We start from the raw sequence: 69,872 nt of genomic DNA on the forward strand, positions 1-69,872 counted from the left end.
GCACGAAGCCTGAGGCTTCTCGGATCCTTTCCCGACCAAACTCGGGTGATTTGGTGCTGCGTATTTTAATATTTTCCCCCTTTTGTGAAGTGGAACAAACACAACTTGGGCGCACCGCGGCGGCTCAGAGCCTGCCAGCCAGGCGGGCGACCGGAGCACCAATCAGCGCGCGCCTGCGCTCTATATATACGGCGGCCCGGCCCAAGCGTAGTTCCATCGGCGACTTGCCACTTGTACCCGAGTCCTAGATCTTCAGCACTCAGCATGTCGGAGACCGCTCCTGCCGCTCCCACCGCCGCGCCTCCTGCGGAGAAGACCCCGGTTAAGAAAAAGGCGGCCAAGAAGCCGGCCGGGGCGCGCCGGAAGGCGTCTGGGCCGCCGGTGTCCGAGCTCATCACGAAGGCTGTCGCCGCTTCCAAAGAGCGGAGCGGTGTGTCTCTGGCTGCGCTCAAGAAGGCGCTGGCGGCCGCGGGCTACGATGTGGAGAAGAATAATAGCCGCATCAAACTGGGTCTTAGGAGCCTGGTGAGTAAGGGCACTCTGGTGCAAACCAAGGGCACCGGTGCTTCCGGCTCCTTTAAGCTCAACAGGAAGGGGGCCACTGGGGAAGCCAAGCCCAAGGCTAAGAAGGCAGGTGCGACCAAGCCTAAGAAGGCTGCTGGGGCAGCTAAGAAGCCCAAGAAAGCCACGGGTGCGGCCACCCCGAAAAAAACCGCCAAGAAGACCCCGAAGAAGGCGAAGAAGCCAGCCGCAGCTACTGTGACCAAGAAAGTTGCCAAGAGTCCAAGGAAAGCTAAAGCTGCTAAACCCAAGAAGGCCGCCAAGAGCGCAGCGAAGGCAGTGAAGACCAAAGCCGCCAAGCCTAAGGTTGCCAAGCCCAAGAAGGCTGCACCCAAAAAGAAGTAGGTTGTTAATAATCGTCTGCTTCTAAAACCCAAAAAGGCTCTTTTCAGAGCCACTACTGATCTCAAAAAAAAAGACCTGTATCCTCCTTCCGTACTTGCTATTTCTGTATACCTATATTACTTTTCGCTATTTAATCTAGATCAAGGTTGCGCAGGAGTCGTTGCAGAAGGCTGCTCACGCTACCCTAAGATGGGCAGCGAGGGCTTGGGAGGGTGACTGCTGTGGGGTTGCAGGGCATAGAACCATCCCTGTGGGTTGCTCCTTGCTCTGCGGTGCTTTTGGTTAGTCTCCTGGTCAGCAATTACAAGCGCTGTCCGGAGACTTGCGTACTTGGGCTATCTGCCTGCCCCGCTCCACTCCTGTGAACAGCAAATACAACCACAAAGAAATCCAGCCAGTTTCTTAGTCTTAACGGGGTACTCCGATTAAGCTAAGAACTCATTCAAAAGTCCCGCCCTGCTCGCGGGTTGGCTCACTTCTCCAGCCTGTGATTTTCACCATGTATTTAATTGGATGGTGGCCGGCCTCCATCCTTAGTCTCCAATGTTTGTTTTCCTTCCGTTGGGTTAGCACTATTCGCTTGATACAGAAATGTATCTGGTATTTCGGACATTTTCCATGTTTCGAAAGTCAAGTTGCTGGCTCTCGGGGGCGTTGGTATCATCCGATCCTGGGAGGAGGGTGGGTGCAGACGCTCTTGCCTTGCATTCTTTTGTTAATTCCTGTGGGCTGTGGCAGCAAAGGAACATTTGAAAAACTACTACAGCGGTGGCAATGACTCTTCCACCCAGGGCAAGGCTGGACCAGGGATCTTTCTGTTCCTCGCATCGTGTAACTTTCAACAAATGTGTGATGGATTTGAGTGTATGAAAAACAACTTTTAGTCGGCCATTTTGTCCTGGCTGGCCAGTCAAGGATTCTCATTTTAGGTGGGCTTCAACATCTAAAAATCGAAGATGCTTTAAACGCACTTTTGTGCAATCCAAAATTTTCTACGCGAAGGAGAAAAAATATATTGGTAAAGTTTTGGAAATTGTGTGTGTATTGGGGGGGAGGTGATGTCTCTAATAAAGGGCTTTAGTTTTCATTAACAGCATTATATGTGGATTCTTTTATATTCATGGCATTTCTCCTGGGTAGAGAAAGTCCAGCATCCTATTTCTATTCTGGTGGGCAGAGAATTTCTCAAGGCAATTTCCAGGGTCAGGGGCTTCTGCAGACCTGCAGCTCAGTTCTTCAACCATTGGCACAAGGACGAATCTGTGAGTTGAGTTATTTCCTGCATTAGTGGTAGTGGCCATGGAGTGCATTCCTCGTCTTAGTCACTGTGTAGGAGAAACCAAGAGATCTAGTGGATAAAAAGAGTAGAATGGAGCCAAAGTGCATAGAAAAGCAGAGATGAGAGGTGTACAGAGAGTGCTGCAAGATCTGGGTTCCTGACATCTTCTGAGTTCCTGGTTCTTTGAGCCACCTGAACTCCTGCCACCGGGGCCTCTCCACTTAGCTCAGGTTGGGTCAAGTTGCAACAACCAGGAGACCTAATAAAGACACTCCAAATATAATCACAGATAGGGCTTATAGTAATAGCACCATGTACTTCTATGTTCCCTTTCTCCTTCAAATAATTTCAGTTCCACCCATTTGCTTGATTTTCACATCAGCTCTAAGAGGCAGGGAAGGAATCAACCTAAGCAAAGAGAGTCGATTCTCTAATTTTTCTTCAAACCTCTTGTGAATGCCCTTTGGGGTGTAAATTTATTGGGTTTATATACAGTTGATCCTATCATTGAATGTTTCCTGCAAATGTATTTGCATAGTTGAAACATGTCCTTTACTTTCAAGTAAAACATATTCCTCAAAAACAAATATAACCATTCTTTAGTAAGGCTGCAGGAAGAGTTCATTCACAGAGAGCTAAGTTATTGTTAAAAATCTCTAATTTTATCTAGTCTTTAGAGGGTCTTCAACAATGTTTCCTCAATTTTGTCCTTGTTCTTTAATTTTGTTCCATTCCCTCACAACTGTTCACATAGTTTACTGGCTTGGGTCTAATAAGACATTCATTCAATTCTAAAAATTGGCTAGTTTAATGAAAAGGTCTTTGTCACGATTTTGTTTAGTTTATAAAACCTATATTTTATTTTGACATTATTAATATTATTTTCAGTATTCACTTATTATTATAAAATAATACTGACAACAGCAATAATATACTCAAATAATTGGCCAAACATGGCTGATTAGCCAAAAATGGCAGTGAATACTGCATAAACTAAACTGCTGACTGATAATGAGGAAAATTCATGAAATGTTCATGTACGTTGGAAGTGCACACAGAAATTAAAGTTTCCTTGTAATGCATTATTGTAAAAAAATTTTTTTCTGTACATACATAGTGCTCTTATGGATGAAAAATTAAATATCCCATTACTTCCCCTAGGCAGTGCTCTAGATTTTATTTCTTCTAAGCCTGAGGGAGCTGTAAAAGGTAACTTTGTGGTTGAAATCCATGCCAGAGAGGAACAGGTCCAGTACAAGACGTGATTACATCATTAGAGAATTTCAGAAGGGAACAGGGATATAGGGCACAGTGGTAACAGCAATAGTGTTGACAGCTAGCATTTCTTGAGCACTAATTTACAAGGGTGCCAAGCACTATTGCTGAACACTCTTTATTTATTTTCAAACACATTCTTTTCACAGCACCTTGAGGTAGGTGCCATGATTACTGAGGCTTGGTCACATTAAGGACATAATGAGTTATGTGAGCCAGTATAATTATCCTCCATGTATGAGTGCTGTTCCTCACAAATATAATGAGCCACATAAGTAATCAAAAATTTTCTAGTAGCCACATTTTAAAAAAGTAAAAAAGCAAGTAAAATCTATTTTAATAATATTTTAACCCACTAAAATAAAAAGATTTCAACAAGTCATCTAAGGTAAAAATATTAAGGAGATTTTAAATTCTATTTTTCATACTAACTCTTTGAAATTTGGTATGTATTTTTACACTTAAGCTCATCTCAATTTGGACTAGCCATGTTTCAAGCGCTCAATAGCCACATATGGCTATTGGCTACCGTCTTGAACAATAAAGATCTATAGTAAACGCTGAAAGGAGCACACAAGAGTATACTTGCTCTGGAGTAGAATCTAGATGTTTCCAAGGAAATAATTATGCTGACCTGATCCTATAATTATGCTGACTCTATCTCAGAGTCCTGAGTCATCCGAGACCAGTGTTTCGCAACAGGGCACTCTGCTGAGGTGTGGTATAACAGAGTGGTAGGAGGGCAAGGAAGGCCATGTGTAATTTGGAAAAGCATTGCCTGTGCTGAGAAGCAGATTTACCCTGAAGTTAATGAAACTCAAGTGTCAGACCCTGTACTTCCAAGATCCTGGGAGGGGCCCCGGGGAGTATAATATGTTCACTTGCCCTCATTTTAAAAAATACTTTTGGGCTTCCCTGGTGGCGCAGTGGTTGAGAGTCTGCCTGCCGAGGTAGGGGACACGGGGTCGTGCCCCGGTCCGGGAAGATCCCACATGCCGCGGAGCGGCTGGGCCCGTGAGCTATGGCCGCTGAGCCTGTGCGTCCGGAGCCTGTGCTCCGCAATGGGAGAGGCCACAACAGTGAGAGGCCTGCGTACCGCAAAAATAAATAAATAAATACTTTTTTAAAAATTGTAATGTTGACAGATTTTAATCACAGCTGGTAAAAACCATTTATTTCCATTCAATCTTCTCTTCTTTTACAATTCACCTTTTGTCTGATTATGCTGGGATGTTGATGAGAATATTTGGGACTTGAGAAAATTTACTTGCATCTATATTTTGTTTGGGGTTAATGACATATAAAGTGATGTGCAGATGTGCTCATATATATTGATAGTTCAGTTGTTGCTAGCCAGTCTGATCTAAGAATGGCTTCAAGGAATACTCCTACTGCCCACTGATAAACTCACCTGGATTAATGGCAAGAAAATATGGGACTAGATGTCATATATCCATGTACCCAGCACTGGGAGTGAATGCATAGGGGAGAATTGAGATTTGAAATGTATAGAGCCAGAAGCTAGTCTGTGAAGAATTCTTCCAAATTTTACAATTCACATATGAAAGAAGTTTGACAGAGGATTTTCCAAATTTGAAAACGATCCTAAAAACTTGACATCACCTACAGTGCTTTGAAGCTGAAATTCTTCTAAGTTATCAAGGGACTAAAACAAATTGTGATCAACCACCCTAGAGGGAATACTGAATTCTCTTCCCACTGTCTACACTCTATAGAAAATATTACTAAACAATTTTCCTTTAAAGAGGGAATCAGTGTATGCTGTCAAAAATATAGGAAAATAAAGCATTGCAGTGTGTATTCAACTTAATAAAATGTGCTATTTTTCTGAATTTTGTGATAGCTATGGTTTTGTCTTTTTGTAAAATTGGAATTTGTTAATTTATTTTCTCATTATAAATATTCAGTATCTAATTTGTAATTTTGTTTGTAGTTTTAAGTCACCGCGTTGTGTAAGCGTTAAGCCTCAGAAAACCATCTGCTCCTTCAGTTACATTGTACATCAATATGTGGAAATTTGTTTTTAAATTAACATTTAAGTAAATGTTCTTTGTATTAAAAGGGGGCATGGGTAAAAAAAAAAAAGCTCTACAGTTGGTACCCTTCAGTATCTCAAACCCCCTTGATTTTAAGATGCATAGGCAAGTCTTAAGGTTACATAAATTTAGTGGATCTCTGCTGGTGAGTACTGAGGTCAGTTCCTATTGCCTGAGCTACAATTCCATTTTAGGTAGACCAATTGACCTGAAGACAGCATTTTAATTATGAGATAATTCCCTGAATAACTCTAACCCGAATAAAGGCTTACTTTGGATTTTATGAATACTAAATTCCCTTACTTGAATTTTTACTATACGCTTTCCACCATTAGTGACTTCTAACACCTCAGCAATCATGTCACAACCGCCTTTAAGTAAAATTGTGGGTGGCTCTTAAAAGAGCCTTTTTTCAATTAGGAAGATAACTTTCTTTATGCTCTCTCCCCGCGGATGCGGCGGGCAAGCTGGATGTCCTTGGGCATGATGGTGACGCGCTTGGCGTGGATAGCACACAGGTTGGTGTCCTCGAAGAGCCCCACCAGGTAGGCCTCGCACGCCTCCTGCAGCGCCATCACGGCCGAGCTCTGGAAGCGAAGGTCGGTCTTGAAGTCCTGCGCGATCTCGCGCACCAGGCGCTGGAACGGCAGCTTGCGGATCAGCAGCTCCGTGGACTTCTGGTAGCGGCGGATCTCGCGCAGGGCCACCGTGCCGGGCCGGTAGCGATGCGGCTTCTTCACGCCGCCCGTGGCCGGCGCGCTCTTGCGGGCCGCCTTGGTGGCCAGCTGTTTGCGCGGGGCCTTGCCGCCGGTGGACTTGCGAGCGGTTTGCTTAGTGCGAGCCATGACAAGTGACCACACACCCACTGTCCTGTTGCAGTCTTAGTCAGTTGTCTTTAAATATAGTTAGAAGCATCCTGATTGGTCTTGTAGTTTTTCAAAAGTACCGCGCGATAAAACCATTGGCTGAAACGTGACCGGGAAGGAGAAGTAATTACTAAAGAATCTGATTGGATGAATTCCTTTACCACCCATTCCCGGTGCCTTTTTTTGCCTCTGGGATCTGAAGGAATTTTCATACGTTCTATTTCATCCTGCCGCCAACTACAGCGTGCATAACGAGACATTTAAGGACCATGTTAACTTCCGATTCAGTTGATGAGTTCCCCTGATATTCTCAATATTCTCAGCGTGTCAATATTGACACGCTCGCCGGTTGTCAATACAGCTGGTCCACACACTAAACTGAGTACAATTGTTTTTTCTCCCCCAGACAGCTGGGGTAGGTTTAAATAAATCTCGAACCGCCAGGACTGCCACTTTCTCTGGTCATCACAGCTCCCCTAACCCTGAGTTTTTCTTTTGTGAAACTACATGGCAGTGTCACTGAGTGGATGATTCAAAAAATCACATGTAAAGACCGATTTGATGACAGATACACACTGGACTGCAGCCAAACTTTCGTCAGAAAAAAATAGATTTTTCTTAACTTTACAACTTTGAAAGCCCGAACAGGTTTATTACTGGCAAAAGGAAAATTTCTTTGCTTTTTGTTATTCTCAAGCCCGAGCGATGCTTCTGCCTCCTCTTTAGAAACGTTTTTGTTGACTACAGAAGTTTCACCCGGTATGCACTAAAATAATTCTTGTGGGAAGTCCAATTTCCCTGGAAGTCAGTGTTTTGACGTCACTCTGTCTTTAAAAAAACAGAGATAGATACCTGGCTACCAGCTTTTTTAATAAAAATGTAGATGGCTCTGAAAAGAGCCTCTAGACAGTTTATAAAAAAGAATTTCGTATTTTGTCTAGGCTTTACTTGCCCTCGGTCTTGCAGTGGCTCTCAGTCTTCTTGGGCAGCAGCACAGCCTGGATGTTGGGCAGGACGCCGCCCTGAGCGATGGTGACTTTACCGAGCAGCTTGTTGAGCTCCTCCTCATTATAGATGGTCAGCTGCAGGTGGCGCGGAATTACCCGCGTCTTGTTGTCGCGGGTCGGGCTGCCCGCCAGCTCCAAAATCTCGCCCATCAGGTACACGGGGGCCCCGACACCGACCCGTTTGGAGTAGTTGCCCTTACGGAGCAACCAGTGTACGCGGCCTACTGGGAACTGCAAACCAGCTGGGGAAGATCGAGTTTTAGCTTTTGCTCGAATCTTGCCTACTTATTCACCACGTCCAGACGTAATTACCTTATACAATTTAACAACAAACATTGTGAGCAAAAGGAGAAAACGCTGGATGACATATGAACAAATCATTTTACAGACAGTACAGGGATGCCCCAGTAAGCTATCCGATTGGTCAAAAGTATGCTGCTTTTCTATCCAATAGAAAAACAAATTGTGTATCCCTTATTTGCATAAAATACGTCCCTCCCGCCCTTTGTGAACCAGTTCTGCTCTATCCAATCAAAAGTGAGAACTCTTGATTGCTCATTTGCATTGAATGACTATAAATAAATGGGTTCTGAACTCCTCTCATTACTAATTTTAGTTGTGGAGGTGGATTGAGGTTTACTACAGCTCTTCGGAAGAACTATGCCAGAGCCATCTAAATCTGCTCCAGCCCCTAAAAAGGGTTCTAAGAAGACCATCACTAAGACGCAGAAGAAAGACGGGAAGAAACGCAAGCGTAGTCGTAAAGAGAGCTATTCCATTTACGTATACAAAGTTTTGAAGCAGGTCCACCCAGACACCGGCATCTCATCCAAGGCCATGGGTATCATGAACTCGTTCGTCAACGATATCTTTGAGCGCATCGCGGGTGAGGCGTCGCGCTTGGCGCATTACAACAAGCGCTCCACGATCACATCTAGGGAGATCCAGACGGCTGTGCGCCTACTGCTCCCTGGGGAGCTGGCCAAGCATGCTGTTTCCGAGGGTACCAAGGCCGTTACCAAGTACACCAGTTCCAAGTAAGTGCTTGTATAGGCACTCAATCCAAAGGCTCTTTTCAGAGCCACCCACTTTGTCGAAGAAGAGCTGAAACTTCTGTTTTTTTGATGATGAGTGCAATTCTCTACTGGTTATATTTACTTTCAGTTGTTTTTTCCCGTGGTGTTGATAGTTGAAGCAATTTTGGAGCCAGAGCCCCAAGCGACTTGGAAGGTTTATCGGCTTTAAAACACATGAATTACTGTGTCGCATTACCCAAAAATCTCATCTTTTCCCCAAGGATTAAACTTCCAGATGCTTATTAAGCTGTTGGAAGTGTTCACTCCTTTCTACAAAGCCTCCTGAAATTTCTAATGGTGATGGGAATGTCCCTCCTTGGTAAGGAAGCGGTTAGGGGATTTCAGAGAGTAGAGACCCTGAGGAGATGGTTATCCAGGCTGTCTTTTCAGGGGTGGGGGCGGGGGGTGAGGGGCGGGGGGCGAGGGGGAGGGGTGGGGGCGAGGGGGAGGGGGACGGGGAACGGGGAGGAGGGGTAAGGGGGGCGAGGGGGAGTTGTGGGGGAGCGGGGGAGCGGGGTGGAGGTGTGAGGGGGGAGGGGATGTGGGGGAGCGGGAGGAGGAGAGGAGGGGTCCCTACGGAACAAAGGGCAGGTAGTGGCATTTTCTCCGGGAGCCTGAACTCCCCTGGGATTGTAGAAACAGTAAGCAAAATTGCTTATTGTTCCTTTAACAAGCTGTGGGCCCTTCTATAGGGTACTACCTCAAGCTCTCTTCAAACGGTTGAAGTGAGATTTTCTAATTTCGCATCAGAGTTGTTTACTGATGGCAACAGCTAATCTAAAGCCGTTGCAATTTTTCTTTCATTTCTGAAATCTGGGCTCCCGTTTCTTGGATCATTTACCGTTCAGGGATGCCACTAGAAGAGCTTGAAAGGGTGGCACTCCAGCTCGAGGAGGGACAAAGGATTTGAATTTCCCGCCCTCCCCATCTGGTGTCACCTCGTCGCAGACCGGGAGGGCCCCAGTTGGAGAGGAAAATGTGCAGATTTTTCTTGGAAACCTTTTTCAAAGAACCCGCGACTCCAAAAATAATCCCGATAGGAAGGGCCTTGATTGAGGAAAAGGAGTCAGTTGGGCCTGGGCTAGGCCTGGGGCTGGGGGAGGGGAAAAAGAGCCGGGAAAAGGGGCAGCAGTTGACTGCCTATTAAAAAGGTGGGGACAGTCTTTTCCTTTGGTCTATGAGCACCGTATGTAGGCGACATACAACAGTGTGTCTGGATGAAGAAGTAAAACTTGAAGTAGAATTTCTGAAAAAGGACCACTTTTAAAAGAAAATTTAAATTTAAATGATCTTTTCCCAGCTCCCACACAAATCAGCTGACCGCTATATGAGAAGCATTTCTTATCTAAGATTACACAAAACATAGTTGTGAAAGAGAAGCTTGTCTTAGAAGTTGAAATTTTTGTTTTTGAGATTATAACTACCCCCCACCACCCCCGTAAAAAAAAATTGTTGAATTCAAGCTGCAGTTTAAGAATAACTCCCTGGAGGGGTGAGATCTGGGAAATAATATCTCAGCCTCTTCAAAATGATCTCCTGAGGTAAGAATTATTTTTTCCCCATCTTGTCTTTCATAATATTTGCCTACTTGCTTGCTTCTTTCTTCTCTCCTCTCTCCCGCTTCTTCCTAATAGTTGATATTTTACCTAAAACTATACCCTTAAATAAGAAGCCCAAACCAAAACCTGGGTCCCCTAACTCAAGGCTAGGCCCTTTTGACCTCTATACTGATACCTGGCTGATCTTTAACAAGCAAAAAGGAAATTAAAAATCAGATTCCTGGACTCAGGGCTAGACTCCAAAACTATGTGGGGAGTTGTGAGAAGCCAGAAAAAAAATTCATACATCTCCCCAGCTGATTCTGATGAGGCACCAACTTTGCTCATTTAAGTGTTTTTATGATGGCTGGTTTAGAATCCTAGTTGGAGAATTCTAACATATGTGTCTCTTGGTCTTAATATATGTTGATTATCTTTATTCACTCAAATGGAGACTTCGGTATGACAGTGATCTTTTTTTAAAATAAACTTATCCTGGGCATTTTGGGTATTGTTATGAGACTCTAGATTTATTTAAATTTATGGTTTTAAGAGACCCCCCCCCCCTTCCCAGCCCCCTTCCCGCCTGGGGTAGAAGGAGGGGCACTGCCTCATTGTCAGGTGGGCATGGCATCCAAGTTTCTTGCTCAGCCTGTTTGACATTGACAGGGAAGAGGTGCCTCGTTATTGCTGGGTAGGGGGTGGAAGTCCAGGATCCCCATGTGGCCTCTGTAGGAGGGGGAACAATTTTCTTCGGTTGGTCTAATAATTAAACTGATATGGCAGTGATGGGTTTCAGGGCAGGCCTTCCCAAGATGTGCCACTTTGGCATGCAGAGAATTTAGAGCTGAAAGCAATCAAGGCCCAAAAGATACAAGAAGATCCTCTGACCTTACCCCTAAATGCCTAAAAGAAGTTTAGATAGAGAACCTGTTCCAGGAAGGAAGCTCTCACCCTAGATAACTAGGTGTGAACGAGGTGTGCAGACAGGGGGGAACCTAGCAAAGACTGTTCATTAAATTTTTTTTTCTGGGTGCCATTGTTTCTGTTTGGCCCAGCAAACATTTGTTCACAAAACATTTTATTTTTTTCATCTTCCTGTGAACTGCCTTCCTACCCTTTGAAGTCCCAAGCCCCTAACCTCTTCTCTCAGATGGCATAACAAGCCTCAACTGCCTAACTTGTCCTTGGGTCTCATTTTTCTTATTGTGTCCGACCCACAAATGAAATGAAATTTAATTTTTTCCTGTTAATTTGTCTCATGTCAATTTAATTCTTAGACCAGCCAGAAGAACCTAGAAGGGTAGAGGAAAATTTTTTCCTGCCCAGCGACCCCAAGGGCACACCATGTCATCACCTAGAACACTCTGGCACTATTTATTTATGTTGAATAAATGCTAAATGTACATCTCTTTCGAGTTCTGTTGACCCTTCTAATTCACAGTGATTACTCTTCTCCATGTGCTCTTATAATATTTATTGCTTAAAACCTTCAGTTTTGGATGCAAAAAAATGCTGTACTATTTAAACTTCAGGTATACAACCCCCCAGTTCCCTGCCCCCTGCCCTTTTCAAAAGAGAGTATGAAGTCTTCAAGGCAGCATCTGAGATACCTTTTTACATCTCCATCACAGGTTTTGAAACATTTCAGACACTGAGCCAGTGTTGATGTATATTGCTGTTGTCCATGGTGAAGATAATAATAAATAATAAAAAAGGAAGTGAATATTGTTAAGAGAAAACGTCATAGGAGTCAAAAGACTTGAGAGAAGGTAAAAAAGAAACAGGAAGTGAGCATCTTTACTCTCCTGCTTCGTTGCCTGGATCGAAATATAGTTCTCTGACCGAGTTGGTTTAGAAGTAATTTTCTCACACCCAGGCTCTTGTTCCTTTTACCATCCTGTTAGTTAGAAGACTTTTAGGCTGGAGTCCTCAAAAATACCTGAAATAGTAATCCGCCTCCATCTGGGCCCCATCTATTTCTATTTCATGGACCATTAAAAGAAAAAACAGCAAGATCTCCCTCGGTAATTTCTCTTAATTTTATGTTCCTCAACATGAGAGCTTAAGACCAAACACTCTGTAATAATATTAATATAGTGTTTTATAGTAATATACTGTAATCTCATTTTGAGTATTTATGTGCTGTGGGGTGTTTGTTCTCTCATTTCTTAGGAGTCCTTATGTGCTGCAAAATTTTCACTCTAACTGCAAGAAGTTCAGTGCGATATGGAGAATGATGGAGTTTTCTAAAGTAATTAGAATCCTGTGTGTGGTAGCCAAGTGAAAAAAGAGGGAGGGTAGGAAGGTTGAGAGTGTCACCGGGAACTACGACAAAGTTTTTCAGCCAGGATTTTGTTGTCCTTGGTCCCATTAACCTTGGCAAAGGCAAACAAGCTGGGTCTCTCAGTTTCGCAATCTCTAAAATGAGGACAGTACTCACTCTACATACCTCCCAGGTGATCCTGGAATGCCTCATAGGTAAGCTATGAATGAAACGGAAGACTTGCTGGATCTTCCAATTCTTGCCTTCAGTTTTCATTGTTCAGATAGTTTAAGACTTGGGCCAGGACAAAAAATTATTTGTTTCCTCTTCTCCCTCTTTCCTGTCAAAAGAGTTAAAGAGTTAGAAGAGTTAGAGTAACACTGGGCATAGAAGTAACTCCCTTTTAAATATTATGTTTCGAAATTGTTCTGCGTTTATTCCTTTCCAAAAATCATGAGTCACAATTTCAATAGCAAAAAGTCAGAACAATAAGAAGAATCACTCCTGCTTCTGATTGCATTTAGAACAGTGCTTTGAAAAAAACCAAATAAACTCCATTATCAACAGTATTGAAAGCCCACCAGACTGTATGAAATTGGATCAAAGAGAAAACTCACACTAGACGGAAGCCTTGTATGCAAATGAAGGATGCAGGTTCTGATTTCCCATTGGTTCTTAATAGTAGCCAATGGGAGACTAGCACAAGCCTACCTCTGGTTAGTATAAATATTGCTCTCGCCGCTGTTTTATTTATTGTTTGCTATTTATTTTGAAGGTTTTTAAGTTGTGGTCTATTCGTTATGTCTGGTCGTGGTAAACAGAGCGGCAAGGCTCGTGCTAAGGCTAAGACCCGCTCCTCGCGAGCTGGGCTCCAGTTCCCCGTAGGCCGGGTGCACCGCCTGCTCCGCAAGGGTAACTACTCCGAGCGTGTCGGTGCCGGGGCGCCGGTGTACCTGGCGGCGGTGCTGGAGTACCTGACGGCCGAGATCCTGGAACTGGCGGGCAATGCGGCCCGCGACAACAAGAAGACGCGCATCATTCCGCGCCACCTGCAGCTGGCCATTCGCAACGACGAGGAGCTTAACAAGTTGTTGGGGCGCGTGACCATCGCTCAGGGCGGCGTCCTGCCCAACATCCAGGCGGTACTGCTCCCCAAGAAGACTGAGAGCCACCACAAGGCCAAGGGCAAGTAAAGTGTTTATTATTTTCTTGCACGGCATTTTTGTTTTCCATTATCCAAAAAAAAAAAAGGCAACTTACAAAGGCTCTTCTCAGAGCCACCCACCTTTTTCGTTTAAAGAGCTTGTTATGCTTTTCAGTTTTGCCCATATGAGGGTTGTGACATCAGGCGAAAAATCACAGCTAATAAGTGAGTGTCCCTAGGGAAATCAGTAAGAATATGTGCGAAATGACTAGCTTTAGAAGAAAGCCACACCAGTTTAAACTGACCGGATTAACTACAGGTGAATCAGTTTATAGTCAAACTACTTTCCTCCTTGTTCCAGCAGTGACTTTTGGAAAGTTTTTGCACTGGAGTGAGGAAAGTATACTCACTTTCAGTGTAGTGAAAAGCGCTGTATTCTTCAAAGTTAACCTTCAACATTTTTTGTTGACTTGAACACCCAAAACCTCTGCATCTATTCAACTTTATAAAAATATTACACATTTCCTGAAGGGATTGAGTAAATTACAGATCCTTGGTACTTCGCGCTCGTGTCAGAAACATCTTCCTGACTCCACAATGTTTGTGCCAGACTCAAGAAAATCTGAGTATCATTTTAGATGCAGCCCATCTAATTTTTCTAAGCACTTCCAAAATATCTGGTGATTATACTTTTAAAAAAAGAAAAGTGAGGGCTTCCCTGGTGGCGCAGTGGTTGAGTCCGCCTGCCAATGCAGGGGACACGGGTTCGTGCCCCGGTCCGGGAAGACCCCATATGCCGCGGATGCGGCTGGGCCCGTGAGCCATGGCCGCTGAGCCTGCGCGTCCGGAGCCTGTGCTCCGCAACGGGAGAAGCCACAAGAGTGAGAGGCCCGAGTACCGAAAAAAAAAAAAAAAAAAAAACCCACAAAAAAAATCAATCCATTGGTGGTGCCCGCGTTGCTTTGTGTAATTTTGCTGTACGTTTTAGAAGCGAAAGCGTAAATAAAATGACGTCAGGGTGTCGGAGTCCCTATAGTTAAACGGCAGGGTTTAGGATTCAGGGCGTCGGAGTCGCTATAGTTAAACGGCAGGGTTTAGGATTCACCCACCAACCCGAAAGCAGCTCTTAATTCTTCCGGGCCAGGCACAGAAATGGACCAATCCGAGGAGGGCGCGGGTAGTTTTGAATGTTCTTGGGTCCAATAGCTGGTGGCCTGGCTGTATAAAAGAAGGGCGGCTGAGTGCTTTCCACTGGTATTTGGGCGAACGCTTATCGTGAGGCTTTGTCATGGCTCGTACTAAGCAGACCGCTCGCAAGTCCACCGGCGGCAAGGCCCCGCGCAAACAGTTGGCCACCAAGGCGGCTCGCAAGAGCGCGCCGGCTACGGGCGGCGTGAAGAAGCCGCATCGCTACCGGCCCGGCACGGTGGCCCTGCGCGAGATCCGCCGCTACCAGAAGTCCACGGAGCTGCTGATCCGCAAGCTGCCGTTCCAGCGCCTGGTGCGCGAGATCGCGCAGGACTTCAAGACCGACCTTCGCTTCCAGAGCTCGGCCGTGATGGCGCTGCAGGAGGCGTGCGAGGCCTACCTGGTGGGGCTTTTCGAGGACACTAACCTGTGTGCCATCCACGCCAAACGCGTCACCATCATGCCCAAGGACATCCAGCTTGCCCGTCGCATCCGTGGTGAAAGGGCGTAAACTTCTTTTTCCATTAAGTGCCAATCTTAAACCCAAAGGCTCTTTTCAGAGCCACCTACAACTTCATTTTGAAGAGCTGTACCGTAGGCAAGTAAAATTCTCCCCTTAACGAGGGTGGGTTAGGGTAGAATTCTTCCCGTCCCAACCCCTTCCGCCACAGCCAAACATTCCTGGAGTTGTAAGTGTGAGGCGAGGGTCTAACCACATTTCCTTAACAGGTAGCCATCCAGGCATAGTTTATCAAACATTATTTAATTATGACCCTGCTTGTAAATAGTCCAGTTGATTGCATTGCTTTATCTCACATTGCTTTTGTCTCTTCTAGGGCTATGTACCATGGTATGTATGCTATGCTGTACAATTTTTTCACAATTCTTTGCTGTAGTTGTTACTCAAATATAGGACTTTAGCCACTTGACTCTGATCTTTTACGTTTTTTCAGTTTGGGGATTCAGTACTGGGTGAATAGTGACACATGGGATAGTGACCAAATGTGAGAAGAAAAATAACCTTTTTATTGTGTAGCTTTTACACTATATTTTACAAACTATAAAACAATACAGAATGCTGAAAGTCATGACAGCCACCAATTCCGAAGGCTTTGCTTCAGTTTTTTCCATACCTTATTCCTAGTAGTCTCTGCCTACCTCTGAGATGAAAATTGATTCACCTTGCTAAAATGATTTGCCCAACTCCCACCTACAACAAGACTCAAAATACACAGAAGAGTAATGTGTGTTGTGTTGTTCACTTGGATTTATTTACATTTCAGGGTTTCAATAAAAACTTTTGGTTTACAAAATAATTATTTTTTTTAATGACAAAAGATATTTCTCTCTGTGTATATTGTTTTATTTTAACATTTTATTTTTTTCCAGACTGGTATAAGCCTCTGCCTGGCACAGACCTTTGTTACCCATATAAGGGGTCTGTCAGAGGAACCAATGCCCTTGGCTTAAACCAAGGTGATTTTCCCCTCAGCTCTTGGCCCCTGCTGAAGCCCAGGTATCTTGATTTTTCTTGTTTATTGCTGTGCTGGCTCTTATGGTACACTGTTTGACTTTTTCCTTTAATATTTTATGTATCTTGGGGAAAAAGTGTTTTATGTACAGGGCCTGATAGGATAGCTTTTAAAAAGTAAAAGTGCCCATTGCTGTCTGAGGATCAGATAGGCAGGGGACAATGGCTGGGACTGGCTGATCCTTCCCCTCCCCAGCCAAGGAACATGGATATGGCTTTAAGTCTTCATTTACTTGAGCCCCTCAACAGAATAACTGTGCAGTATCTAGGAAAAAAAGGTTAACACAGTCTTACAATTCATAACCTTGTTAATTTTTCTAGGGTATACTCTGCAAGCTGGCAGCATTTGGATGCTAGCTTACCCGGGTTCATATCCCAGCTTTACTACTTAATGTGTCATCTTAAATCAATTTCTCCATCATCAGAAAAATGGGGGTAACACTACCCACTTCGTAGGGTTGTTATTAGAATAATATGCATCAAGTTTGGGACACAATAGCATTATATAAATGCTATTAATTTTCCTGAACTGTGTATCATTTTCTCTCATACTCTAGGATTTTTCGAAATTTGAAATAAAGACAAAATTTAGCCTCTAAATTTCCTTTTTATTTGGCATTAGTTACTTGCGTAGATTCTGCTCAGTTTAGAAATAAAATTCAACAAACATTTTAAAATCAAACGTGGAAGAAAATCAAATTTGTGAAAAAAAATTTACTGAACACTTTGAGCAGGGGGGTGGTGCCAGCATTTTAATATCATTGCATTAAGCATCTGTTATTTTATATTAGGGGAGTGACTGAGGTCGGGCTGAAGACAAAAGGGGGTGTTTAATGTACCGATTGTATCTTTTAAATGGCTGCTGCAAGGTCTTCAATCAGAAAGGGTTTTTCTCACCCAGGCCCACAGAGTGATGTTACACCACAGGTTGAAGTTTACAGCTAATGCTGTTGGAGTCTAGAATGAGTTTTGATTTGTTATAAAGACTCTCAAAGGAAAGGAGGAGGAAGTCAAGGTCAGGGTAAATTTTTCAGACTTAAAAATTCAGTAGTAGCCTTTCCAGTTGTCCCAGTAGAAGTGAGTTACTGCTCAATGAGTGTTTTCAAGAGATTTAACACAATAGTGGGAAACTGGTATGGAGATTTGAACAGCACCCCAGGCTCGGCTACAGGAAAGCTAGAAGCCTGAGATTGTCAGTGCACCTTGGGAGACGGCCCAAAGGAACATATTTGGACCCACCATGTTTAACATGTCGTATGAAAACAAAACAATGCTTTGATGCTTTGTGCTTTTTTAGATGCTGTGATTTAAAAATCAGTCCTCATGAGTAAATGCATCTTTGTGTGATTGATACTGTGTTAGGAGTAAAGATGAGACCTTAGGGCAATATCTCAAGTCCAGGAAGAATCTTTAAGAAATAATACCAACTGAAAACAAGTCACATTTATATAGGACTTCATGGGCCAATCTCTGTTCCAATGCTTTGCTTACAGTAGCTAAATTAAATCTTCACTAGAGTTCCATCAGTGTTATCATTACCCAGTTTTACACATAAAGAAAACAAAGGCAAGGTTAAAGGTCACACAGCTGTAGGGAAGGAAAAATAACTTTCCCTCTACGAGACCCCTGAAATAAAAGACAGATTAACAAGAGAAAAACAAAACAGAAATAACATGTAGCCCTCATGTATACGCGGGAGATACCCAGGGAAAAATGAGTAACTCCTCAAGGTGGCTTAAAGTTCAGACTTAAACACCATCTTAATAGAGAAAAGGGGTTGGGGGGTGGTATGTATGTAGGCCTCTTAGGGGAGAGTAAATAATTTTTAGGAAAGATGATTGGGCCCTTAGAAGAATAGATGGGAGAGAGGTATGGCAGGATCAAATAAAATTATGTTTAATGCAGGACAAGAAAATTTCTAAACATAAAATTTTCTCTCTGCTTATTTGGGCCACTACCCCTCTTTAGTGTGCATTGTGCACATTACAGATTGACCAGACTTCTTTAGAAGACACAGGAATGCCTGCTTCATTGAAAAGAGCCATTTTCTCCTGGTTCCAGCAAGGTAACTCCTTAGGAGATAACATTCCTTTCTCAATCCTGTAAGGGATTGTGATGCCCCACTACTCACCTTGTACATGAAGGTCTGGACTATGTAGACTCAATATATAACTTTGATATATGATTCTTTGTCTCAAAAACTTATATAACTGTGCTTTGACCTCTGACAAGCAGAACAGTCCTCAGAGTTTTCTGAAAGACTGTCTCCCAGGTTATAATCCTCAGGTTGGCTCTAATAAAATCCTCTATTTCTTTCTTAGATTGACAATTAATTTTTGTGGACAATAGTTTGTGCCAAGGTTTGTCTGGGTGTGGTGTCAATTTTTAATGTCCTTTCCTCAGATAAGTGTCACTCTTCCCTAGTTAATGAAACTCCTTGGGAAGGGATTTATGACAATTGAGTTCCTTTTGGAGGATCTGTCTTTAGGCAGATAATGGGAGTTCAGAGAAATCTTCCCTCTGCATTTGCTGTTTTTCTGCTACAGTTCAAAACAATCAACCTACCTATAAGGGAGGGAAAATAACTTTCCTTCTACCCTTCTAAGTTCTTGGCTGAGAAACACTGTATAAAAGGTAGATTAACAAGAGAAAAGCAAACAGAAGCTTAATAACATGTATACCTCACATAGGCTTGAGAAATACCTAGAAAAACTGAGTAAACTCCCAAAATTGGCCCAAGCCACCACCTTAAATACCATCTTCAGCTAAGAAGTGGGTGGGAGCCAGTTATGAGAGGTTACCAGGGGAAGGAACAAGGAGGGTAAGGTTGTTATACAGAATTAAGCCTAGTGCCTCCTCATTGATGAGATCCTCTGGTGATTTAGTCATCCTTCTCTTCCCGGTACAGAGAAAAAGACACAAATTAAAATTCCCTTTATAAATGTAAATGTCCCTCACAAAAGAGTAAATTCTACTCTGTTTTTAGAAATGTTTTTGTGTATGGTGTTTTTTAAAAAATAATCAGCTCAAAAATAGTCCTGCCAAAGAAGCATATGGGAGTGGGGGAATGGGGAGTCATATTCTGCTACCCTTAGCAACTAACAGTCACTTCCTCCCGAATGAGAAAGTACAGTATTTGCCATAGAATACTGTATAAGCCTCCACTAAAATTCTCAGCCGAAGAAATAAACAGCCTCAGATGCAGAGCAAAGGGAGCAAAACAATCCAGAGTTTAAAAGTGAACCTCTTTACTAGCTTCTCTCTCCCACATAGTCATTGGATCACTGCCAAGAGGGGCGGAGCCAAAGGGGCGCTGTCAGTGCCTCTTTTCCCGCCTGCGCTTTCAGTTCTCAACGAGGTCCGACTATAGCTTATAATTACTCTTGACCAAGCAGTGGCCTATTGCATCCTGTACGTTTGCGACAACTTAGGTGATCATGTCTGGACGCGGCAAAGGCGGTAAGGGTCTGGGTAAGGGAGGCGCTAAGCGCCACCGCAAGGTTCTGCGCGACAACATCCAGGGCATCACCAAGCCAGCTATCCGCCGCCTGGCCCGGCGTGGCGGTGTGAAGCGCATTTCCGGTCTCATCTACGAAGAGACCCGCGGGGTGCTGAAGGTATTCCTGGAAAACGTGATCCGGGACGCCGTCACCTACACCGAGCACGCCAAGCGCAAGACTGTCACCGCCATGGACGTGGTCTACGCGCTCAAGCGCCAGGGACGCACTCTCTACGGCTTCGGCGGCTGAAGTCTCATTCTATACATTTTTTTAAAGGCCCTTTTCAGGGCCGCCCACCTCCGCTCAGGAAGAACTGTACGCGACTTCCGTGTTCAAAACGTATCTATTGGGAAAAAAAGTTCTGTTTTAAGGCTAACGTGGCCTTAACTACAGGCCAAACTGTTCGCTTTCATTGCCGGTCTCCATCAGCCAATCTTTGGGCACCTGCTAAGAGTAGCGGTACCTTCGCCTAATCAGGCTGCAAGGGCTCGCTTGTGGGTGGGGCTAACGCTGGACTAAGGAAAGCTAATGAAGAGGGGTCTGGAAGTCCCGGTAACCTCGATGAAGGACTTATGGCCCGGTGTCCCCGGCTTTTTCTAGAGGGAGGGATTCTGCCTACCCAACATCGTCTGTAAAAGGAGCATCAATTGCCAGCCCGAGTTTCGTCGAGGAGGCAGTTCCTTTCCTGGGAAGCGGGCATTACTGAATCGCCGCCGATCTTGTTTTTGGTCCTGGGAGGGTTCAGTAAATATTTGTACAAATTGCCAGAACCTGCGAGGGTGCTGCTTCGCTCACAAGAACTCAGAAGCCAGATCAATTAAAATACATTGCCAGCAAGACGCCAGCGTTTAGTCCCTAGTGTATTTGCCTTTAGCAATGTCAGGAAAGATCTGCCTTCCATGATCTCTCCCTTCCCAGCACCTCCCCGTCCTCCGCTGGGTCGCGCCCCAGACCTTGGCCTCAGGTACCTCTAGAGTTTGAGCCAGGCATCATGCTGAGTGTCGTCACTCCCCGTAAAGCCAGTGATCTCGGGTTTAAAAATGCCTCGGCATTGCTGATTTTCATCCTCAGACTGGGGGCCCTCCCTAAACCTCTAGCTGAGCAGAGTTTGTAAATTCCCATTTACTAGACTAAGGGAGTCTGTTCTGAACCCCTAGGCCTCTGTCAGGTCCTTTGAGGTTGTCAGGGAGAAGCTCCCTCCTTTGTGGTTAAGTGGCTCTTAGGTGGCTCTCTTGCACTTTCACCTTCCTTCCAGCTCCTCTCTTTCCTCTGTCTGCAGTAAACTGTATTTTTTTTTAATGAAACTTTCAACCTTGACAACATGGTTATTATAAAAGGTTTTTTAAAGTATGTCCTCAAATTGATAAACCAGCTAACTGAATAATCAGCATCTTTGATTTAATGTTTGAAAAGGGTGTACTGATGGCTGCTCTAGAAAACATTTTGCTGCCTGGTTACTCTGCTAACGTCTCTCTCTTGACACCTACTGACTAGGTGGTTGGGAAAGCGAGATTCTAAAGTTCAGGTGAGAGGTCTGGAGTAGATAAAAATTTGGGGGCTCATCAACATACAAACGGTGAGACTGGATGAGATCACTAAGAACTTAAACATGGCTTAATGCAGCCCATTGTTTGTAATAGTAAATGAGTGGAAACAATGTAAATTGTCATGAGGAGGGACCAGATAAAGAAAATATTATCTATATCCATAAAATGGTGTTTTGGTTCAGCCTGCTATAATAAAAACACCATAGACTGTGCTTTAACAACAAACATTTCTCACAGTTCTGGAGACTGAAGTCCAAGATCAAGGCACTGGACAGATTCAGACAGATCTGGTGTCTGATGACCCATTTCCTGCTTCATAGACTGCTGTCTTCCCTTGTGTCCTTTCATGGCAGAGTTGAATGAATGCATGCATGAATTTTCTACACAAGCGCTCAGGCCCTCTCCCCCCGCCCCCCAGCCCACCAGAAGGCTGCCATAATTGATCCCCCATCTATAATTCCTCGACTTGGCACTGTCTGAATCAGTCAGCATGCCAGGTTTTCTCTGGCTCTTAGGAATGATGCAGGAGTGACAAATCAGGCAGCATTAATCTTTGTTCTGAACAAGGACTTCATGACTGTTAGGCCTGAGGAAGGCTCACAGGTTTTTCACTCAGGTAGTGGGTGTGACTAAAATGAGTATGATACTATCTACACGGCTTATGAACTAAAAAAGACAGGCCAACCATAACAGAAGCTGGTCTATGGAGCAACCACACCTCTCTCCAGTGTAGGAAAACTATCCACACACTTCATTACATACGCTCGGAATGGAGGACAGGAAATTCTAATTTGCTTACTGATGTACCCCAATGCCTACAACAGTATCTGGCACATTACATGAAATCAATACATATCTCCTGACGGACACCGGGACACCAGCTAAGGAAAACATAAAGTGACCACTCTCCCAACCAGGCCCATTTTTGCTCCTCTGGTCATCTAGAATGCAGCCTTGAACTCTCCCCATTGTCAGTTTAAATTAAGCCAGGCTCTGTACTTTTATCATTCCCTCCAAAATCTTGGAGGACAGTTATCAGGTGGGAAATGGGACCAAAAAAGCTAGGAGAAATACTGACTGAAACTAACACACTGAGGTTGAAATCAGCCTTCTATAAAAATGATACAAAAAGGAACCCAATGACAGAGGCATTTGTGAATATCTTTTTAGATGAGGATAAGCTGTTTCCCTTTTAGCCAACTTCAAGTGAATTCACATCCTTTCTCCAGCTGAGTTCTAAAGTCTGGTGTGCTACTGGAACATATAATTGGACTAGAGGCATTCTTGCTTAAAAACCTCCTGTGGCTATAATGACAGACTAGACCAAGCAGGCCATACTTTCAACTTTAGCAAGAGAACCTCTTCACAGACCAACAGTGCCTACCCTACAAACAATCTCCTGCTACCCTGCCTGGTGATTATATGTGTGTGTGTGTGTGTGTGTGTGTATGTATATGTATGTGTATATATATACATACACACACATACACATACATATACAAATATACATATATGTAAAACAGCTTTATTGAGATATAACTTACATACCATAAAATTCACCCACTTTAAGTGTACAACTCAATGAATTTTAGTATATTTACTTAGTTGTACAACCATCACTACAATCTATTTAATTTTAGAACATTTCCATCACCCTAATTTCCATTCCTCTGTGAAGTAAAGAAAAAAGTACAGCTAACTGCTGAGGGCTGTGTTGACACTGAAAGAGAAGGAAGCGCGTTTTCTTCGTAAACGAGATTTTAATTTCGCCTGAATTCAATGCCCTGGGTTTGCTGGCAGTCTGAATTCGGTTTCCCCTTCTGTCTAACACGTCAGAGATTATTTTTTTAATAGAGACAAATCATCCTATTAGCGGCGGTAATTTCAGTACTGTTCTCAGGACATGACTGAGAGCCATTCAGATGTCTCGTCGGAGTCTATTTCATAACCCGTAAAAACACAAATTTAAAAAATTCTCTAAACAAGGGCTTTGGCGTTTCTTGCCCGGTTTCCCATCCCCCAAATTTGGGTCGCCGCGGGGAACCACATGAGATCATCAGTTCTGATTGGTTGAAATCTATGGATGGGGCTTGCTGATTGGGCAGTGCTTCTCTTTGTTCCTACAAACCGATTCAAGTTTCTCGCCATACTTGGTTCTTTTCCACTTTTCTTTAGTAAGTTGGAGTACCATCTTTCCCCCCTACCTGTGTCCAGGGAATGGAGGCGAGAGTGGGAGTTACGTGGATATATACAGACATTAATTTCCGCAGTGTTTTCTGACTCAGGGATGTCTTAGTAGTTTCCATTTTAACCACACCATTGAGCTGCAGACTCCTGTGCCTTGGCTAATGGTTACAGCTTTCTTTTATGAGTAGTTGGGTGGCCCTGAAAAGGGCCTTTGGTTGAGAAATGCTAATTCTTGATGGCGAAATCGGAAAGCTTAACCTCCGAAGCCGTAGAGAGTGCGTCCCTGGCGCTTAAGCGCATAGACCACGTCCATGGCGGTGACAGTCTTGCGCTTGGCGTGCTCGGTGTAGGTGACGGCGTCCCGGATCACGTTCTCTAGGAACACTTTCAGCACCCCCCGGGTCTCTTCGTAGATGAGACCAGAGATGCGCTTCACACCGCCACGCCGGGCCAGGCGGCGGATGGCGGGCTTGGTGATGCCCTGGATGTTGTCGCGCAGAACCTTGCGGTGGCGCTTAGCGCCTCCCTTACCCAGACCCTTGCCGCCTTTGCCGCGTCCAGACATGGCTTTGAGAGAAGCAAACCAACAGCAACTGACAAAGAAGGGAAGAGCGGATCCTTATATATCTACCACCTCTCCCCCGCCCAACCCCGCCCCCCAAAGAGAGAATGGAAAGCGCGCAAACCGGAAGTGTGACGCCAACAGTCCCCTCCCTTAATCCCGCCTCCAAGCCGCGAGAACTCCCGCGGAAGGGCGGGGAGGGCGGGGCGGGTGGGGCAGGTGGGAAGAGGTCAGTTTGACCAATAGCCTTTGCTTCCTTGACTGGGCTACTGTTTTAACTACAGTACTTGGAGGAATTAGGCTTAGAGGAAACATGATTCCAAATATCCTAAGTAGAAGAAATACTTAAAGAGGCGAAAATTTATTATCAATAAATTTACATAATCGTAAAAATATCAAGATCAAAGTTAGAAACGTAAAAATGTTTATACTCATACTATTCCTGTTTGTTTCACAACTAATACAAGGCCATGTTTTAAAATGCTCTGCAAATGCCAATCATTTTGGGTGCCTCTGAAACTCTGGCTCTTTACTAAGGTAAGAGAAAACAGTACTATTTACATAAACACTTATAAAGGGGCCAGTGTGTTCGCATACGCAGTGGATATTTAGACAAAAATTATCCCATAATCCGACAAGTGTTGATGCATGTCTTTTCATTCCCAAGCAGATGCAGTTATACTGAACAACTTGAGTTGGAAAGTTAGTTTCTTACAGCCCTTACTTGAAAACGTGGGTGGCTCTGAAAAGAGCCTTTGGTTGAAGTTTCAGAGAAAAGCAGTAATTATGCCCGCTCCCCGCGGATCCGGCGGGCTAACTGGATGTCCTTGGGCATGATGGTAACACGCTTAGCGTGGATGGCACACAGATTGGTGTCCTCGAAAAGACCCACCAGATAGGCTTCGCATGCCTCCTGCAGTGCCATTACCGCCGAACTCTGGAAGCGCAGGTCGGTTTTGAAGTCCTGGGCGATCTCACGCACAAGGCGCTGAAAAGGCAGTTTACGGATAAGAAGCTCCGTGGACTTTTGGTAGCGGCGGATCTCGCGCAAGGCCACCGTGCCGGGTCGGTAACGGTGGGGTTTTTTCACGCCGCCGGTGGCCGGCGCACTCTTGCGAGCCGCCTTAGTGGCCAGCTGCTTGCGAGGCGCTTTGCCACCAGTGGACTTACGAGCAGTTTGCTTAGTGCGAGCCATGACAAGTGACAGGTACACAGACGTAGCGAATATCAGCGCAAAAGCATCACCCGGCAGTTTGCTAGTATTTATAGTACCTAAGGTGAAGTGATTGGGCGAGAAAAATGTTTAAATATTACGTTACAGGCTCTGATTGGCCTACATTTAAACGTTCCAAAAACCGTGCAGTTTCGTTGGCCACTACGTTATATCCTCGGCTCTTTTCAAATTTTTTTGGTTTTCCGACCACGATTTTCATGAGAACGCAATGCCTTGGGCGTTACCTTTTCGAAAAAACAGACCTTAACCTCATTGGTAGTGTAGTTCTGTGTACTTATTTAGGTTCTAGAGGGGAGGGGAGATTGAGGGAATATTGCCCTTATGTACTTTACATTCCCTGCTCGATAACTCGATAACGGATTATAAACTTCCAAAACCATTTCACAAAAAAAGAAATCCCTCTGTAACGCTTAAACTGAGAAACTTCTTTGAAACCAGAAGATGTAAACTCAAGCATAGCAAAATCAAACTAGCGTTTCCAGAAATATTTCCTGTAACAAGGTACTTCTTTGTTAAGTGTTGTTTATGCTCTGACTTTACACTTGGAACTTACTGAAACTTAAGTTTTCTAAAGTTTAGAATACATTTAGCCGGGTACAACGCCAGACACATAATCACGGTATGCACGACGTCTCAGAGTTTACCTATGAGGAGCAGGCGATGGACTAGGGCCTATGAATGGATTACGGACCAAAACGAGGACAGCTTAATACTGCCAACGACTGTCCCTATACGTCACGCAAAATAGTCGACTTTAAGAACAGCGAATGAGAACCTTTTATACGAAGAGGCGGTAACCCAGATTCTACCTTCTCATTGGCTAAGTTTATTAAACTGGGTAGCCATTAAAAAAGGAGATCTAGCATCCTTCATTTGCATGGAGCGTTTCTATTGCATTTGAAGCTGTTTAACCCATTAGACACCGGAGGTACAAGTTATTATCTAAATAAGAAAATTCTGCATGCATATTTTCTCTTTTAAAACCTTTGTCTGATTAGAAGCCACGTTTATTACTCTAAGAAAAGTTTATGTCTTTCCAGAAATTTTCACTTACAAAAACTTCACCTTGGAGAAAGATTGTATACCTGTGTTATAAATGACTATCCGTCAAACTAAGACGCATAGTTCCAACTGTCCTTTTTCAAGTTCTTAGAAATTACGTAATGCATTTTGTAAATACAGACTCTCAAGAAAACAAGTAACAAAGGGTGGTAAAGAAGATGGAGGAATCGTGCGTCTGGAACCCTTACATTATTGGCCACAAGCCGGAAACAAGCTCTTATGTTGTTTGAGGGCTACCACGGAAGCTCCGGTTACTGAGGCCCGTGCGGACTTGTTTGAAAACTGCAGTCGCGCGCGCGGGAATGACTCGTCACTGCATTCTCCCTGCTGCTAGGCGATCCCAGGGCAGAATTGTGAGGGGATGTCACCCAGAACGGGGCTGTGAGAGGGGCATTTTATTCTCTCAGTAGTTAGCCTGATTCGCAGTCTGAAGTCGTTTTAGCGTTGTTGACGCTTTTACAACAAAAACAAGTTAAAGCGAGACTGCCCTAAAATGTTATCCCCGGGCTGTGCTTTCACACTAAAGCAACGTATCCCCCACCCTCGCCCCGACACCCACACCCACACACTTCCCCGCGTGCAATGCCTTTCTGGGAACAGTTCAGTCCACCCAGTGCTTACTTGATGTTTCTCTTGTGCTAGGTTTTGAGCTTGGGATATGTTGTGAAGATGAAAAGGGGTCAAAAGTTCGTTAAGTGCATTACACTATAGAAGCAAGTTGCAATTACAGAAATTGCGTGCTGTTTTCCACCGGTGCTGCTTGAGTGTTAATTACGGTTAGCCAGTTCTTTTGCTTTCTACAATTCTCCTTTGCCCCAAATAGATACACGCTGGTTCAGACCAAGGGCACCGGCGTCTCGGGTCTACCACACATCACTCAGCGCTGCCAGGAAAGGCAATGGCATCGATGAGAACTTGTCCCAAACCTGCAGACCAGGCCTACATCCCCTCGCTTTCTGCTCTCCCTCCCCAGTCACTCAAGACACAACGTTTTGCATTTATTGCAGATTAGAAACAAATGTCCTTTTGACATGGCTTCCTGGAGACAAGGTTTCACGTGAAACTCCTTGGATTCTTACGTGATTGCCTTCTTTACAGCTCTTTCCCACCCCACCTCCCTCTAGGAAAAAACCCTGCTTTTTTAAAGAGAAGTAGCACCCTCTGATGGTAATGGGCGGCAGAGCCGTACCCTTCCCTGCCTAGTATTTGTCTCCATTAGGCGACCAGCGGGGGGGGATGGAGGGAGGCAGGGTGCTGTCTGGGTGCCTCAGTGCAAGCGGCAGGGAAGAAGGCCTATAGGCCCCAGCGGCCGGCATTGGCCTTCGGAGACCCGGCGGGGCGCGCAGGGGGCGCTAGGGTGCCGGGGGCGGGCGCCAGAGCGCACCAATCACAGCGCAGCGTCGCCCTATAAATACCGCGCACTTGGGCCGCTGGAGTTTTACTGCTTTGTCGGGTCGTAGTAGTTTACTTAGTTCTTCTTTGTTTCCGTCATGTCCGAGACCGCACCGCCCGTTCCAGCTGCTTCCACTCCCCCCGAGAAGCCTTCAGCTGGCAGAAAGGCGAAGAAGCCTGCGAAGGCTGCAGCAGTAGCTGCCAAGAAGAAACCCGCGGGTCCTTCAGTCTCGGAGCTGATTGTGCAGGCCGTTTCTTCTTCTAAGGAGCGCAGCGGCGTGTCCTTGGCTGCGCTCAAGAAGGCGCTGGCGGCCGCCGGCTACGACGTGGAGAAGAACAACAGTCGCATCAAGCTCGGCCTTAGGAGCCTGGTGAGCAAGGGCACTCTGGTGCAGACCAAGGGCACCGGCGCCTCGGGCTCTTTTAAGTTCAACAAGAAAGTAGCCTCGGTGGATAGCAAGCCCAGCGCCACAAAGGTAGCAGCGAAAGCGAAGGTAACAAGTTCTTCTAAGAAGCCCAAGAAGGCCACCGGGGCGGCTGCTGGTAAAAAAGGTGTCAAGACTCCGAAGAAGGCTAAAAAGCCTGTGGCGACAAAGAAGTCCTCCAAGAGTCCCAAGAAGTCCAGGGTTGTGAAGCCTAAGAAAATAGGTAAGAGTCCTGCTAAAGCCAAGGCTGTGAAACCCAAAGCGGCCAAAGCAAAGGTGACCAAGCCAAAGACTGCTGCCAAGCCCAAGAAGGCAGCACCGAAGAAAAAGTAAAAGTCCTGGTTGGAAGCTGCTTCCAATAACCCAACGGCTCTTTTAAGAGCCACCTACTTATTTCAGGAAAAGAGCTTTAAGTACACAGCTCTCCTGTCTTACAAGTTTCATAAATTTCGGCCCCATGCAAAAGCAGTGTGTTTAAGCCTATCCTTGCTCCACGTCAGAATTCTTTTGAGCTTAAATTCTCGCTGTGGGATTTGTAAATTGATAACTGAGGAAGGTGGTGTTTTGGTTTTTTTGTTTTGTTTTGATTTTGGTCTCCCAAGTGATTTAAACTTCAACGCTCAGGATCTGTTTCCCTAGTCCCGTTTTAACCTGAAGCTTACATCTCTACCTGTACGTTAGAAATATCTGGGGGAGCTTTTTGAACCGATTCTGAAGTCACACCCCAAACATTCATCCTCAGTGGTAACTGCCTGTAGCTGCGATTGAACCCGTGGCTGAGGCTGGGTCCGTGTACCATGTGCTCGTTTGTCTACTCAACATTTCCTTGGCGTTCTCTGCGAGACCAAAGTTGGGGACATTATGTTCTTGGGCAATATTGCTAAATCGGCTTTTTCCAAAATTGGGTGGCCCTGAAAAATGCTTTTGAGGAGATGTGGCTCAAGAGCTGTCTGACCTTGGGAATAACGGTGATCCTCTGGCTTACATGGCACTCAGATTGGTGTCCCTGAGCTTACTAGGTAGGCCTCACACGCCTCCTGCAGCGACATCACAGCCTAGCTCTGACCTTGCAGATCGTTCATGCTCGGCGACTTACCCTGGGTCCATTTGCAGGTTGTCAGCTAGTCCCGGTTTCTCTTTATAGAAACAGGACTGCCCTGATTGGATAATATTTGAAACTCCCACTCTGTGCCTAACTAGATTGTATTTCTCCGCCTGCAGGGTTTTCAACCCTGGTGCGCAGCACCACGTTAAATACTCGGGGACACTTTCATAGAATTGCCCCTTTAAACTTTTGAAATTTTAATTCTGGGATTCATTTTAATAACGTCTTTTTTCACATCCGAGAAAAAAAAAGTACCATATGTTGAGCCAGGTTTACTCACTTTTACTTAGTGAAGCTCAGTTAGTTGTAACACTTTTACATATGTGCATACAAATTCTTTAATAGTCAATTGTTTTATGTTTTGTCTTTTTTCCCCATTGTTTTGCATGGCTCCTTGCATCTCCTTAATGTCTGCCTTACTGTCACTTCACATCCCTACTCCCCTTTCCCAAACAGGTATGTAGCTATTCATGTTTTCCTTTGAATTCAGTCTTTTACATACACTTATCCATAAACATGCATGATTGTTTTCTTTTTCTGGTAGTGTTTTATTATTATTTACAAAATGGCGATATATACGCTTCTCTGCTTTTCTCTTAACCTTAAAGGAAATCCTTTCAAGTCAAATCTTTTTTTTTTAATGTCCTGCATGTGAAGTAGAATAATTTATTCATCCATTTCATATTGATAAGTATTGACATCTCTATTTACAACTGCTGAGCATGGTGCAATAAACAATAGAATTCCAAAGCTGAAATTGCTAGATTAGTTAGAGTGTATTTTAAATTTCAGTTGGCTCTGACATAGCCTGAAAATGGCTCCCCCTCCTGCATTCCAACCATCAGGGTATGATCTCATTAATTTCTGTCAGTCTAAAGGGGGTAAAATTATTTCACATTGTCACTTTGATTTGCATTACCATGACCACCAGTGCATCCTTTCTTTAAGTTCATTGGCCATTTGAATAAGCTTTTCAGAGAATTTTCATTTATATCTCTGCTAATTTTTCATTAGGCAGTTTGTCTTTTTCCTGCCCAGTTGTGTTTTTTATATGATAGAAAAATGAACCTTATACTTATCACCTGTGTTGCAGATAGTTTTCTACTCTTGGCTTTTATCTCTATATTTCCTTTGTTTATGGTATATTTTCCGTTTATATGTATGATATAAAATTTATTAGATATATATAAAATTTGAATATTAGACATTTTAATCACAAATGTATCTTTTATAGCTTCTAGATTTCCACTCTTGGTTTAGAAACTGAATCCCACCCCTCTATTATTTATTCACCTCCTAGCTTTTCTTCTAAAAATTTTTGCTTCTTAAAAAATGTTTAGTTTCTAATCCATCTAGAATTTGTTTTATGTAGTTTAAGAGAGAATCCAAGTTTACATCCTTCCAGATGGATGGCCAGTTGTTTTAACACCATTTGTTAAATAATCCATTCAGTTCTCACACTGAACTGAAATATATCATTTTTGTTATTAAATTCTTATATAATGAGATCTATTTCTGTATTCTCATTCTTTTCTACTGTTCTCTCTGTATGAGTCATGTGTCCTCAATTCTATTCCTAACTAATTTATTTCCTTGTTTCTATTGTGAATGGAATACTCATTTCCTATTTTTAGGTCTTACTGCTAGGAAGGAAGAAATGTTTTGATGTGTTGTATCCAGCAAACTTACTGATTTCTATAATTCTACTTCCTTTACTCCTTAAACTAAGAGCCCCTTGAGTTTTTCCTAGTCATTAGCAAAATAATTTTAACTATTTTTGTTTTCCTTAAATGTGAAAACCAAGCATTTAATTTTCTTTTTGTATAGCATTTGCTAAGAATTTCCAAAATAAAGTTGAATAATATTTTTAGGAGGCATCCCTTTTTAGTTCTTGGTTTTAATTAGCATGGTATTAAGTGTTGTCTTTTAGAATAATATCTGTTATTAACTTTTTGTATCTCCATTATATTTAAATGGTTACCTTCAATTCCTATTTTACTTTAAAAAAAATTTGAATGGCTGCCATACTTCATGTATTGATATAATCATATGGTTTTTCTCTTTTAATTTGTTCAGTGCTTTCTTAGATGTTAAGCCCCCAAACTCAATGTGGCTGAAAGAATGAGATGAGTTTTCCTAAGGCGGTCACCTATAAGAAAGAAGCAAGTGTGTTGTGGTGGAGTTGGGGGAGGGTGAATCAGAAATTCTGTTGTGAAATTTGCAGAGTCCAAGAGATTACCAAGTGGATAAGGGAGTAATCAACTGGGTTCAAATGTTGATGGTAGACTGAAGTGATTAGAAGCCTGAGAATAGTTCCTTGGTTTAGCAGTATGGAGGTCAGTAGTTTTGACAAGAGTAGTTTTGGGGAGGATGGAGTTGAATTAAGATGGAGTCATTGGTCTATGGATGGCATTTAAAGTCATGAGACTTGGTGAGGTCACCAAGGGGGCGACTGAGGTAGAGAAGAATATAAAGAAAGGGGAAAGGACAGAGGAGACCGGGCCCTGATCATTTATCATCCATAAATCTGAATCATTATTCTACCTCTTTGTGCTTCCATTTGCTTATTTAAAAGCAAAACAGTTAGATTAGAGTAGCGTTTTTCATGGCCTGTTAGGAATAGAATAGACTAGAACATATTAGAGTGTGCACATTGTAAGGATAAATACGGCTTCCTGGAATTTAGGCTTCAGACACTTATGTTGTTAGGCATATGCGTGTACGTTCTGGGTCATAAAGAAGAAAGCATATCTTATTGGGGTTACAGTCAAAGTAGTCTGAAATCCAGTGTTTAACATGCTCCTTATGGTCTTTTACAATTCCAGGAGTCTATTGTTTTGATGTTCTGACCACAGAATTATATCAGCTCTAACATCCATGTAAGAGGAGACAGACTTGAAATCAATCTCATTGATTGTCTGAGAGATCTTCTGAGACAAGTAGGTAAGAGTGGTGAAATTATATTCTTTACTAATAATTGGTTTGATTATCCCTGCCTGTGGGGTTTTTTTGAAAGAAAAGAAAAAAGAGAGGGACAGAGAAAAGAACAGAAGGTTATATGACTGCCAGAACAATTGAAGACCAGTGGGGCCTCCTTAAGAAAATATAAACCATAAATAAGGGGTTTTGCTGTGTAAGATGTACAATAATAACACGTAAAAGAAAAAAAAAAAAAGATGAGGAGAGAACTCTCTCATCTTGATGCTACAAGTTTTATTGTATCCTATGTGGCCAAAGTAAAAACGGGGAATATTGGGGGAGGAGAAGGGAATTTGTTCTTTTCTTTATACCACAACATATTTTTCAGCTCTTCAGCAATGTGCCCATGTAGAAATATGTAATTATTCTGCATATAAAAACAGAACTGGATTAAAAAAGAAGTACTAACTCCTAAATAGTAAAATGGCGGCCTTGCAAATACCCACAGTATTCCATTGTGCAATGCTACATAGTTTATTTCACAAGTCACCTATTGCTGGATTCTTAAAAATTTAGTTAACAACAATTACATAATCATTTTCAAGTGTGTCTCAAAAGTAGGTCCCCAGAAGTTGGATTTCTATTTCAAAGGGTGAAAAGTAACATTGCAAATAACAGGGCATGGTAAAAGTATAACAATGGAAGCTTAAAAACAAATACAAATACCTAAAGACAAAAATATTACTAGATTTCAACTATCATGGGTCACATCCTTTTATTTTATTTTTTAATAAATAATTTGATTCAAAAATCAAAACCGTATGAAAAGATATTCACCTAGAAGTCAAGTTCCACACCACTGTCCCTGACGACACAGTTCCCCTTCTGCTATTTCTTTATGCAAACAGAAATGAAAAATATATATACTCTTCCTTCTCACCCTTTCATAGGATAATATATACATGTTCTCTACCATTGTTCGCTTAGCAGTATGTCCCGGAGCTGTGTCTACAACAAGAAACAGAGGTCTTCCTTTTCCTTTCCATGGGTACATGATATTCATTGTGTAAAGGAACAATGGTTTATTCTGGTTTCAGAATCTCTATATATATTAGTGAGATTAGCCCTTTATAATGAGTTGCAAAATATTTTTTTCAGATAGTCATTTGTCATTTAACTTTGATTATGATAAAATTTGTTATGCAGCCTTTTTATTTTTATGCAACTGAATTTACCAATATTTTCTTTCATGGCTTTTGGATTTTGAGTAATATTTAGAAAGGTCTTTCCCACTTCAAGAATCAAAGGAATTCGCCTATATTTTCTTTAAGTACTTCTGGCTTTTTGTTTTGTTTCGCTTTTATGTTTCAATCTTTCATCTACTTGAAGTTCCTTCTGGTGTTTTACAAATGGCTATCTAGTTGTCTCAGCACTATTAAAAAAGTCCATCTTTACTCCTAGTGATTAGAAATCCTTTCTTTATTGGATACAAAATTCCTGTATTACTTGTCTATTTCTAGACTTTCTATTCTGTTGTGTCAGTCTTTCTGTTAAGCACTAATACCACATTGTTTTAATTGAGGATTGATGATCCTTTATAAAATATGAATAAGATCATCCACTCTTCCTGTTCTTATTTTTCAAATATAGGGCAATTGTAGGACAATTCCAGCTTTTCAAAGAACTGTGGAATTCTTAGAGCTAGAAAAGCCTTAGAAGTCATTTAGTTTTTGTTTCTTCCAGGGAAAATTCTGTAGGAATTAACGTGCTCTCTGAACTCCACCCCACAGCATCTCCTTACCAGCTATTAAAGGCCAATAATATCTTAAGGGTAGTACGCTTTTACGTCGAATCTATACTGAGCCATGGTCAATGCAAAAATGTGAGAAGAAAGGGGAGTACATTTTATAATTTGTGGGTGTTCTCTTTGAACTAATTTATCACTTCTTCCTCTAAACTCTCTGGAGGGTCATGATGCTTCCCTTTCCACATGGGAACTCCTAACTACAAAGGGAGATGTAAGGAAGTAGGTGACATATTCTCATTCCAGTACCTAGGAAGATGATGTAGGTTTGGTAAACAGCCACTCTCTGCCACACTTCTGCATGTTTCTGTTTTTTAAAGGCTCATTCGCTTATTTGTTGACTCTTCAGAGAGAGGGCAAGGTCCAAGTGTGCAAGCCTAGACAATGTGTAGGTTGAATTATGTCCCACCCACCTCTCCTTCCCCCAAAAGTTATGTTTAAATCATAACCCCCATTTCTTCAGAATGTGACCTTATTTGGAAATAGGGTGGTTGCAAATGTAATTCAGTTAAAATGAGGCCACGGTTGAATAGAAAGGGCCCCTCTGATTGGCAATTCCTTGTAGACCAGCTCCCACCAGTTCGCGGAGGCCTGGACTCCATTCTGCGGCCGCCCGTCCCACCTGCCACCCGCCTGCCAATGTGGAAGGGAGGCCGCAGCCCGAGGGCAGCCCCCAGGGGACCTGCTGCCCGCCCTGCTTTAGTTGGGGGGAAACACGTGGCCCGAGTGGGGGTGGGACCTTGAACGCCCCCAGGACCTACATCTGGAGAGAAGTGAGAGCGCCCCGTGGAAGGGGGGAGGTGCTGAAGTTATGTTGTGGTTCGTCTGTGGTGTGGTGGGCCTGGGTAAGGCTAAAGAAGTGACACTCGGCAACACCTCCCGGGGAGAAGACCCTTCAGCGTCACCTACAGAACCGCAGGATGTCAGTCCTCTGCCTGAGCTCCCCTCTCTCACGTCCACATGCCTTTTTAATTTGTCTGGAGCAGGCCAGTCTTCAGTAAGTTATTTAAAAGCTCTCTAGGTACCAGAATTTGCTTCAAGGGTTGAGAACCACTGATCTGGGCGGAGCCCCTCACAGTAGTGAATGTTGTTTCTTTGTCGATCTCTAAAACTGAGTTAATATTTTTCTGGAGTAATGGTAGGCCCAGAGAAAGAATTGAATTACCCAAGATTCCACAAAGATTAAGTAATGGTGGCCCAAGAATTCCTCTTCAGCAGGTCAGAAGTATAAAAGTGCTTTGCAATCATTATATAAATCAACAAAAATCCTGTTTATTGTGTTGTATACCTAGTGGTTTGTGCCTGAGCACTTCTCACTACAAACTGGGATTATTGACCCACTATTACACTTGAGGAAGTGGATGGAGGCACAGAGGGGTGGTGTCACTTGTCTACTTGTAAGTCAAATCAGAAATTGGACATAGATCTGTCTGGATCATAGAAAGGTGGAAATTTTTATTTTTAAACTTTACCTAATATCTTTAATGGATTGCACGATGTCCAGAGAACTAAAACAGGAACTCAGGAGTAGCATCAAGATTGAAAAAAGGAAAAAAACCAGTCCCATCCTCAGAGAACCTAGAGAAAAGAGATACAGGGAGACTGATGGCTGAGAGACAAGATGTGGGAAGGAGAAGGAGCTCTGAAGACTCGAGGCCCTGCCCATGAATTGGAGTGATGAGCGGACACCCAGTTCCTGGAATATGACAGATTGGATCATTTTTACTTGTCCACGGGCATCAGGATAAACTCAAGGAGATTAGCATAATCTCTTGGCCACAAGCTAATTAATATGCTAATCAAGCACCTTCTTGAACAACGATCACTGTCTTCCTTATTCCTGGTGAAGGAGGGACTTTTTTGGGGTGAAGAGCCTATGTGCAGAGCTTCCTGCATTTCCAATCCCAGCTGCCTGATAACACCGTTCCCTCGCTGCGAGTCCCAGAGAACCGGTGCACAGGCTTCACTTCAGGCTGTTGGTGTGAGTGGGCGTGAGAGGCAAGGCTGAGAGAGGAGGATGTGAGGAGCCGTTCTCACAGAATCCCAGGCACTGAGGCTGTTTGTGTGGATGAAGAAAGTGGAATTATTGATGGTGCTGAGAGCTCTAATAGACCTTGTCTTTGGGGAGAAACTGGTGCTGAATCTACTGAGGACTAGGCACTCAGAATGTCTCTGCATCTCTGTCCCTCCTTAATTTAGATTTTGAGACTGTATGCAGCAAATTTCTTATGATAGATTGCAAAAATTGCCCTAAATTTATCTCATCTTATTGCTCATTACAATGTGACATTGTAGCTCCTCTCATCAAGAGGTGGAGTTTATATCTCTGTCCCTTGAATCTGGGCTTGGCCAAGTGATCTAACAAATGTGACCTGAGCAGATGCTTGAAAAGAGCCTGGCACATTGTAACTTGTCCCTGTCTTGGTTCTCCCACAGCCCTGAAACACCCATGTCACGAAAGAGACTGAGCTCGTCTGCTAGAGAATGAAGCACCCAGTCAACAGCCTACCAACTGCCAGACTTGCAGGTGAGACCATCCTATATTACCCAATGCCAGCTCACTCTCCAGCTGATAGAGACACAGGAGAAGAACCAGCAGAATTCAACCCTGACTACAAGAACCACCAGCTGACCTACAGAATTGTAAGTGAATAAATGGTAGTAGTTTTAAGCAAATAAGTTTTGGGGTGGTTTGATACTCATCAAAAATTGACACATTCTTAGTGAATGGCCATGAATTAGTCTTCTAGGACAGTGACAGCTTTGCCTGTCCTTCAGAAGAAGCAACCATGCTTCTGCAGCAAATCCCAGATGCATCCAGCTCCTTGTTCTCTCCCCTCCCCCCTCCTTTTTTATTTTTCATTTTTATATCCCTCCCTTTCCTACGTTAGGAAACAGAAGTGGGGATTAATGAAGTGGTCTAGGCTCCAGTGATGTTTTCACCTGCAAACTTTAGCATTCTCCATTCCCATCTCCTCGGAAAGATTCTCCCATCTGATTCACCAGCCCATAGTTTTTCACATTATCAAAGCCCCTCCAGGTTCCCAGCTCCTGGAGGGGTTGGCTGATGACAGTGAGAGTTATGGAAACAGAAGAGGTGGGTAAGGGAAGTGGGGGAAAGGGAAAGAGGGAGATAAGAATATATCAATAGTATTTTAAATAAATGTTCACATACTGTGACTCGGAAACTTTCTTTCAAAAACCCACCCTGAGGTAAGCAAGAGAAGTGAAAACCTACTTACATACAGTGATGTTCATTTGAACATAAGTTATAATTGCAAGAAACAACCTGAGCCTATGTGCTATTATGAGAGCGCTACAGTCACTTAAAACCACATATTAGCATGTTTAATGCCACGGGGGAATGCTCACACTGAGAAAAACATGCAATATCAAATATATGTATGGGGAAGGTGATTTACCACCACAGTAGGAGTGTTCATTCCTTAGAACTGAGAGTATAATTTATTGTATTTTACAGTATTCCATAATAAATATCTGTTAATTTAATCATTTAATATCTATATCTTTCTATACATATATTTATATATAGAAAGAGGACAAGAGTGGGGGAGGTAGCAGTGGTTGCTGTCTCTGAAAAGTTGAGCTCAGATCTGGTTGTGGGTGAAGGTGGTAACTAAGATGTGACCCCAGAATGCAGAGTGTTGGCACAGGGACGATGGAAAAGGCAGTCACAGGTGCATTCCTGACCTGGTTCCCACTTTGAGCACTTGCTTTCATTTCCCTGGATGTCCTCTGAGGCACTGTGTAGATGGGGTCTCAGAATTGTTCGTCTGAAGCTCATTTGGTTGAAGCTTTATCCATCCACACCATTACCTCTTCAGTTGAAGTTTTACTCCTGGGATGTTAATTCCCTAACACTTTCTGTCTGCCAAGCTGGTGATCAAAATGAGCTCACCCGGCTTCAGAAAAACCTGGGAAAGACTACTCTGAACCTAGAACACATTATGCTCAAAGGCTCTTGGACCAGAATGACCTTGGCATTGTCTAGGACCAAAGAGAAGGCCACTGTACATGGAAAATGAGAAGTGGGAAGAACAGATTATTAATCCAGGAAGGCAAGGTCTGCGGGGCCAGAATTTGCCTTCTAGGCCGTTATGAGGAGTTTGGACTTTACCTGAGAACAGACTCTTTGTGTGTCAGTTGGACTGTTTATGTTCCTCTGCCTCCTTCAGTTGTTATCCTGTCTGTCATTCCTGCAGTTCCCTGCCTGTCTGTGTCTCTGGTCCTCTGCCGCAGCACCACGTACACTACACATACCTGACCCTTCATGCAATTACAGGGGGAGGGGGTGTCAAAAAGGTATGAGGAAGGGGCACCAGAGGGCCCCTCTTCTTTTGTTTCCTGGCTAAATATGTTCCAGTTGCTGAGGGTTTTCCAGACTGGCCACGTGAGACATTGGTCTGGGTGGGTGTGGGAGCCACACTCCCTGTAGCTCTCTGATGAATCTTGCTCAGAATTCTAACAACGTAGAGCTAAGCTGCCCGAGTTCATGTACTGCCTCACCAAGGTGGAAGGTGGCTTTGGACTAAGTTCTGGCTAATGGGATGCAAGCAGAAGGTTGTAGGGTAGGTAGTAAAAGATAGCTCTTGGATACATGTCCTTTGCTCAACTTCTGTATCTCTTTCTCCATCTTACCTCTTGGAATGAAGGTGTGATGCCTGGAGCTTTAGAAGCTGTCTTGGATCCTAGGGATGGTGGGAGGGTTGCTGGAAGGCTTGGCGATTTTGTGGAGTTGCCATACCAGCCCTGGACTTTCTGGATTTCCTGCACTTCCCCATCTGGACTGCCTTTACATGAGAGAGACATGAACTCGTTTCAGCCACTATCCTTTTGGGTTTTCTATTCTATAGAACTTAATTGAGTCTTCAGCAGTACAATGAGTTGCTATCCTTAAAAAAAAAAAAAATGCAGCCATAAATCCATGAGCTCTTTATTTGTTTTGCTTTTTTCCCCTTATTTAATTGGAATTCTGTAACTTTCTGAATTTCATTTGTATGTATTAGTCTGTTTAGATTTTCTTTCCCTTTCTTCAGTCAGTTAGGTCTTTTAGTTTCTTTTTTAAAAAGTCACTTAGTCAAGATTTTCAATTTTATATGCACATAATTCTTCAAATTGTTCTCAAAATTATCTCCAGTATATGCTTTTTCATGTTTCCATTTTTTCTGTATTCTCCTTTTCAAAAAATCTTTATTAGAGCAGCCAATGGTTTATCTAACATAGTAGAATTTTTAACCCATAAGGACAAATAGGACTTATTTTTCTTTTTATAACTTGCCTGCACCACAATCAACTTGTAATTTTATCTTTCTTATCCTATGGTTTCCAAAGATTTATTTTGTTAACTAAAAATTTTTTTTTCTTTAGTTGAATGTTTATCATCATTTTTTCTTGGTCAGCAACTTAAGTGTTTAAGAACATAGAATTTTCTCTGAGCAAAGCACTCTAGGCCCTGCCACCGTTTTAAGGAGGCCACCCCTCACTGGGCAGGACTGTACTTGGGTAAGACAGGACTGCAGGGCACCTAGAGGTAGAGATGAACTTAGCAATATCCAGATGGTGCCTTCACTTATCCTGCACGAAGGTGGGGTCTCTCAGTTATCCAGTGGGTCTGAGGCTCCAGAGTGGGTACATGTGCCTGGACTATGAGGACAGAGAACAAATAACATTGGGGTTGCTTGTATAGGGGAGGAAACAATCATTTTCTCTACCCATCTTAGGTTCTCCAACCAGGGACCTGTAAATTAGACTAACAAGAGAAAAACAGAAGTTTATTAACATGTTGTGAAATAATTATAAAACATATGTGTATATATGTATATACACACACACACACACACGCGCGCACACACACATATATTGGCCTCTTCCCTTGGTTCCTAGTACAGAGCTCCTAAATCCCTTGGAACTTCCTAGGTGATAGGAATGTCTCTTGTTCTAATGAGGCAACTCTTGGTGAGCTCCTGGATAGATCAGGATGGGGGCTAATCACCAGAAGGACCAGGCCATGATTAGTTGCTTGGAACTTTCAGCCTCACTCCCTAGCCTTTGGGAACGGAGGAGGGGCTGGAAATTAAATTGATGGTTGATCATGCCCATATCATGAAGCCACCATAAAAATCCTCAAAGTACAGGGTTTGGAGAGCTTCAGAGTTGGTGAACACATCCACATGCTGGGAGGGTGATGTACTCCAACTCCATGGGGACAGAAGCTCCTGTGCTAGGGACCTTTCTGGACCTCATCCTATGTATCTTTTCATTTGTTTGTTTATTTGTATCCTTTATCATATCTTTTATTATATAACAGACCAGTAAACAAAGTGTTTCTCAGAGTTCTGTGAGGTATTCCAACAAATGATCAAACCCAAAGAGAGGATCATGGGAACCTCCAATTTATAGCCAGTCAGTCAGAAGCACAGGTGACAACCTGGACTTGCAACTGGCTTCTGAGATGGGGGTAGGAGGGTGGTTATTGCTCAAGCAGATCTCACCAGTTCTGGTAGCCATCCACACTTACTACATCAGATTATTGATGGCTCAGATTATTAATGGCTTACTGTGGCTCAGATTATTAATCATGTCAGTGGTTAGATGAGTCATTGCATTTTTTATTTTCCTGCTCTTTTCTGCAGTTGACAGAGACAATTGCAGCTTTTCCTCATCCCCCATCTATGAGTTTAAATGGCACCAAACAAACTGGGAGAAGTCAGACCTCCTGGTCTCTGAGTCACCCTCCCGGTCACTCAAGAACTCTTAGAACTCGAAACTCTGAACCCACTGAAGAGGGATGGAGAGGACAAAGCATAATCATCGCTATTATCTTGCTTTTCCCCAGCTCAGGCTGACCACTTGGGGTATTTTTACAGTCATTATAGTCATTTATTCAATGCAGATTTATTAAGTATGCACTAAAAACCCAGCACTGTTTTAGGTACAAGGAAATAGCAGCGAAGAAAAGAGACCACATTTCTGTCCTCATGGGATTCAGATTATACTCTCTATGCCAGTTAAATCAAGGAGGAGACTTTGCTCCTTCCCTTACTCATCTGGGGGAGGCAGGAACAAAGGAGAATATTGATAGACCTGGAAATAGGGCCGGAGAGTGTCAGAGAAGGAGGCCTTTGGAAAGGTGAAGATGTGGGAACCAGTGGTCATGTTGTAAAAGGATACAACTCCAGCCTCGAAGTCCAGAAAAATCCCCACAACCAGGGGCTGCTCCCTCAGCTGAAGGGAAGTTAGGGGAGAGGTAAGCGCTACATAGCCTTTCTTTTTGCACAATCTGATGGCCCAGAATCCAGACTGAGGCGTCTGCACCATGACAGTGTCCCTCTGCACATTTTCCATACAGACTCCTAAATCCCACCCAGTTCCCTCTCCCACATCTACTTCAAAGTAATGTTTTCCTGAGGTGAAGCCTTCACAGCCCAGGATACAGGGTAAGGCACTAAATCTCCTAGAAGAAGTATCAAGATTCTCCTGGGGGCATCCACGAGTCACTTGTCTCCGATCCTCAGACAGAATTAGTTCGTAATAAGCTGTATCTGGATCCAGAGTCACGCTGACTGGGGGAAAAAAAAAGACAAGATTTTTGTAGCTGAGAGCACAGTTTATTTTAAATAAAACCAGCCTGCATTCAAATCCAAGCATTGTTTATTTTTTTATTTTTATTTTTATTGGAGTATAGTTGATTTACAATGTTGTGTAAGTTTCAGGTGTACGGCAAAGTGAATCTGTTGTACATATACATATAACCACTCTTTTTTTTTCTTTTTTTTTTCACAGCTTACCCTTCCCCCTATAACCACTCTTTTTAAGATTCTTTTCCCATATAGGCCATTACAGAGTATTGAGTAGAGTTCCCTGTGCTATACAGTAGGTCCTTATTAGTTATCTATTTTTTATATAGTAGTGAAAATATGTCAATCCCAATCTCCCAATTTATCCCTCCCCCCACTTGCCCCACTGGTAACCATAAGTTTGTTTTCTATGCCTGTGACTCTATTTCTATTTTGTAAATGGGTTTATTTGTACCATATTTTTAGATTCCACATATAAGCGATATCATATGATATTTGTCTTTCTCTGTCTGACTTACTTCACTCAGTATGACAATCTCTAAGTCTATCCACGTTGCCACAAATGGCATCATTTCGTTCTTTTTTATGGCTGAGTAATATTCCACTGTATATATGTACCACATTGTTTCTTACTAGCTGTTGTGAGCTTAGGCAAATCATTCTCCAAGCCTCAGTTCTGTTAAATATAAAGTGGAAATCATCGTATCTGTCGCCAAGCATGGTGGGGAGGATTGAAGGAGCTAATGTATGCTGAGTGCTTAGTAAAATTCCTGGTACATAGTAAGTGCCCTGTAAATGGCAGTAATAATAATGATATCATCATCTTCAACATCATCATCATCTTAGTCACTCAGAGAAGCCAAGGAGCAGAAATAACCAGAGTTAACATGGTTACTGTCCTCTCCAAAGCCCTTCCTCTCCCTTGTAGGACTTCTAGGAATTATGGAATATTGGAGCAGAAATGAGCCCTTCATCACCTCTGCTTAATTACCATTAACACTGAGGATCAGAGAAGGAAAATGACACAACTAATGTCATAACTTGTTATTGGAAAACCCAAAATTTTACCCAGGCTTCAGGACACACACCTAGTCTCCCGACTTTTAAGTGTAAGCTCTTCTTTCTTGCTTCAGGTAATGCTCTATAGGGATTAGTATAAAGTAACACACCAGAGACCAATATACATGAAAAATATCTGACTAGAGTCAAGTAAGACATAAAAAAGTATGATAAAGTGTGATATTGGACAGCAATGCAATTTTAAAAATGAAAGGTGGTAATGGGGTGGTCCAGTAAGAGAGTTAGCAAACCACTGTGTTACTGGGTTAAACACTGATCATTTGGGCTGTGGCAATACGGGAAATCAAGTATTAGGAAACACTTCCACTGCTGGATGTTCTCCACTTGCCCCTCCAGATCACTCCCCACCTTTCTCCAGCCTGCTCTGTGTCCAGGAAGGCTAACCCCTATGGACACATCAATCAGGCTCCCTTCCCTCTGAATGTTATTTGGTTAAGCCAATGAGAAGCACTAGAGGAGACCACGGGGCAAAAAGAAATAGAGTTAGAAGTATTTAGTACCCCAAGTCCCTCCCCACTAGCTATGATTTGGAGGGTCTGCATTCCTCTGCCTCTGGTTACAGCTCCCTCCATCTGCTACCGAAGCCTTGGGGAGGTGATGGCTCCCTACATATTCCTAGCCCTGGTTTGCTTCACTGTTCCTTGATGATCACCCAAATCCTCGTCTTTGTAAATAATCCCTTTATTAAACTCTCTTCGGTCAGTCCTTATCATGAGCCTGACTCACAAAAGTTTCAGGCTTCATTAGTATTCCCTGAATGATCCAGGAAAACCAAGCTGAGAAATTAAAATGTTTACAGGTTGGTAATATCACTAGAAATATGGCTGATTCCTGAGCTCTTTGGAAACAAAAGTCATAGACCTTGAAGACAAATGTGTCTACTCTAAGTTTGAATCTCAAAAGATAGGATGAAAATGTAAAATGCCATACACATAACAGAAGATGTTGGCTATAATAAGCTCCCATAAATCAATAAGGAAAAGAACCCAAAAGAAAAATTCTTAAAACACAGAAGAAGCCTGAAGGGCTAATGGACTTACTAAAAGAAGCTCAACCTCACTAGTGACATTGGAGAAACTCAAATTAAGTCCACAATTAGGTACCATTTCAAATCCATCACATGGCCAAAAATTATAAGCAGAGAGTCAGGGAGATGTGAAACAGTGGGATCTCTTATGTTGCTGGTAGGGTATAAAGTGATACAATTTCAAGATCTGTAGTATCTAGTAAAATTAAATGTGCATCTCTACACAGCAGCATTTTTAATTCAAGGTATATCCCCAGAGGAAACCATTCACAGGACACAAGAAAGCATGGACAAGAAAGTTCACAGTAGTATTGTGTGTAATAGCAACAAACAAACAAAAACCAACTACACATACCTTCAGTGTCCACTCCACAAGATAATGAATTAAAAAATACATCATTTTCACTTTTTGCCACATTGCAGAGTGATTAAGAGAGTGAGTTCTAGAGAGATACTATCTGAGTTACCACCTGCTGGTTGTAGGAATTTACAACAGTCACATAACCTCTCTGGGTTTTGGTTTCTTTATCTATAAAGTAAAAAATGCTCCCTACAGAGAGGCTTGTGGTGTAAAACAAGATAACACACGGGAAGCTCTTCTCATCTGTCGCAGAAAGAGTGTTCAGTATGTGTGAATCGTTTTTATTGGTGCTGGTGAGAGAGTGCGTGTTGCTACCTTGGAACAAGTAATCTAGTAACATGTGTTAAGATTAACAACAATCCCAGCTTTAGGTATACGCCCTACAGGAATGAAAGCACCAGGATATAAGGTTGCATGGACTAGAAAGTGATTGTTGCAAATGTTATAATACCCAAGTGCTGAAAGCAGCCTGAAGCTCCATCAGTAGGAATATGGTTACGTATAGTTATGACGTACTATGGAATATTAGACGGCTTTAAAAAGCAATGGGTGAATAGGAAGAGATGACCTATGTATTAAATGTTTGTAAAAACATAGAGAAAGACCTAGGTCTTGTTACCTGCAGAAGGGTAAGAGAAACCTTGAACTTTTTTTTCGTATCTCTCTATACTGTTTGAGTGATTACAATTTATTTATATTACTTTTTTAATAAGAAAAGCTTTAATAATGAGGGTTTCAAAAAGAAGAATTATCTAGTTAAAAGATGAGCTCATTTTAGAAACAGATTGACTTGAACCATGTTGTAATGCCTTCTGTGAAAGATAAGAGTAGAAAAATCAACTCAGTTAAATCTGGACATAATTTATATAAAGTCCTTCCTTGCATCTGTACAGGATCAAATACAGAGTTGCTATTTTTTGGTAGTTGTTATTGTTGTTTGTTCTTGTTAACTTGAGGGGAACCTGAATACAGGTTCATAATCCTTATCTGAAACCCCTGGGGCCAAATCAGTTTTGAAATTCAGAATATTTTTGATGTTATAAAGGCAAATAATACAGATACTCTAAATTATGTGCCCACCCCTGGAAGGGTCTAAGGCATTGTCTTTTAATCTAATGCATCAATATTTCTGCAGTAAAACATAAATTCAAACTAAGCGGGATAAATAAAGACTTTAAATAATCTCATATCAGGCAGTTCAGGTTCGGCCACCATGTCACTCAGACACAAGGGTAGCCTTCCGTCATCCTGCCTCTTGGTGTTCATACCCTTATGCAGTTCCTTCCCTTTGAGTGTGGGCAGGACCTGTGAATTGCTTCTGACCAATAGAATATGGCAAAAATGATGGGATGTGACTCCTGTGACTATATTTCATTTTATAAGCCTCCATCTTTTTCTGGCAGACTTGCTCTAGGAACTCTCTCCTGAGCTTACTCTGAAGAAATAATTGGCCATGTTGGGAGGCCCATGTGCAAGCAGCTGATGGCTCGCTTCTAGAAGCTGAGGGCAGCCTCTGACCAACAGTCAGCAAGAAGCCAGGGCCCTAAGTCCCATAACCATAAAGAAATAAATTCTGCCAACAACCTGAGTAAGCTTGGGAGAGGATTCTTCCCCCGTCTAGCTTCCAGGTAAGAACACAGCCAGGCTAACACCTTAATTGCAGCCTTGTAAGGCCCTAAGCAAAGGACCTAACTAAGCTGTGCCCAGCTTTATCTCACAAAACCTGTGAGATAATATATGTGTATTGCTTTAAACCACTAAATTTGTCTACAGCAATAGATAATTAATACAGCCACCAAATCATTTTAGGTTAGGTCCAATTTTGCAGCCAAACAAGTTATGAAAAAATTGTCAGTTTTCAGAACTTTTGGAATCTTGTAGTTGTGGATAAGGGATGGTGGAGATATAGCAAGCATTGATGAAGAGAATCAAAGGAGCAGGAAGCTCAGGCTTTGGAATTGGTGAAACTTGTTTTTTGTCTTGGTTCTAACATTTACCATCTGTGTTATCTGGGCCAAGGCCCTAAAACATTTGGACCACAGTCATAATACTCACCTACCTTTCTTGCATTGCTCTGAGAATTGACCAAAATATTAACAATAAACACTATGTCCCAGACACTGCTAAGCACTTTACACGTGTTGACATATTTAATTTTCCCAACAACCCAATGAAGTGGGAGTCATTAATATTTTCATTTTTCAGATGGGGAAACTGAGGAGGTTATTTGACTGGAATGACATAGTTGATAAGTGAGAGAGCAGGAATTTGAAGGGTCTTCACAGGTAACCAGTATGCCATGTCCCTGTCTAAGCACTGGAGCAAACTAACAAGGGACAGGGTGACAGATCAACTGAAAATATCTGAATGACCCCTCTGGCTGTGAGCCTGCCCAGGGATAGGTGGTGAACTTGGCTACCACTTAAGGTCCCTCTGTCCGTAGCATTTAGGGCTTCTTCACCTACCTTGATAGCTCCTTAACATTTTCTTCACATCAAAGTAAAGCTCAGAAACGTTGCACACAGTATGAAGGTCCAAAGAGAGGGCCTCTGGTTGTTCTAGCTTCACAGCCCAACTCCTAGAATAAGCAGAGACCAAGACTTCTTCAGTGGTAAATTCCATTCAGCTCTATATACCCACACCCCTTCCCTCCTGCATTTGTACAGGACTCACCTGCTCAAAGTATCTTTCACATCCTATGGAGAAAGACAAAATGTAAGTGTGGGAACATCAGCATTTCATGGGACTTGGCATGTGGGGCTGTTCTCTATAAACACTCCTTACAAAGAAGTAAAGAGAGTAACCCTGGCCTTAGATATTGATGGATACCCAGATAGAATGATTTCCATCCCGGCCCCCTGGGATATTCAGCATATCAGAATGTTTATCTGTTATCTTCCTTGCTGTGGTCTGTGGAGAGCTGCAGTGTCTGCAGTCACATCTACCTGTGGGCTGCTTAGGATAGAAGGCCAAGAGCTTTGCCCATGCTCCCTCTGGAAAGACTTGCTTTCAGTGACCTAATTTCCTTCAGAGTGAGCCCACAGTAGAGACCATTCATTGCAAAGGTCCGTAATGGTGAATCCATGCATAGCCCCTGTGACTGGGCCATTAAGATGGTAGCAGCAGGTATCACATGGTGGTGGGACAGTCATGCTACATTCTCAGGCTACAGTGTGACCTCCAGTTCTATTAGTGGGGGAATAGAAAAAACAGCTCCAGTCGTAGTTTGTCTTAATGGGCTGGATCCATTATGCAGCTGAAAGAAGGACCCGAAAGAGCTCTGGAGGGCTCTACAAGCAAATCAGGGAGAAGGTTATCACTCATAACCTTCTTTTGGCTGCCCTACTTTGTCACCCACCAGTCATCTGGAGGAGTATTTCAGGAGACAGTTTGACAGTCAGAGTTTTGTGAACATGGGACAGAGGCAAATGGTAACAAAAGTTATCCCATGGTTCCATTTGGCCAAGGAACCCACCATATCTATATTTTTTCTGATTCACCTAAAGCTGTTCTATAGACCAGTGAAGGCCAACTTGAAAATATTGCTGTGTATCCAAAAGAAACATTACTTTAAATTCCCTACACTAATGTGCCATTTTTGAGTGAAACAGGCAGGCCTTGCCCAGCTTCCCATGCTTCCTCACCATTCTCCTCCTAAAAGCTCAGGAACAGATACCTTCCTTCCCTTCTCCAAGTTCATGGCCTTACCTGCAGCAGATTTTGGGCTGAGCCCTGACATTTATGCTCTAGTTGCAGGATGTAGCTTTCGAGTTCATGGCTCTTCTGTTCAAGATTGGCCTCATTGTCCCTCAGTCTCCTCAGAGTCTGCTCTTTTTCTTTCTCCAGTTTCCATAGGTAAGACTTCTCTTCCTCATGAAGGAAGCTCTGGAGATTCTTAAAGTCAGACTGGATTTTTTGTTTCTGAACTTCTATCTTCTCCTAGAGTCAAGAAAGGTGGAAACAAACAAAATGTCCATTGATGGATGAACTGATAAACAAAATGCAGTGTATAGATATAGTGGAATACTATTCAGGCTTAAAAATGAATGAAATTCTGATACATGCTAAAACATGGATGAATCTTGAAGACATTATGCTAAGTAAAATAAGCCAGAAAAAAAAGAACAAATATTGTATGATTCCACTTATATGAGGTATCTAGAATAGTCAAATTCATAGAGACAGAAAGTAGAATAGTGGTTACCAGGAGTTACGAGGAAGAAGGAATGGAACTGTGCACATAAAAACAGTTAAACAGTAAATTTCATTATGCATATTTTAACACATACATACACAAAAGAAAGTTTGCTCAGCTACCATAACATTATTTTCCATGAATCATTCGAGCTGGAAGAACGTCCCAAATTGCCCGCTGCAGAGTCATGCCTGAAAGGCAGGTACTCAGATGTGGGAGAGGTTATCACCTTATTAATATCCTTCTTCAGCCAAGGTGCAGGAGTGCTAGATAATTTAATCATGGGACTAGGGCCAAGGTTAAAAACTTTATCAGTTACAAAGATAAAAATGAGTTTTTATTCAGGATATAAGAAAGTAGCTCTGAGTCTAAGGGAATTTCTTGAAGCAAAAGCTTGTAATGAACATCACCAAGGCTGGACTTTAAGACAACCAGGCTATTAGGAGAGTCCATGATTCTCAGTAGCAGGAGGTCTGGGTATCAGGCATTTGTCATAGTTAACTACGAAATAGTCATCCACCAACTCGGGTCCACCTACTCATCCTTATGTATAAGAAACCAAATGGTACACCTTGTCGGACTCAGCTTTCATTTGGGGAGATAAGAATTGCAGTTTCCATGAGTGCTTTTTCAATTTACGCAGTGTTTTGATGACTGTGATGTTGTGGTAGAGTGTCATTGACAGGGTTTCCATATGTATTAGTTATAATCAAGATCCTCCCCATTGCCCAAGATCCCAGAAATGAGGGAAGCAAGAGTGTCCTCTGAGAGTTCAAGTTTAACAACTGTACACAAAGGATTGGGTAGAGGTTGGAAGGTTGGAAGAAACCTCTGAAAGAGGCAAAATGGCTCACTGGCCTGTGGGATTTGACTGTAAGCTGGTTAATTACATAAATATTTCCATAAAGGAATGCATCTCTGATCACAGGGAGGCTGGTCAGCCATGGAAACAGCCTTTCAGACCCTAGAGGCTACAGTGCCAAGTGTGTAGGTTCTTGGAGCACTCTGGTCCTCCTTATAAATCAGATAGATTTCCTTCTTCAGTCTAATGAGCTTGAGTAATAACGAACCTCAACCTGGAGTGATTCTGTTTTCTTAGTGCTCACAAAGGGTGATTTCTGAACCTGTAAGGCTGAAAGCCATACCCTGCACTGTGGTACATGTGCCAAAGCAATAAGGTTAATAAGGCCTTCAAATCCAGAAGGTACTTTGAGATATTAAGAACTGAAACCCAGTCAAGAATGGCTCTAGGTAAATGGGCACACCTGTTCTGCTTCTCCTAACTGAGGTTTTGGAATCCTAGCTGGTTACTACTGAAAGGTTGAAGGGGTTGGAGATAAATTCTCATAGATATTAGACAATGAGGGACATAAAAACAAATGTGGTTTCTTCTTTGTGTTTTATCTGTTTGGTCTGGTTTAGTGAGCATAAGCCATCACTATGTTTTGCTCAATCATCCCCTGTACCTAAGCTCTAGGATGGAAACTAGCTTGAGATCAATAAACCCAAACTCTTACATTCCATTCGGTTATTTGCTTTGCCGTGAACACCTTCAGGTTCATACATTCCTCTTCCAGTTGCCTCAGTTTTGTCACAGCTTCCTGGAGCTTTTCCTGAAGGAAAAATTGGGTGAATAGAGTCTTTTCAATTCAACAATTCTTCATTGGGCACCTAAGGAGCATCCCAGCCCACCAAGACTATTAGAATAGCATGACTATTGAATATGTATTGAGTCCTTACACTTTACCAGGAAGCATGCTGAAGGCTGTATAGGCGGTAACATATTTGATTCCCTTGGCAACACTGAGCAGTTAGTAGGATTTTTAATATCATTTCTGTGCCACAGAAACTGAAGCTTAGAAAGGGGATAAATAACTTGCTCAGGATGCAGTAACCGGTGAGTGGTTGGGCTGTGATCCCAGCTCACCTGCTGACCCTGAGCCTGAGCTATATCCACCACTAACAGTCTTGCCAGGGAAATTCTGCACATAAAACAAGATAATAATCACCTAAAGAGATTTTATGAAGTAATGTGCTGACCCAAACAGAACCAATACCTGAGTGTTTGGCATACATGGAACTGTATGTATTATGGTGAGTCAGGAAGGAAAGACAGACCAAGATGCCAGCTGAAGTTATTAGAAACAGTTAATGGAGGAGGGGAGCTCTGAGACCTTTTGAAGAATGGTATCGTGAGGCCCTTTAAAAATGATTTAGTATCCATATCAAGCTTTCAGGTTATTTTTCAAAATAGTTTCTCACATTTTCATGGAAAGCAAGTTTAAGCTAAACCAAATTGCTACTTGTTATCAACACTAAAAGAATTGGCTCTTGGGACTCCCCTGGCGGTCCAGAGGTTAAGAATCTGCCTTGTAATGCAGGGGATGCAGGTTTGATTCCTGGTGGGGGAACTAAGATCCCACATACCACGGGGCAACTAAGCAACTAAGCCTGTGCACTCTAGAGCCTGCATGCTGAAACTAAGACCTGACACAGCCTAATTAATTAGAAAAAATTTTTTATCTTGATTTAAAAAGAAAAAGAATTGGCTCTTGTCCTAAAGCCAATAAGTATACTCAATTCTCACGTGCTCTCAAGAAAGGGCTCTATAGAACTTGTTAGCAAACGACTGTATTGCCCTCACTACATGCCAAGTGCTATTCTAAGCTTTACATGTATTAATGTCCCTAAAGCTTATAACAACCTCCTGAGCATGTATGTTGGAGAGGAAGGGAACTACTATTATTCCCACTGATAGTTGGGGAAACCAAGGCATGAAGACATTACATAACTTTGCTCAAAGTCACCCATCTAATAAGTAGCAGAACTAAGATTTCAAACTAAGCAGTCTGACTCTCAAGGCTTAGAACCATCACCCCGTGCTGCTCCTTTTACTACTTGGTGGGAAAATAATTCCAATGGGAATATCCCCATTACAGTAATTAGCTGCTCCATGGAGTTTAAGGAAGAGCTGCCATGTGCCGAGTGGTGGTCAGTATTGACGTGTCCTGATGAAGGACCCAGAACCTTAATAGAAGACCACCTCCACGTCATAGGGGAGGGAACAAGGAGCTCACACTGGGGATGACAATTTTCTCAAATCTAGCCAGGGCAGAGAAGGAATAAGGCAGCAGGACCATGCCCCCTCCTTCGTTCCACAATAGCAAAGGTCAGCCTTCCTTTATATGCTCTTAAGTGATAAACAGGAGTGGCCCACAACCTCTCCCTCCATTTCATACTCCATGACCAATCACTTCCAAACCCTTCCACTCATTCCCCTTCCTGAATCTTGCTTGGAACTGCTCCCTTTCCCCCTTCTTATAGGAACAATCTAAATTTTACTCTTTGGTATTCCTTTCATTGTATCGGTACCAGAATGTTCTTTTCAACGTCACCCTGATCCTTCACTGTGCAAATGAAAATCCCCCCATGGCCAGGACTACTCTGGGCTAGGGCTTAGACTCTGAGCAGATACCAAGTTCTGGGCCCTGACTTCCTTTCCCATGACATCACCTGCCTTCCCTGCACACACCCTCTGGCCTGGTCACAGCGAGTCAGGTACGCTCTCATGGCTGTGCCTTTGCACATGTGGGCCCCTCGGTCTGGAATGCCCTCTCTCTTCTCCCTACTTCTATATCTGGCTAATTTGTATGTGTTCTTCAAGAGTCACTGTGGGGACGATTCCTCAGGTACCATTCCACACCCCTTGGTGCTCCTCCCCACCATCCAAATCAGGGGACTCCAGACAGTCTTTTTGCTGGTTTGTCTGCCCTATTAGACTGTAGGATACCTAAAAGGGGGTGTGTCTTCGTCCCCTGTGTTTTCAGACTCTATCCCATGGACTTGCACATTGTGGTTTCTCAAATTACACACACGGTGTGAGGCAATAGAACATGCAGGTGTGCACTGGAACACATGGCATTCTAGAGCAGGGAGGAGTTCATCTGAGCAAGAGTGCATAGGAAGAAGAGTGACCATCAGGCCTTGATTCATACGGGCCATTTATAAACTACTGTTCAGAAGAATGACACGATGAAAACTATATTTCAGGGTCCTAATCTTGGGTTTCAGGCTAAATAATCTCAGGTCTTGGGGGGCAACATGAGGCCGGGTACTCGCCAAGGTCCTCTGGCCCACCACTCACCTTGTAACCTTGGCATGCATCTTCCACCAGAGCTGTGGTGTGCCCTTTGTGCTGCAATCCCCGATCACAGCGCCAGCAGATGAGCTGGCCCTCATCTTCACAGAACAGATGGAGCTTCTCTCCATGTTCCTTACATGACATTTCCTGGTCCATCTCCTTGATGGCTTCAATGAGGTTTCCCAGCTGCTTGTTGGGTCGGAGGCTCGCCATTTTAAATGGCGCCCGACACTGGGGACAGGAGAATGTCTCCAGCCATGGTTGCATCTCACAGAAGCTCACTATGCACCAGTGGCAGTAGCTGTGTCCACAGCTGATGCTCACTGGCTCAGTTATCAGTTGCAGACAGATGGAACAGGTGGCTTCCTCCCTCATCTTCTTGGTGATTGGGGTTGAGGCCATGGCTTTCCCTGAAAACCTCTAATATTGGATCTAGAGGCAGAGATGAAGCAGCCAGAACTTTCCCACAGTGATGGAACTTCACCTTGTCTGAGCCTCTTTCCGATGCACTGGCTGCCACTGGCCTCCACAGGTCACGTGGTCTTCTCTCTAGAGAGAAGAAATAGATTGGAATTTAGAAGACGCATCAAATGTAGCTGTGCTGTGGAATATGGTAGTGACTATTACATGTGGGCACTTTGAATTAATAACAATTAAATAGAATTTAAAATTCTGTTTCTCACACCCACTAGCCACATTTCAGTGCTTAATAGGTGCAGTTGATTGGTGGCTACACGAAAGCCCAGGGAGAGAACACTCCATTATTGTGAAAAGTTTTCTTGGACCAAGCACTGAGAGAGATAGAGAAACGAGGCAGACTTCTTCACCAAAGTTGCAGCAAGAGAGAGAACTCAGTGAGGGATTGTCAAACTCTTTCCCGCTCTAATGAATATTAAGAATACTTAGTACCAGAGTTACTTCTTTGTAACTGGTAGTAACACTTACATCCAGGTAACCCAGGTAACTGGGTGGTCTATGAAGGATTTCATTGAGACAATCACATTTGATTCTAATTTTTTGTTGTTTTTTGTTTGTTTGTTTTGGCCACGCCTCTCAGCTAGTGGGATCTTAGTTCCCCGACCAGGGATTGAGCCCGAGCCCTCGGCAGTGAAAGCAAGGAGTCCTAACCACTGGACCGCCAGGAATCCCCTAAATTTGACTCTAATTAAACCCTCACTCCCACCCCACAAAGAACAAAAGACACCAGGTTAATAAAGTCCCCAGTGGAGACCCACCCAGGATGATAATGAAAGTAAAAAAAGACAACCAGAAAAACCAACAAGTTCTTTTTGCCCTCCCTGACCTGAGGAAAAGAGAATTGGAAAGAGAGCTGGGAAGAGAAGGGGTTGGTCCTGGGGTGCAGAGCTCCTGGGAGCTCACCTCCTAGGGAGGTGACTATCTATCTTTTCAGGCCAGGACTTGTCTCCCAGGAGAAGTTCAGGGTGACTGGAACACAGGGGGTTGGCAGAACCCAGGATGTGGGGAAGGTGGGGCCTCTAGGATCCTGGGTGCTGGACACCTAGTGTCCACCAGCGAGGACCTGACAACCAATAGACAAAGGAGAGGTGACTAGGAACAAAGGACTCGGTCCCTTCACCCACTGCTCCGGTTGCTTCGTGAACCTAGCCCTGTTCCCTGCTTCCCCATTCCTGGGAGTTTGTCAGGGAGGGCAGCAGAGGACGGAGGAAGAGAGCGGCCTTTCCTTTGAACTGACAGTGGCAGAATTAAAAGCAGGGATGCAACTAAAGTTACTGGATACGCTATGTCCTTCTCATAACCAGGACGGCTCTCTTGGATCCGTAGAGAATTTCTTCCGGAGACTTCTATCCTTTGGCAGGTTATCTCCCCCAAGAGATACACTAGGCTCTGCTCTGCCAGGGGTGCTTTGCTCCCGGGGACAAGGACCTCCCCCTCCTCTGAGGCCCCAGGGTTCCCATCCTGGGCCTTCACTCACCTCACATCCTGGATCTTCGGAGATCTGACATGGAGTCTGGCGAAAGAGAAAGCAGACAGGGTGTGAGAGCTATGAAGCACAGTCCTGACCATTTTCAGAGTTCCAGCAGCTGTTATCAGGAAACAAACTCCCTTCTCCATGCCGCCCACCACACACACACACACACACGCACACGCACACACGCACACACACACACACACACACACACACACACGTCTCCTTTCCCTCCACCGAAAAAACCTGGGCCTGGACCCTTCCCACTCTCTTCACCGTGCAGCAGGCACATATGCACTGCTCGCTCCCTCCGTAGCTGCCGGTTCCTGAGATCTGGATGAGGAAGTTAACTCAGTCTGGACTAAACTCAGAAGTGAAACTGCTGTGGGAGGTGGCGCCCTGTAGGTCCGGGGAGGAAGCTCGTGAAATGGCCCGTATCTTTTGCACTCAGCTTGTCCTGAAAGGGAGGGGAGACAGTAGGAGAAATATTTTTCTTTTACAGCAATAAAACGAAGGGACAAATTAATAATTCAGTAAACTCTTTTGTAACCCCAGCACAGAGGATCTAAAAGCAGGAAGTCTGCAGAGTTCACAGACTCTGATGTGAGATCTTTCTACTTTTGCCACCAACCCCCCTTGGGATTTATAAGCCTTTCTGGCTGATGTTATGTTTTACTATTTTTAGTCGCTGATTGTATCATAACTGCTCTGAAGGGTGTGATGAAAAAAGGGGCGGTACAATAATAGGGCTCATTGGTATCAGAGAATTTGCTCAAGCCATTCTCCTATTCTCTTCTGTCCTGATACTGTGGCTCATTTTCCTCCTCGGTATCCCTTCGCAAGATTCAATTACTTATCAATAGTCAGAGTCAGGCACCAAGGACAGCAAACAGGAGCCACTAATGGCCCAGCAGTGAGTGGCCTCAGCTGGGGGCCATGTGAGGCCTGGGGGCCATCACCTGCAATGTGCAGGAAAGACTGTGGGGTCTGGGGTTGAGTAGTTGGTGTCTTAGCTCCAGCCTCTCCAGTTCAAAGTAAGAGCAAATATACTGTCCCTACCCAATTTAGAGTTATTATTTAATGGGCAATAAATAAATAAATAAGACCCTGCCACATTTATAGCCTTAGGTGTAAGAGGTATTTACGATAAGTGCACAATAAGTGTTTGCTTAGGAAATAAATATATGCAGTGGCCCAAAGGAGCCAGTAAGGAAGGCTGAGGACACAGGCAGGGGAAGTTAAATTTGGCTTCTGAGAGCTGCCTGGGGTAAACTCTGGGCCCCTGGCCTGGCTGGTCAGCTGCTGACCCTGAAAACTCATGGAAGCCTGTGCTCAGGGCAATGGACCCACAGATGGATACTGGGGGGAGTTGGGTGCAGCCATAGTCCTGCTGGTCCAGCAGCTCAGTCTGGAGGCAACATTGTGAAACAGGTTCCTCTCTTCCCACCAAAACAGGAGTCTCTCTTCAGCACTGCATCCTCCTGGGTGCCCACAGAGCCTTCTGCCATTTTGCCACCAGGTGACTGAATCATCGTGCTCAGGCATGTCCTGTGGTAGCAGGCCCTGCACGCAGTACAGGACAGATCTACTCCTGAGGCAACCGGCACACAGACAGAAGAGAAAGAATGAGCCCCTGTATCCCTGATCCAATGATGACTCCTTACAGATTCCCACGACTTTCATTGTTGTGGCTGTGACTCTGGATGTAGGCACAGCTCACCCCAAATTTGTCCTGTCAAAGGATCAGGAAAAGGAAGCTAGTGAATGCCCCAAAGAAAACAGACTGCCACTACAGGCAACAAAAGCAAGACAAAAGCATCAACCTCATGATGGGGACTGTCTTGTGATAGCTGCCCCATCTTGCACCTGTTTCTTGTTGCATGAAGGAGGGACTGGTTCACACAGAGAGCTGAAGGTCTTAAAGGGGAGAGGGATGCGGATGAGGCTTCAGAGATTTGTTCTCCAAAGGTGAGCCTAGGGAGAGACCAATCGGAGCTGCCCCATGGGGGATGCATCCCCTCCAGTAAGTAAGGCTGGGCTTGACCCTATGAGTCTGGGCTGTAGGAAGCTGAAGACCCAGAATGGGGAGTGGGTCACTGGAGTCTCCTTAAAAAGGCCTGGACTCTGGCTGTTCCTTCGGTGGGGAACAGTCATCCCTTAGATATCCCTAGGGTGCCTTCCCTCAACTCCTTCAGGTGTCTCTTCTCAGTCAGGCTTACTCTGACCACCTAGTTTACAGTTGCACCCCTCCCCCACTCCCAAGCCCTCTAACAGTGCTCTCTTTTGTTCCCATGGCACTTATTACTGAATATTTTATTTATGTATCTTGCTTATTGTCTGCCTCTTGCACGAGGATGCAAATTCCACAGCGGTAGAGAGTTTTGTCTGTGTTTTTAATTGATGAATCTCAAGTGTCTAGAGTGGTTCCAGGCATAGTGGTATGTGTTAAACAAGAGAGTAACTTTCTATGCTGCACTAAACACACATCATAGGAGGTGTGCACACATGTGTGTAATGTATGTAGTGTGGCGTGGGTGATATGTGAAATGTGTGATGGTTTGTGCTATATGTAGTCTGTGATTTATGCTTGCATGAGTGTGATTTGTGTGATACGGTATCTGGTACGCGTGTGTATGTGTGTGTGTATAGTGTATGTTGTGGGGTGTGTAGTGTGTGCTAGGTGTGGACTGTGATACATGGTTTGTGTTTGTGTGATATGTGTGATGGTGTATGTCTGTGGAGTGTGAGCAGAGTGTGTGTATGTACATGTTGGAGGTGGTAGGCAAGTTAACATGGCAAATACTGCCAGAAAATACCAGAATCCATGATGGCTACTGGTTTTCTAGAGAGCTGTTTCTCTCTCCTGTAGGATACATTAATGATTTGAACTGGAAGAAAATGAAAATGAAAGAGAAGACCTAGGCTTCTGAGAAAGAGAGCTTAGCAGAGGTTTGATAAGAGCACACTGCAAAAGTGATCTTGAGGACAAATTTTTCAGATGAGCAAAGGGGAGAGAGGAAGCAACACCCAGAGGTAAGAAGAGAGGACACAGGATTATAGGTTTAAAAAAAAAGCCTGAGAGAAGACTTATCTGAGCTATTCAGAATGATGAGCATAACAAAGACTTCTCCAAAGAAGTCTTAGCATCCTTTGCAAATAGTTTGTACCTATATCTCTCATGATATAGATGACTGTTTCACTGAAGCCTGCTCTGAGGTGAGCTGGGACTTAAAGAGGAGCATTTTCCTTGGCTGGCCCTAGGAAGAGCTGGTAATAGCACACCTAAAAAGAAAAGGATGTGTGCTCTTACCATTTCTATTCAACATTGTACTGAAGGTTCAAGGAAATAAAAGGCATCCAGATTTAAAAGGAAGAAGACAAATACTCTATTTGCCAATAACGTAATTTTGTATACAGAAAATCTTAAGGAATCCGTATACAAAAAATATAGATCCAATAAATGAGTTCAGCAAGGTTGCAGGATACAAGATCAATATATAAAATTTCATTGTATGTCTAGATACTAGCAATGAACAATCTGAAAATAAAATTAAGGAAATAATCATTTATAATAGCATCAAAAGTAACAAAATACTTAGGAATAAAATTAACAGAAGCAAAACAAAATTGTACACTGAAGTTTGTAAAACATCACTGAAAGAAATTAAACTGACCTAAATAAATAGACATTGCATGTTCATGGATTAAAAGCCTTCATATTGTTAATTAGCAGTACTTCCCAAGTTGTTCTACAGACTCAGTGCATGCCTATCAAAATTCCAGCTGGCGTTTTTTTTTAGACATTGGCAAGCTTATCCTAAAATTCATCTGGAAATACAAGAGGCCCACAATAACCAAAACAATCTTTAAAAAGATCAGAGTTGCAGGACTCGCAGTTTGCAATTTCAAAACTTACTATAACACTACAATAATCAAGGTATGTGTTACTATCATAAGGATAAACCTATAGAGCAATAAAATTTAGTATAGAGTCTAGAAATAAACCCATACATTTATGGTCAATTAATTTTAACAAGAGTGCCAAAACAGTTCAATGTACAAAGAATAATCTTATTACCAAACAATAGTGGGACAACTGGATAATCCATATGCAAAAGAATGAATTTGGAGCCCTACCTCACACCATATACAAAAATTAACTCAAAATGAAACAAAGATCTAAATGTAAGCACTAAAACTCCATAAAACCCTGAGAAGAAAACTTTGGGGCAAATCTTTGTAATCTTAGCTTAGCAATGGTTTTTTGGATGACATCAAAAACACAAGCAATAAAAGAAAAAAATAGGTGAGTTGGAGAGCATCAAAATTAAAGACTTTTGAGCTTCATAGGACTCCATTAAGAAAATGAGATGACAGCCCACAGAATGGGAGAAAATTTTGTGAATTATATATCTGACAAGGAACTTGTATCTAGAATGGTAACTTGTATATAAAAAGTTCCTACAACCCAATAACAAAAAGATAAATAACCCAACTTTAAAATGGGCAAAGGATCTAAGTATACATTACTCCAAAGAAGACATACAAGTACCCAATAAGCACCTGAAAAGATATTCAACAACATTAGTCATTATGTAAATGTAAAACAAAACCACGAGATATCACTTCACATCCTCTAGGATAGCTATAATAATAATTTTAAAAACCCAGACAATAACAAGTGGAGAAATTGGAACCCCATACATTGCTTGTAGGGATGTAAAATGGTGCAGCATTTATGGAAAACTGTTTGGTAGTTCTCTAAAAAGTTAAACATAGAGTTACCATGTAATCCAGCAATTCTACTTCTATGTAAATACCTAAGAGAATTGAAAACATACTCATGTAGAAACTTGTACATGATTGTTTATAGTAGCATTATTCACAGTACCCCTAGGGTGGAAACAACCCAAATGTCCATCTACTGATCAATAGACACATACAATATGTTAAATCCATACAGTGGAATATTATTCAGCCATAAAAAAGAATGAAGTACTGATATATGTTCCAACACTGATGGACCTTGAAAACATACTAAATGAAAGAAGCCAGACACAAAAATAACACATATTGTATGATTCTTTTTATATTACATGTCTAAGATAGGCAAACTCATAGAGACAGAAGGTAGGTTAGTAGTTGCCAGGGGCTGAGAGGAGGTAATGGGGAATTGCTACTTAAGGATATAGGGCTTCTTGTTGAAGATCTTGAAATATTCTGGAATTTAGATAGTGACAATGATTGTACAACTTTGTGAATACACTATAACCACTGAATTGTACACTTTAAAAAGGTATGTTTTATGGTATATGAAATATATCTTGATAAAAATTTAATATTGAAAAAACCAGATATGCAAACAAGAAGGAAAATATATCCTAGGAAAAGAGAGGAATCAATCAATCAAAATTCACCCAGAACTGACACAGGTGTTGGTATTAGCAGATAAAGACATTTAGAATGTTTTTATAACTGCATTTCATATGTTCAAAAAGTTAAATAGAGACCTGAAAGATTTTTAAAAGACACAAATTAAATTTCTAGAGGTGGAAACTATGGCATATGAGATAAAAAGTACTCTGGATGGGATTAATGACAGATTAGACTTTGCAAAAGAAACAATTAGTGAACTAGAAGGCATAGCAATAGAAACTATATAAAATGAAATGCAGAGAGAAAAGAGAATAAAAATAAAAAGTGACTACGGCACCAATGAGCTGTGGAAAAGCTTTAAGTCTCAAATATATATGTACTTGCTGTCCCTAAAGGAGAGGAAAAATTGGAAGAAGGGATAAAAAAGAATATATGAAAAAATAATGGCTGAATTTTTTTGAAATTTGGTGAAAACTATAAACCTACTAATCCATGAATCTCAATGAACCATAAGCATGAGAAACAGGAACAAAACTAAACCAATACATAACATAACCAAATTACTCAAAATCAATGATAAAGAGAAGATTCTTAAAAGTAGCTAAGAACAAAAGTCATATTATGTATAGTGGAACAAACATAGATCACAGATTTCTCATTGGAAACAATGCAAGCAAGAATACAGTGGAGTAAAATCTGTAAAGTAATGGAAGGCCTAGAATATTTTACCTAGCAAAAATATTTTTCAGAAATGAAAGTGAAATAAGGGCTATTTCAGATACATGAAAGATAAAGGAATTCGTCTAGTCACATGTAGGAATTGAATGATGTTCCTTACACCGTAGGTGTAAGTTTTCTGTTTTATTTTTAAAATCACCTATACAATTAAATATTTTGTTAATGGATAATTTTGTTTTTTAAAATTGACTCAGCCCTTAGCTGAAATATTGTAAAATATTTTTTCTTTATCTGACCAAAAGCAATAAACACCTAATCAGCAGATTAGAACTACGAGAAATATTAAAGGAAGTTCTTTAGACAGAAGATACCAAATTGAAATACCAATCTGCACAAAAGAATAAAGAGTACCAGCAATTGTGGCTTCATGGGAAAATAGATAAAAAAATGTTTAATGTTATTTAAATCTCTGTAAAAAGTGGTTGACTGTTTTAGCAAAAATAGTAACAATGTAATGTGGGATTTATAAGATGTAAAAGTAAAATGCAAGGTAACACCAGCACAAAAGTAAGAAAGAGAAATGGAGTAACAATTTTAAGGTTCTTATTCTATATAAGTGTTATATCACCTGAAAATGGACTGTGATAAATTAATGATGTACCCTATAAAGTCTAAAGTAACCACTGAAATTACAACACAAAGAATTATGGCTAATAAGCCACAAAAAGAAATAAAATAGAATCAAAAAATATTCATGTTGTTCAATAGAAGAGAATACTGAGGGAAAAGGGAACAAAGAATAGATGGAACAAATAGAAAAGTAATAAGGTGACAGACTTAAATCTACACATATCAATAATCACATTAAAAAACATAAATTTATTTATTTATTTTTGGCTGCATTGGGTCTTTGTTGCTGCGCGTGGGCTTGTCTCTGGTTGCCGTGTGCGGGCTTCTCATTGTGGTGGCTTCTCTTGTGGAGCACGGGCTCTAGGGGCACGGGCTTCAGTAGTTGTGGCACACAGGCTCAGTAGTTGTGGCTTGCGGGCTCTAGAGCTCAGGATCAGTAGTTGTGGCGCACGGGCTTTGTTGCCCCACGGCATGTGGGATCTTTCCGGACCAGGGCTTGAACCCGTGTTCCCTACATTGGCAGGTGGATTCACAACCACTGTGCCACCAGGGAAGCCCTCAATAATCACATTTAATGTAAATGATCTAAATACTCCAAAGGCAGAAGTTGTCAGATTGAATACACACACACACACACACACACACACACAGATCAAGCCCCCTCTATATGTTGTCTACAAGAAACTCACTTTAAACAGAAATACATAAATCATCCACCATCACTTTTCACAGGTTTATTGAAACTTCCTAACTAGTCTCCATTCATCTATTCTTGCTTCTCGCCCTCCAGTCCATTCTGTGTGCTTGGTTGTTTTACTATTATTTTCTTCATTGTTCTGGTAAAATTATTTGTGGTTTTGAGGACTGGGGTGAAAGTGCTTTCCTCCAGAGGTGATTTGTGTTTGCTTTTGCCTGGCAGCTAGCATACTACCAGTCAAGAAGTAAACTCAGTTCATGGCTTGAGGGTTTTTTGCTTTTGTTGTTGTTTTTTTGATAACCCAAGTGATGTGAAATTTTACCCCAAATATGTATAAAAATTGGCTTGTGTTTACAACTTACCAGAGTGTCTCTCTCTCTCTCTCTCCCTCTCTTTTTCTTTTCTTTGTTCCCTGCTCTGCTCAGCACCAGAGTTCCCAAATTCTTGAAATTTCCAGGAAGTGAGATCTGTTTACTTCTAATTTACCTTTATCACCCTTTGGGATCTCAGTTTTATAGGTAGTGATGGCGGTGTGTGTCTTCTCTTAGATATACCACCTTCACAGAATCTAAGCTTTGATTTTTGATTATCTTTGTTTTCTAATGTAAACAGTTTAAACTATAAACTTTCCTCTAGGCACTGTTTTAGTTGCCTCTCACAAAGTTTTGTATGCCTTATTTTCATTATTCTGTAGTTCAAAATACTTTATAATTATTCTTATGATTTTTAAAGTGGTAGATTATTTAGAAGTATGTTTAATTTCCAAATATTGGGGGTTTTCCCCTAGATACCTTATTTTTTATTGATTTCTAATTTAACCCTCCTGAGGTCAGATAACATACTCTATAGGATTTAAATCCCTCTAAATTTATTGACTTGTATAGTGGCCCAGAATATGGTCTATCATTATGAATGTAACCGTGTGTACTTGAAAAGAATGTGGATACAAATATTCAGTGTAATATCCTATAAATATCAATTCATTCAAAGTGATGGATAGGGTTTTTCAGATCTTCTATGACTTTTCATATATTTTATCTACTTATTCAATCATTACTGGTATTAAAATCTCCAACTGGGATTGTAGAATTGCTTATTTTTCCCTTTAATTCTTTCCATTTTTACTTCATGTATTTTGAAACTTTGTCATTAAGTTCATACACATTTATGAGTATGCTTCCTGGTGAACTGACCCTTTTACCAATATAAAATGTCACTCTTTATGTCTGAAAATGTTCTTTGTCTTCAACTCTACTTTATCTGTTTTTAGCATAGATAATCCATTCTTTTTATGCTTACTGTTTGCATAGTACATGTTTTTCTATACATTTATTTTAAGCTTATCTGTGTTTTTATATTTCAGGTGTTTTTGTTCTAGCTAACATATGTTCAGTTCTTACATTTTTAAAATCCATTCTAATAATCTTTGCCTTTTAATTGAAGTATTTAGACATTTAACATTAACCTTTATTTTTCTTCCCATACTACACTGGCTAGTATATCCCATACAACATTGAACATAAATTGAAATAGTTGGCATCCTAATTTTATTCCTAATCTAGGGGGGAAGGACAGAAGTGGAAAAAACTTTCAATAGTTTATCATTTTGTATAATGTTTCTTGTTTTACTGATTTCTTTTTCATTTAAAAATATCATTATATTTTGCATAAATTACTAGTATAAAATATTTTCCAGGAAAATACCATATAATATCTGTCAATTTTGCTTCCATCTTTCTTTCACATTTTATACAAGCTACATAAGGGGCACATTGAAAGTAAACATATTTTACCTGGCTTCTTAGTGCCTTATCTGTTTATATGTTTACCAATAGATGGCACTCTTGCATTTTTGGTGGCTTATGTGCCTATGGTTTTGCCTTTATGAAAGCATAACTACTTCTTTGACCAATATTAAAGAAATGTAAATTTAATCTGGCTCTTATGAATGATTTTAAGTGATTCATACTAACAATGGCAATTAAATCCAGTCATTTAAAAATGTATTCATTTATTCACACAGTGAGCATTTATTGAACAGCTTTTTTATGGCAGACACTAGGCTGGACCCTATGGATATATCAACTAAAAAAGAATGTATTTCCTTTAAAAGTTTCCAGAAAGTTAAAATATCTTTTAAAAATTAATTATATTCTAAGGGCTTCCCTGGTGGCGCAGTAGTTGAGAGTCCACCTGCCGATGCAGGGGACACAGGTTCATGCCCTGGTCCGGGAAGATCCCACATGCCGTGGAGCGGCTGGGCCCGTGAGCCATGGCCGCTGAGCCTGCACGTCCGGAGCCTGTGCTCTGCAACGGGAGAGGCCACAACAGTGAGAGGCCCGCGTACCGCAAAAAAAAAAAAAAAAAATTAATTATATTCTAAATGTTATACAAGGTAAGAGAAAGTGTTGAGGCTGAGGAAGAAAAACAAAGAAGCAAGTAACACTTGGCAGAACTTGGATACTTCTGCAGAGGTGATAACCTCTGAGCTATGTTCTGAAGAAGAAGTAAAAGTTCACCAGGAGAAGAAGGGAGTCCAGGAATTACAGAAAGACTCTTGTAAAAATGTCAAGGGTCATTAAAAATATTTCATACTATTTGCAAGTTCAGGACTGAGAGCCTGGACTACATGAGGTGGATCGATTTCAAATAAATCTGGGGGGACTTCCCTGCTGGTCCAGTAGTAAAGAATCTGCCTTCCATGCAGGGGGGACGTGGGTTCGATCCCTGTTCGGGGAACTAAGATCCCACATGCTGCGGGACCACTAAGCCCGCATGCCACAACTACTGAACCCGCAGGTGCCTCAGTGAGAGCCCACACACCACAACTAGAGAGAAAAAAACCTGCATGCCACAACCAGAGAGAAGCCTGCACACTGCAAAAACAGATCCCACATGCCGCAACTAAGACGCAGCACAGCCAAAAAAAAACAAAAAACAAAAACAAATAAATCTGGGAATGAAATAGTCAGGCATCCAGCAGAGCTCACATCTCCTTCCTCCCCTTTCCCATGCACATTTTCTTTATGGAGTGATTACACGGCTGGGAAAATTCATAACCACCATTGGTCCAGAGTGCTGGGGTAAGGTGGAGAATGAACCTGTTTGTTTGCTTATTCCAAGCTAGGCCCTTCCTCATTCTCACATAATCCCCTCCCCTCAAAGGGACCTAGATAGCCTAAGTCTAGATCTCAAGGACCCCTTACCTGAAGACAGAACCTGATTCCATCCAAAGATGAACAAAAACCCTTCCCTGACACTTAGCCACAGCCAAACTCAATCTCAGCCTCCCTTCCCATAAGTCTCCCACCTCTAGAAAGACTCCTCTACATTCTAACACCCTTCAGGACAGTGAAGGTGTTGCCAGGTCCCTAGATCTATACCTGATAAAGCAGTAGTGGGATGATAAGGCTTTCAGCCCTTGGATCAGACCCTTTTCTGTGGTTCCTATGTATCTTACACTTGTTTCAAACTCTGCTGCCAATACATCTTTGGTCTTCAAGGGCACATTGCTAGGAAGTTTAAAAAATCAATCTATAAAACACCTCACATATAATCTTTAAAAACTCATTGTAATGAAAGATAAAGAAGCTGAGGAACTTTTCCAGATTAAAAGAGACTAAAGAAACATGACAACTAAATGCAATGTGTGATCCTGAATTGAGGGAGGGAAATGTTATAAGAGACACATTGGGACAGCTGGCAAAGTTCAAATTTAGGGATAAAGTATTAAAGCTGAAAGAGGGTGAGACCTACAACTTATTCTCAGATGCTTCAGCAATTATACATATATAGAGAGATACAGATCTAAAAATAGATGGATAGGTGGAGAGAAGAGTAATATTAACAATAGGTGAATCTAGGTAAAGGTTATATATGAGAGTTCTTTGTATTCTTCTTGTAACTTTTCTGTAAGTCTGAAATTATTTCAAAATAAAAAGTTTTTGAAAACCACAAGTCCCATTGACCCTTGACCCATATCACTAAGAGTGCAGGCCAAGTAGGGGCCCTGTGTCTTTAGGCTGCAAGATGGAGGAATCCTAGGAAAGAGATAAGCTGTTTTGTTCCTCCCTATTGGGGCTGGGGCTCTATCTCTCTTTTTGTCTCTGTCTATGTCTGTCTCTATCACTCTGTTTCTCTCTCTTTCTCTCTCAAACACACACACACACACACACACACACACACACCTCTGAATATCAAATCACACTATCACTCCTTAGTCCAATCTTCCTCTCTCTCCCCTCCACGGTTTTGTGTTGTGGTGGCTTGTTTTCTTGCTTGCTTGTTTTGTTCTTTTTCTCTTTCTGCAGCTGAGAGAACTTCCAGACCAGCCTTTTGCCCATTAGAGTTATGATGGCTCCATTCAGCCTTCAGAGAGAGAGATCTGGGTCAACCCAGGGTCGGGCACTGGGGGTTCAGCAGTGGGGAGCATTTATCCAGTTCAAAATAATGCATTCTCTCCAAGATATAACTTGAAATAAAACAATACTAAAACACAAAATTTGATATATGCTGAAAGTTGAATCATATTTTTCTGTATGTTTGGGGTAGAAAGTCATGCACACACACCCACACACACTCGTGCTTTGCCGATTGACACAGTGGTCAGTTTGGTAACACTTCACTGGGAATTAGTATTAGAGCGGGAGAGGGTACAGTCTAAAGCCAAGACTCCTATTGCTTCATCCAGCATTCTCTGGAGTATCTGTCCTGGGCCTGCTTTAGGTACAGTGTGTCCAGGGCTTCTTTATACATCTAGAAGAGGGCAACGGCTTTCTTTGGGAAATGAGTCTGTGGCCTCTCTTTTATTTCTGGTGACTGATCCATGGTCTAGCTCAGCTGTCCAGAATAAAATTTCCATGTGAAGGGTTTCAATAATTTCAATAATGTTCAGCCTGGCGGAACATTAGAATCACCTGAGGAGCTTTTAAAATTCTCATCACCCAGGACACACTTGAGAATAATTACAACAGGATCTCTGGGGTTTGGCTCAGGCATTAGTGCTCTTTAAAGCTCCCCAGGCAGTTTGAATGTTTATCCAAGGTTGAGAACCACTAGGTTAAGGCCAAGCTTTATAATAAAAATTTAAAAAGTAGTCTTCATTTGTCTAGAGATGCAGCAGCTGTTTTTTTAAAGGGGAAGTTTTGCTGCCATCCACATGCTTAAGCTTCACTCCTGAGAAGCCCGGCACCTGTGTTTTCCTAAAATTCCCCAGGTGATTCTTTTTTTTTTTTTGTGGTACGCGGGCCTCTCACTGTTGTGGCCTCTCCCGTTGCGGAGCACAGGCTCTGGACGCGCAGGCTCAGTATCCATGGCTCACGGGCCTAGCCGCTCCGCGGCATGTGGGATCTTCCCGGACCGGGGCACGAACCTGTGTCCCCTGCATCGACAGGTGGACTCTCAACCACTGCCCACCAGGGAAGCCCCTCGGGTGGTTGTGAAGCTCCCTCCTAGAGAAGAGCCACTGACCCCGGAATGTCTCCACTGCCAATCTCCCCCATGAAACTTGGGAATTGGTAAGTTGATTGTTGGAAGATCTTGGGCCTTTAAATCCTGAAAAATATTTTCTATCTCATTCAGACTAACATTTGGTACAGTGCAGCAAGTTAAGTGAATTTTGGAGACCGAGTCCTTTCACAGCTTTTGCAATGGAAGATGCTCAGGTGGTAATTATGTAGTTAAAACTATAAGCTCTGCTGAAGGCCTGAGAGACAGTGTGTTCCGTTGGATGTGGTCTAAAGTTTCGGTTAAGAATTCAGACAAATCCAGGTATCAAACTTCAGGGGTAACTGCCTATCCTAAGACCCAAGTCATGCAAAGAAATTAGGTGGAAAATGACATTGGAGAGACTTGAGGTTATGACGGTTGGACATTTTTCTAAGAGGAACTTCTGCCTCTGTTCTGGAGGAGATAGAGTTGGTACTCCCAACAGCATCAACACAGGGTTATTGAGGACTTGGGGTGTTGCATAAATTAGAGAAATAAAAGCAGAAGAACTGGAGACTAGGATTGCATAAAGTACAAGGGCATGGGCCTTGTTGGAGAATTGCCTGTTGTAAATGTGAAGTAATGACCACCCTGGAAGGCAGTCTGGTAGTAACTTTTACAACTGAGCCACTTATTTTACTTCCAAGACATTATCTGAAGAAAATAATCAGACCAGTGTGTAAAAATATATGGTTTTTTGTTTGTTTGTTTTTTCAGTTTTTAAGTGTCTTTTTTTTTTAATATCTTTACTGGAGTATAATTGCTTTACAATGTTGTTACAATGTTAGTTTCTGCTGTACAACAAAGTGAATGAGCTATATGCATACATATATCCCCATATCCCCTCCCTCTTGAGCCTCGCTCCCACCATCCGTATCCCACCCCTCTAGGTCGTCACAAAGCATCGAGCTGATTTCCCTGTGCTATGCAGCAGCTTCCCACGAGCCATCCATTTTATATTTGACAGTGTATATATGTCAATGCTACTTTATCACTTTGTCCCAGCTTCCCTTTCCCCCCTGTGTCCTCAAGTCCATTCTCTACATCTGCGTCTTTATTCCTGTCTTGCCACTAGTTTCATCAGTACCATTTTCTTAGATTCCATAAATATATGGTTTATAATAGCATATGTTTAGGTAGGCATATATTTATGAGAGAAAAACACTGGAAACAAATTGCATGCTAAGAAACAATAATTTAAATAAATTATGATTCACCTATACAATATATTATATAGATATTAAAAAAGGAAGATGCTCATATATACAAAGATTCAATATTATATAAAGATCTCAACAAAATATTAAGTAAAGAATAGGTCACAAGACAACATGGATACTTTAATCCTATTTGTCCCTTAAAAAGTGCATGTTTTAATGACAATGAAAACACAACAACCCAAAACCTATCGGATGCAGCAAAAGCAGTTCTAAGAGGGAAGTTTATAGCAATACAATCCTACCTCAAGAAAGAAGAAACACCTCAAATAAACAACCTAACCTTACACCTAAAGCAATTAGAGAAAGAAAAACCAAAAACCCCAAAGTTAGCAGAAGGAAAGAAATCATAAAGATCAGATAAGAAATAAATGAAAAAGAAATGAAGGAAACGATAAAAAAGATCAATAAAACTAAAAGCTGGCTCTTTGAGAAGATAAACAAAATTGATAAGCCATTAACCAGACTCATCAAGAAAAACAGGGAGAAGACTCAAATCAATAGAAATGAAAAAGGAGAAGTAATAACTGGCACTGCAGAAATACAAAGGATCATGAGAGATTAATACAAGCAACTATATGCCAATAAAATGGACAACCTGGAAGAAATGGGCAAATTCTTAGAAAAGCACAACCTTCTGAGACTGAACCAGGAAGAAATAGAAAATATAAAAAGAGCAATCACAAGCACTGAAATTGAAGCTGTGATTAAAAATCTTCCAACAAACAAAAGCTCAGGACCAGATGGCTTCACAGGTGAATTCTATCAAACATTTAGAGAAGAGCTAACACGCATCCTTCTCAAACTCTTCCAAAATATAGCAGAGGGAGGAACACTTCCAAACTCATTCTACGAGGCCACCATCACCCTGATACCAAAACCAGACAAAGATGTCACAAAGAAAGAAAACTGCAGGCCAATATCACTGATGAACATATATGCAAAAATCCTCAACAAAATATTAGCAGAGTCCAACAGCACATTAAAAGGACCATACCCCATGATCGAGTGGGGTTTATCCCAAGAACTCAAGGATTCTTCAAGATATGCCAATCAGTCAATGTGATAAATCAAATTAACAAATTGAAGGAGAAAAGCCATGTGATCATCTCAATAGATGCAGAAAAAGCTTTCGACAAAATTCAGCACCGATTTATGATAAAAACCCTCCAGAAAGTAGGCATAGAGGGAGCTTACCTCAACATATTAAAGGCCATACATGACAAACTCACAGCCAACATCGTTCTCAATGGTTAAAAATGAAACCATTTCTACTAAGATCAGGAACAAGACAAGGTTGCCCACTCTCACCACTCTTATTCAACATAGTTTTGGAAGTTTTAGCAACAGCAATCAGAGAAGAAAAAGAAATAAAAGGAATCCAATTTGGAAAAGAGGTAAAACTGTCACTGTTTGCAGATGACATGATACTATACATAGAGAATCCTAAAGATGCTACCAGAAAACTACTAGAGCTAATTAGTGAATTTGGTAAAGTAGCAGGATACAAAATTAATGCACAGAAATCTCTTGCATTCCTATATACTAATGATGAAATATCTGAAAG

The 69,872-nt window shown here is 42.2% G+C and overlaps 10 protein-coding genes and 1 pseudogene across 12 annotated transcripts; 6 read left to right on the forward strand and 5 right to left on the reverse strand.

Moving 5' to 3' along the window:
* Positions 1-228: 228 nt before the first annotated feature.
* On the forward strand, positions 229-1,993 carry H1-2 (H1.2 linker histone, cluster member). Its single transcript, XM_082637642.1, has one exon. It carries the CDS (start codon positions 265-267, stop codon positions 904-906), a length of 642 nt encoding a protein of 213 aa, XP_082493768.1. The 5' UTR covers positions 229-264; the 3' UTR covers positions 907-1,993.
* Positions 1,994-5,951: 3,958 nt separating this feature from the next.
* On the reverse strand, positions 5,952-6,362 carry H3C3 (H3 clustered histone 3; the record flags this gene model as incomplete). Its single annotated transcript, XM_082639125.1, has 1 exon — positions 5,952-6,362. The coding sequence occupies one exon, from the start codon at positions 6,360-6,362 to the stop codon at positions 5,952-5,954; it is 411 nt and encodes a 136-aa protein (XP_082495251.1).
* Positions 6,363-7,327: 965 nt separating this feature from the next.
* On the reverse strand, positions 7,328-7,726 carry LOC309813819 (histone H2A type 1-D-like; annotated as a pseudogene). The gene has a single exon. The product of its transcript is annotated as a histone H2A type 1-D-like (transcript).
* Positions 7,727-8,019: 293 nt separating this feature from the next.
* LOC309814041 (histone H2B type 1-B-like) lies at positions 8,020-8,452 on the forward strand. Its single transcript, XM_082639371.1, has one exon. It carries the CDS (start codon positions 8,051-8,053, stop codon positions 8,429-8,431), a length of 381 nt encoding a protein of 126 aa, XP_082495497.1. The 5' UTR covers positions 8,020-8,050; the 3' UTR covers positions 8,432-8,452.
* A 4,598-nt stretch (positions 8,453-13,050) lies between these two features.
* Positions 13,051-13,463, forward strand: LOC309813440 (histone H2A type 1-B-like; the record flags this gene model as incomplete). The annotated part of the gene is made up of 1 exon (XM_082638303.1): positions 13,051-13,463. The coding sequence occupies exon 1, from the start codon at positions 13,071-13,073 to the stop codon at positions 13,461-13,463; it is 393 nt and encodes a 130-aa protein (XP_082494429.1). The 5' UTR covers positions 13,051-13,070.
* Positions 13,464-13,926: 463 nt separating this feature from the next.
* On the forward strand, positions 13,927-15,163 carry H3C2 (H3 clustered histone 2). The gene has a single exon (XM_082638543.1). The coding sequence runs from the start codon at positions 14,703-14,705 to the stop codon at positions 15,111-15,113; it is 411 nt and encodes a 136-aa protein (XP_082494669.1). The 5' UTR covers positions 13,927-14,702; the 3' UTR covers positions 15,114-15,163.
* Positions 15,164-19,560: 4,397 nt separating this feature from the next.
* On the forward strand, positions 19,561-19,906 carry H4C2 (H4 clustered histone 2). Its single transcript, XM_082638752.1, has one exon. The coding sequence runs from the start codon at positions 19,571-19,573 to the stop codon at positions 19,880-19,882; it is 312 nt and encodes a 103-aa protein (XP_082494878.1). The 5' UTR covers positions 19,561-19,570; the 3' UTR covers positions 19,883-19,906.
* A 3,672-nt stretch (positions 19,907-23,578) lies between these two features.
* On the reverse strand, positions 23,579-23,939 carry H4C1 (H4 clustered histone 1). Its single transcript, XM_082638897.1, has one exon. The coding sequence runs from the start codon at positions 23,930-23,932 to the stop codon at positions 23,621-23,623; it is 312 nt and encodes a 103-aa protein (XP_082495023.1). The 5' UTR covers positions 23,933-23,939; the 3' UTR covers positions 23,579-23,620.
* Positions 23,940-24,688: 749 nt separating this feature from the next.
* H3C1 (H3 clustered histone 1) lies at positions 24,689-25,124 on the reverse strand (the record flags this gene model as incomplete). Its single annotated transcript, XM_082638934.1, has 1 exon — positions 24,689-25,124. One exon carries the CDS (start codon positions 25,122-25,124, stop codon positions 24,714-24,716), a length of 411 nt encoding a protein of 136 aa, XP_082495060.1. The 3' UTR covers positions 24,689-24,713.
* Positions 25,125-27,715: 2,591 nt separating this feature from the next.
* On the forward strand, positions 27,716-36,365 carry H1-1 (H1.1 linker histone, cluster member; the record flags this gene model as incomplete). Its single annotated transcript, XM_082639100.1, has 3 exons — positions 27,716-28,265; positions 31,973-32,090; positions 36,307-36,365. 2 exons carry the CDS (start codon positions 27,716-27,718, stop codon positions 32,017-32,019), a joined length of 597 nt encoding a protein of 198 aa, XP_082495226.1. The 3' UTR covers positions 32,020-32,090; positions 36,307-36,365.
* Positions 36,366-39,717: 3,352 nt separating this feature from the next.
* Positions 39,718-54,775, reverse strand: TRIM38 (tripartite motif containing 38). 2 transcript variants are annotated; one of them, XM_082639060.1, is made up of 8 exons: positions 54,497-54,775; positions 54,227-54,262; positions 52,276-52,821; positions 49,649-49,744; positions 47,645-47,875; positions 46,610-46,632; positions 46,402-46,514; positions 39,718-41,453 (listed from the first exon to the last, which is right to left on the reverse strand). In XM_082639060.1, the coding sequence occupies exons 3-8, from the start codon at positions 52,672-52,674 to the stop codon at positions 40,930-40,932; spliced, it is 1,386 nt and encodes a 461-aa protein (XP_082495186.1). In that variant the 5' UTR covers positions 52,675-52,821; positions 54,227-54,262; positions 54,497-54,775; the 3' UTR covers positions 39,718-40,929. The 2 variants fall into 2 exon arrangements, with proteins under 2 accessions (XP_082495186.1, XP_082495187.1); XM_082639061.1 differs by having other exon boundaries at positions 54,467-54,775.
* Positions 54,776-69,872: the final 15,097 nt, after the last annotated feature.

Source organism: Mesoplodon mirus, assembly GCF_964341445.2.
Source record: "Mesoplodon mirus genome assembly, chromosome: 12".
Taxonomy (NCBI): Eukaryota; Metazoa; Chordata; class Mammalia; order Artiodactyla; family Ziphiidae; genus Mesoplodon; species Mesoplodon mirus.

Excerpts from the sequence above, each read along its gene's own strand:
- H1-2 (XM_082637642.1), top strand. The coding sequence starts at position 265 with ATGTCGGAGACCGCTCCTGCCGCTCCCACCGCCGCGCCTCCTGCGGAG.
- LOC309814041 (XM_082639371.1), top strand. The coding sequence starts at position 8,051 with ATGCCAGAGCCATCTAAATCTGCTCCAGCCCCTAAAAAGGGTTCTAAG.
- H3C2 (XM_082638543.1), top strand. The coding sequence starts at position 14,703 with ATGGCTCGTACTAAGCAGACCGCTCGCAAGTCCACCGGCGGCAAGGCC.
- H4C2 (XM_082638752.1), top strand. The coding sequence starts at position 19,571 with ATGTCTGGACGCGGCAAAGGCGGTAAGGGTCTGGGTAAGGGAGGCGCT.
- H4C1 (XM_082638897.1), bottom strand. The coding sequence starts at position 23,932 with ATGTCTGGACGCGGCAAAGGCGGCAAGGGTCTGGGTAAGGGAGGCGCT.
- TRIM38 (XM_082639060.1), bottom strand. The coding sequence starts at position 52,674 with ATGGCCTCAACCCCAATCACCAAGAAGATGAGGGAGGAAGCCACCTGT. Across the intron at positions 46,633-47,644 it reads CAGCCCAAAATCTGCTGCAG|GATGTGAAAGATACTTTGAG; the intron begins GTAAGGCCATGA and ends CTTTCTCCATAG. Across the intron at positions 41,454-46,401 it reads AATGTTAAGGAGCTATCAAG|TCAGCGTGACTCTGGATCCA; the intron begins GTAGGTGAAGAA and ends TTTTTCCCCCAG.